Genomic DNA, 72,089 nt, shown 5'->3' with positions numbered 1-72,089 from the left:
TGCTGCTTATGGATTGGCTGCAGCTGTAGAATCCTCCACAGCCCTTTATGTATTAACGGAAGCATTCACAGTGGAGAATCCTAGCACTAGATTCCCCCCCCCCCAAATTCTGAAGCACTAGATCCCCCCCCCCCCAAATTTCCTCCGCTCTCTTTCCCCTCCCCGGCTGGCGCTTGCAACGGGGACCTGACTGATTCCTGCTGCCAGAGCTCCCCCCCCCGCTCCATTCTCTCCTTCCCCTTCTGTGGCGCGTGTGAGGAGCTCGCTCGCGTCTACTTTCTAACCGAGCGGAATGTAGCCAGGGAGAAGAATGCAGGACTCCAACTTCCCATTTTATACATGGCGATTTTGTGCAGGTCCAGAAATCCTGGTGGCACAGCTGAGGGAGGCATTCCCTTCTTAAAACACACACACATGGACGCTTTGGCCCGCACCGGCACTACATTCCCCCCCCCCAGCAATGGTCGTTTTCGCATTATCGAGATAACGCAACAGCGGAATAACGCAACTAAAGTCAATAATAAAAAAAAATTCTAACGAAACCAATTGAAGTGCCAATTGAGGCTATTCCAGGAGGGTTTTTTTTTTTTATTTGTTAATTTCGAAATATCGCTATTACGCAAAACTGTGAAGTTTTTTTTAAAAAAATGGCCATGCCGGCACTTTGGGGAAGCGCCGCGAAAGGCTCATGATTGGCCAAGCGGGTGGATGGGGTGGGAGGACGGAAAGGGAGAGGGTGACGCCCCCAAAGCAGTCGATCCGGCGTGGATGGATTTCGCACAGGAAACTCCGCTGAGTGGATCCGGAGTGGATCCGGAGGTTTTCGGAAACTCCGGCAACTTGCTGAAAAACATACTCCGGCGTAAAATCCCTGAAGCGCCGGAGCAAAGCGCAGCGCCGGAGCAACATGTGCGAAATCCAAGAGAAGATCCGGAGGTAAATGGGGCGCTACGCCGGAGCAAACGCTAGTGCGAAAACGGCCTATGTAAGATGCTACACCAGGGGCCTAAAGTGACTCTAGTTCCTCTGGATTCCCACTATCCTTCACCAGCACTGTACAAGGGTCTTGCATAGTGTTTTTATATTGCAGTCAAAACTTGGGGGTGAGGAAGCAAAACAAAGGTGCAACAGTGTAAAAATTATCTGCTATCCAGATGGTGTCAGGGAATTATCTTAGTACACATTGAGAATGAGTAGTAATGGGCTATCATGTATACATTCTGATTTGGCAGTGAGTCTATTGCAATACTGGAGTCTACAGACCGTCCTAGCATCGCCTTCTGTATCATAATACAATGAAATATGAATGCAGTGATGCTGAACCACATGGTGGATATTATACTAGAGAATGTAATGGAAAAGTAAGAGTATAATGGGGCTTTCATGGGCCTACAAAATGGGCCTCTATTTCCAATTTGACTTAACAAATATTTGGCGTACGTGCAGTAAGCAATGCTGTACTAAATGCAGTAGATATATAGGTCCACAATATGGAAACATGCCCTGTTTTACAAAGTAATTTCCTTCTAATTAAGTAAGTTGAGAGGAGGAGGAGGAAAGGAGGAGGAGGCCATCAGTCTAGAATGGACATTTGGTGCCCTCAACTGTGAGCCAAGAGGAGGATGATGATGAGGAGGAGGATGAATTTATATCCTGTCCTTCACTTGGAGTTTCAGAGCGGTTTACAATCTCCTTTCCCCTCCTCTCCCCACAACAGACACCCTGTGAAGTAAGTGGAACTAAGAGAGCTCTTTTGAAAACTGCTTTTGAGAGAGAAGCTCTTTCAAGAACTGTGACTGACCCAAGGTCAAATTGTGTATGTGGAGGAGTGGGGAATCAAGCCCAGTTCTCCCAGATTAGAGTCTGTGCACTTAACCTGGCTCTCAAACTGGTTCTATTAATGCGGATTATTAACTTCTCTTTGATTGAAAGTTTTTTGTTGTTGTTCACCTTGACCTCTAGAAATGGCCTTGGATGTTATGATGGACAACCTTTATTTGCCTATTATTATTGCTTAGTCTGTCCACTGCCTTCAACACAGTGGATTACTCAATACTACTGAGGTTGGCATTGGTATTAGAGGGAGAGTGCATGAATGATTTTAATCTTTATTATCTGAATATGTGCCAAGGATAGTGGTGGAAGATTCAGAATCAGTTCCTCAGATTTATCATCAGGGCTCAGTACTATCTCCCAACTTGTTTAAATATGAAACCTCTTTGTCATATCATCCATAGACTTGGAATTGTGCATCATCACTATGTTGTTAACTCCCAAGCCAATTGCCATAGTCAATTGGCTTTGGTAAAAGAAACTGAAGTTGAATTCAGACAAAATGGAGATTATGCTTGTCCAGAACAGTGTTCTGCTCCCCACTCTTGACAGAGTTAAACTATCTCTGTCAGAATTAGTTAAGAATTTGAGTTTTTGGCTGTGATCAGACAGACAGTTTGGGCTGAGAGTTGTGTTACCCAAATGGATTTAACTGGCTGGTTCACATACTGACATCTGCTAGCCATTCCCCAGCCATTAGCACCCTGTCAGAAGATGAGTTAGAGATGGGGTAAATAGATATTACGTGTAATCCAGTTCTAATGATTCCCCATGCATTCCTCCTGCATTTCTGGATGTCTGCACTCAGGAGAGAGCAAACAAAATGGATTGATGGAGTAATCCCACCATAGGATTGATCCCACCATAGGATGCTAGCTTCCTGTGCTGAGTAGCTACTGTGTAGCTGCTAGCAGGGTTTCCCCTGGTAGACAGGCCTCTGCTAAGGAGTCAGACTAAATGCAACCCAAACCCCCATTCAATACGAAGAGAAAATTGAATTGAAAGTTTTTATACCCCACTTTTCACTACCCAAAGGAGTCTCAGAGCAGCTTACAATCGCCTTCCCTTCCTCTCCCCATAATTGATGCCCTGTAAGGTGGATGGGACTGAGAGAGCTCTGAGAGAACTGTGACTGATCCAAAGTTACCCAGCTGCCTTCATGTGGAGGAGTGGGAAATCAAACCATAGTCTATACAAGCTTGATTATCACCAATGTTCCCTCTAAGCTGCAGAGGCTTGTGAGCAAAAATTCTCCTTTGTGAGCTACTGGCATTCAAGTTGTGAGCTGCTGCCTTCATGTGGAGGAGTGGAAAATCAAACCATAGTCTATACAAGCTTGATTATCACCAATGTTCCCTCTAAGCTGCAGAGGCTTGTGAGCAAAAATTCTCCTTTGTGAGCTACTGGCATTCAAGTTGTGAGCTGCTGCATAAATTAGTGTGCTCTGGGGTCATCCTTCCTGAGCTAAGACAAAATGTGTGAGCTGGAGGCTAAAAATCTGTGAGCTAGCTCACACTAACTCAGCTTATAGGGAATACTGGTTGTCACCCAGGTTAACAAGGACCATGTCAGAGATTGGTGCTCCTGGGTCTCTAGTGAAAAATGGGCCACAGGCCAGAGACTCTTCTGCTGGGTAACCAGGGCAGAGTCCTGATGTACTATTGCAAGCAGGATCTTCTATAAAGCAACCAGAACAGGGACCTGATCAGCTACTGGAAAGCCAGCAATGTTGGGGGGCGGGGGGTGGGAAGGTCTTGAAAAATACCAAGACTTACAAATAGAGTTAGAATGCTACTGGCAGAAGAAGGTTACCATTGTGCCAGTTGTCACTGGAGCCCTCAGAACAGTGCCTAGAAGTCTCAAGAAACACATGGACATTCTGGGCATTGAACAAATAACACCAGCTCACCTCCAGAAGACAGCGTTGTTTGGAACATCAAGAATCCTTTGACGTTACATCTGGCATTTGCAAGAACTTGGCCAGATCTTGAATTGCGCAACACCATCTACCAGTCAAATATCTGACGGTGATGGTGATGGTGGTGATGATTATTATGGCTTTTTTTGTAAAAAAAGCCCAGCAGGAACTCATTTGCATATTAGGCCACACACCCTGACACATAGCCAGCCAGAACTGCATTCCTGTACGTTCCTGCTCAAAAAAAGCTATCATCATCATCATCATCATCATCATCATCATCATCATCATCATCATCATCATCATCATCATCATCATCATCATAATTTCTTATGGGAAGAAAATGTAGAATTTGGATTATAACACTTCTTTGAGCAAACCTTATGTTTAATTGGAAAATGCACACTTACAATGAAAGTTATTGATAAAGCCCTAAGTATATTTGGTTCTAACTGTAACTCTCAAATGGGTAATAAACTATTAGCAGCATTTAATAAGCACCAAAGTTTTACACTGACTCTACTACAAAGGCAAAGGGCATATATGGTTACTGTATGAGGATCCTTGGTCATTATTGCCATCATTTGACAAGTTAAACAAATTGTCTCATGAGCCTGTCTTTCTACATCACAGTCATTGTCATCTTTCTCTAGATTGTTGTCATGTTCCGTTAATTGTTCATTTAAGAGTGGCATGACTTCACGAAAGAACCAAGTAAGCCTGCATTGTCCATCCTCAAAGGTCCATTCATTGTCTTTGGGCTGCAGAACTGTCATTTCTGATTTATGTACATTTTCCTGTATCAGTGAAATGTAATGTGCCTGGCATATATGCTGACTTAAAGCAAAATCAGACAAGATGCTGGGAGTTCCATACATAAAACTCATAAGTGTTATTTTTAAATAGCAGGTGTGCAGAACTCCATTGCAGATTCAGACCATAGGGCAGGGATGGAAAAGAAGCTTAAGCTTTTTTCTTGGTGATGTTCTTCCAACTGAAATGTCTCATGGAGGTACTGTTTGCCTCACTGGGCCAAATACATAGGTCCTGGTACAGGGTTAACCCCTTCCCCCAAACTTTGTTATGGTGCTTTTGTCATTTGATCATAATTGACATTGAATATGTTGTAAATGACTGTGCTCATGCTCTTACTTTTATCAGCACTGAATTTGCTATTTTAATTTCTACCACTGGTTATTGCTGTTTTAGGAGCAGTTTGGAGCTCTTTTAAATTGCTGTTTTTAGTTTCACTTTGTTTAGCATTTTTATTATTTGTTAGATTTGGGTAGGGTTGCCAGGCTCCAGTTGGGGCCCGGATATCTGCTTTTACAACTGATCTCCAGCTGGCAGAGATCAGCTCCCCTGGAGAAAATGGCTGCTTTGAAGAGTGGACTCTATGACATTATACCATGCTGAAGTCCCTCCCTTCCCCAAACCCTGCTGTCTTCCGGATCCACCCCCAAAGTTTCCAGGTACTTTCAAATACAGCAAACAAAAGAGGAAGCCATGTGGAATGACCAGACATATAGAAGCACAAAGCTCACAGCAAACTGCAAAATAGTATATAATTATAAACAGTAAACAATAACTATCAAAAATACAAATTTACATGCACATACAATTGCAAATTCACATTGCTGACCCGAACAAAAACAGTTCACAATGCCACTCCACAATAAAGTTGCCTGTTCCTCCATTGATTTAAAGAGCAATTGCTCTATTTCTTCTTTAGCTCATGTGGAGCCCAATACAACTTGATGTCAACTCCTTTATCAGAAGACCATGTGTAGTTCAGATGTCCCAAAATTAGAGACCAAAGTGCAACGGTGAATCAGTAAACAGACTGTTTCCCAGAATGCATCATCAGGCACAAATGTGGTATTGGGACTGCCTAAAAAAAATAAAAAAACATACTGTAAAGCAATATCTTGCCATCTATTGCATCATGACCAAACAATAAGCACAAAGGGCATCACAGTTACTGAACTTACCTTATCACAATTGCTTTTTGAGTCAAGCTTGCAATGCTGGCATCTTCAGACTCTCAGAAAGAACATCCAGAGTGCTCACAATCTAAAAACGACTAATGGGCATCAGCTGTGACCAGCCACACTTTACTTAAAGAAATACTTAACATCTGCAAGAATATGCACAAAATCCTATAAAATCTCTAAAGATAACTTACTACACAATGTGTTTTCCAAACAATAACATGTAGTAAGATCTTAAAACTTGTACAAATAGTATCCTCAAACAAATCACATGTATTATCTCTAGAACAACTTGGTGTTCTTATCTATTTTATTTTCCAACATCAAAACACACACGTCTGCCTAAAATACTATCCCCATTCTACAGAAAACAAACTAAATCCAAACTAGAATTTAAACCCTCTGGTGCCAAGGTTCCTAACTTGAATGTCCAATAAGACTCCTCATGCAATAGCACTCTCCGTGCAGCTTAACTGTCCATATTACCAGGGACTTTATATATGACAACAAATTTAAAATAATCTGTCCCATGGCGAGCTTGCAGGAAGTGACTCACAAGAGGGGCATCAGGTACAGCCAGGCATACCCTAGATTTATGTTCCAACATGTAGGTCCTTAAGGACCTAGTCATGCTCCCCACATAAATTTTCTGGCAACCACAGATGAGACAGTACACAACTCCCCTTGTTTAACAGGTTGTAAATGATTTCAATGTGACCCTTACCCTATTGGGGCTTACAAACTCCATGAGTTGCATTGATTGAGGGCACAAAGAACATCTCCCACATTTAAAGTGTCCTATTGGGGTCCTATCTGGCTCCATTGTCACTTGTTTAGGTAATTGGGCTCTCACCAGCTGATCCCTTAAGCTCCTTGTTTTCCTAAAGCCTGTCTGTGGGATTTGCTCATACCCAGGGATTTCTGAAAGCAAATGCCAGTGTCTATCCTGCAGATAGGCTCTGCCAATGGGGTATAGTTGATCGCCCACACAAGCCTACTTCTATTTTGCTTGCAAGCCATTCTGCCCTGAACCAAATGTCTACAGTCAGTATTATTTGCACGTTCAGCTGCCTGAAAGACAATCTCCCATGGGTATCCTCTTCTCTGAAAATCTTCAACCATTCTCCCTCATTCCCTGACATAATGTACCTGATATGTTGCGTCTAAGATGTCGGGGATGAAAGGACTTAGATGAGGTATATGAAGTTCTATCGGTTTTTCTAAAAGGTTTAACTGCTAGGCTCCCTGAGGTATCTACATACACTGTCACATCCCAAAAATTGGTTGATTCTTTGCTGGCATTGTCTGTGTATTGTATGTTGGGATGGATGCTGTTGATCCATGACAGAAAAGGACAAATTGCTCAGGACCATAAACACATCATCAATGAAGCAAAAATATATCACATTGGCATAAAAAAAGGATTATGTTCGTTACTATAAATGGAAGACTCCTCTAGTTCAGACATAAATTAGCTAAATTAGGAGCAAATATTGAGCCCATCACTACCCCTTTAATCTGCCAATAAAACACTTCCTGAAATTTGAAAAAATTCTTCTCTAGTATGATATTAGTAAGTTCCAACAGAACAAAAGTGGGAGGATATTTGATCTAGATTCTAACATTCTCTCAATGGTATTATGGGCTTCATCTAAAGGTATGCTTGTATAGAACAAAGCTACATTCAACCTGGCAACCCTAGCTTTGGGATTTATGTTGTTGTAAGCTTGTAAAGTACTGGGGTCAACGCAGTAAGAGACCAGAGTCGGAGAGTGATTTCAGCAAGCTTTACTTCAGGAACACAACACAGACTGAGTTCTATTCAAACCTCCCGCTCCTTTATACAATTCTTGCCCCCTTCTGATTGGACCTTAACTATGTACATGGATTGGCTATTTACAGAGGCCTAAGGGCCTATCAGGGTACAGTATGAGCCTAGATGTTGATTGGCTACTTATGTTTCAATCCTTCCCCTGATTGGGCACGCTTAGGCCTTCTCTGGAACCCTGGTGTGGAGTACAAGCTTGGCTTGTTCAGCTTCCCTCAAAAAGTAACAGTTCCCTCCAAAAGTAACAGTTCTCCATTTGAACCTAGGACACAACACCCCTCCCCCCATAGTTCCAGCTATCAGGTGACATAGTCCTGGAGATATGCCGGAGGGCGGCGGTCTCGTGTCGAGCGTCGGAGCTCCGAGGGGACTGGGCGTTCCGACTCGGTTGGTGGTTCCGCGGCTGCAGAGCTGGAGACATCTGGGACGGCTGCCCTGGGAGACCTGGGTTCAGCTGCGCGGTCGGGGGTCTCCTCCTGCTGGGCCGAAGCGGGCTCCACGGAACCTTGTTCTGTGTCAGGCTCACGGGGACTTACATTGTCCGGATCTGGAGCCTCTGACCTTGGCTCCCCGGCAGGCAGGCGACCACAGAGTTGGTCGATGTGTCGCCTCAGGAGATGTCCACCCTCCAAGGTCACTGCATAGGAGACCGGTCCGGTGACGTGGTCCACCTTTCCAGGGAGCCAGGCGGGGCCAGTGGTGGCATAGTTCCGTGCCCACACTGTCTCACCTGGGTAGAACCCTCTGGGGGCTTTAAGGTGTTCCGGCGCCGGTCGCCTGTCTGGGGCTCGGTCAGGGTGCAGCTTGTCCAGCAGGGTGGTGATGCGGCGGCCCATGAGGAGTTTGGCTGGACTGCGACCTGTGGAGGCGGTGGGTGTGGTCCGGTAGGCCATTAGGAAACACGCCAAGTCTTTTGGCCAGTCTGAGGGGCCAAGACGGTTCAAGGCCTCCTTTGCCGTGCGCACCATCCGCTCTGCCTGGCCGTTGGTGGCTGGATGGAACGGGGCAGAGCGAATGTGCCTGATGAGGTTCCTGGCTAAGAAGTCCTGGAACACTGCGGACGTGAATGCTGTGCCGTTGTCGGTGACGATGGTCTCCGGCAACCCGTGGGTTGTAAAGATGGCCCTCAGAGCCGTGATGGTCGCCTGCGATGATGGCGAGGGCACCTGGACCACCTCCAACCACTTGGAGTATGAATCCACTAGTATGAATAGAGTCCGCCCATGGAAGGGGCCAGCAAAGTCCATATGCAGTCTTGACCAGGGGGTTTTGGTGGATTCCCATGGTTGCACTGGGCCACGTGGGGGGTCAGGCCTTGACACCTGGCATGTCGGGCACCTTTTAACCCAAGCCTCAATTTCTGCATCGAGGCCGGGCCACCAGACATAGCTCCGTGCGAGAGCCTTCATGTGGACTATGCCCGGATGTGCCTCATGCAGGGCTCTAAGCACTTGGTCTTGCAAGGGTTTGGGGATGACGACTCTGTTGCCCCATAGTAGGCAGCCTTTGTGGGTGGATAGTTCGTATTTCCAGGCTGCAAACGGAGTAAATTCCGGCCCAGTCGAGCCCTTGGGCCACCCCCTCCCCACCCAGTCCAAGACACGAGAGAGGACTGGGTCACGAGCGGAGCGGGCAGCAACGTCGCGGGCGAGCAATGGCCTGTCCGGAAGCATGTCCATCAGTAGGATCTGATGAGCCGGGGCTGGATCGGGATCCACGTCAGGCAAGGGCAAGCGGCTCAGGGCGTCAGCATGGCCCATTGCCTTGCCCGGGCGATGCACTAGGGTGTAAGTGTAGCCGGCTAGAAAAATGGACCAACGGAGGACCCGTGGGGACAACACCTGAGGGGTCTGCCGGTCTGATGCAAAGAGGCCCAAGAGGGGTTTGTGGTCCGTATAGAGGGTAAAGGGCCGGCCGTAGATGTAATCATGAAATTTTTTGACGCCGGCCACAACTGCCAACCCTTCTTTGTCGATTTGGGCGTAGTTCCGCTCCGCCGACGAGAGGGTCCGCGAGTAGTACGCGATAGGGACTTCGGTCCCATCAGGGAGTCGGTGGCCCAGAACTGCCCCCACGCCATAAGGGGATGCGTCGCATGCAAGGACCAAGGGCAGGGTCTCGTTGAAATGGGCAAGGACGGAGTTGGATATCAGGAGGCCCTTGATATCCTGGAAGGCTTTAGCATGCTGGCGGCCCCACGCCCAGGGTCGGTTCTTGTCTAGAAGCCGGTGCAGGGGTTCGGCCACCGCTGCCTTGTGGGGGAGAAAAGCATGATAAAAGTTTAGGAGGCCAAGGAAGGCCTGGAGTTCTTGCTTGTTGGTGGGCGCTGGAGCATCTCTGATGGCACGCAGCTTGGCGTCGGAGGGGTGGACCCCCTGGGCATCGATGGAGAACCCCAGGAATTCCACCCGATCCACGCACAGGAGGCACTTCTCCCGTTTGACCTTGAGGCCGGCTTTTTCAAAACGTTGTAGGACTCCTCTAAGGCGGGCGGCGAATTCTTCAGGCGAGGCTGCAGCGATCAGCACATCATCGAAGAATGGAGTGACACTGGGAAGTCCTTTTAAAAGAGAGTCCATGAGTTCCTGGAACAACCCCGGAGCCACACTCATGCCAAATTGCAACCGCTTTACTCTAAAGGCCCCCCGGTGGGTCACAATTGTTTGGGCGTTGGCCGTGGCCTCATCCACCGGCAGCTGTTGGTAAGCTTGGGCCAAGTCCAACTTGCCAAAAATTTTTGCGCCGGCTAGGGTGGCTAAAACGTGGCTGACGATGGGCACAGGGTATGCGTGGGCCTGAAGAGCCTTGTTGAGGGTGCACTTATAGTCTGCACAAATCCGCACTTCCCCACTGGGCTTGACTGGAGTCACGATGGGAGTTTCCCAGGTTGCGTGGGTGACAGGCTCTAGTATTCCCTGTGCAATCAGTTTATCCAGTTCCTCTTCAATTTTAGGCTTGAGCGCGAATGGAACTTGCCGCGCTTTAAGCCTAATAGGCCGCACTGTGGGGTCGAGGTGTAGTGTAACCAGGGGACCCGTGTAGCAGCCCAAGGTGCCATCGAAAACGGCCGGGAACTCTTCGCAAACCTTGTTAAAGTCCACTCCGACAGTCTTATTGACCCCCCTGATCTCTATTCCCAGGGGCTTGAACCAGTCGAGACCCAAAAGGTTTGTAAGGTGGTTCTTGACCACTAGCACTTGTAGCTGGCCCTTGAACCCCTTGTATTGGACTGGGACCGGGCCCACTCCCAAGATAGGCACCTTATTCTTCTGGAAGTCCACTAAGGTAAACCCCGGGTCCCTGAGACGAGGCCTCAGCCTGGTGGGGATTTTAAAAAATGTCTCTGCCGCTATAATAGATGATGCTGACCCAGAGTCCACCTCCATTTGGCAGGGCACCCCCCCCCGATCCCTACATTGACCCGGATTTTGGAGGGCCTGACCGGCGAGGGTAGGTACTGTACCGGGTATGTGTGGGCGTGGAGAGCATCGGTCTCGAAGTCTGGCTGGCCTTCGGAGTGCGCAGATCTTTGCGGGACGCATGCTCGGGATGTGGACCACATTTAACTTTAAAAGGGGTAAATACACTGAGATGAGGAGGCATGTGAGGAAGAAACTGAAAGGAAAGGTACATACAGTCAAAACCCTTGGGGAAGCTTGGACGCTATTTAAAACTATAATCCTAGAAGCTCAGATAAAATACATACCACAAGTTAGGAAAGGCATAAGAAAAGGCCTGCGTGGTTAACAAACAAAGTAATGGAAGCTGTAAAAGGTAAGAAGGACTCCTTTAAGCGGTGGAAAATCAGTCCAAGTGAGATTAGTAAAAGGGAACACAGGCTGTGGCAAATCAAATGCAAGACTGTGATCAGGCAGGCAAAAAGGGACTATGAGGAGCATATTGCAAAAAACATAAAGACCAACAATAAAACTTTCTTCAAATATATTAGAAGTAGGAAACCAGCCAGGGAGGCAGTGGGGCCCTTGGATGACCATGGGGTAAAAGGATTACTGAAGGAGGATAGGGAAATGGCTGAGAAGCTAAATGAATTTTTTGCCTCCGTCTTCACTGTAGAAGACGAGAACTTTTTGCCCGCCCCAGAACCACTAATTTTGGAAGGGTGTTGAAAGACCTGAGTCAGATTGAGGTGACAAATGAAGAGGTCCTACAACTGATAGACAAATTAAAAACTAATAAGTCACTGGGTCCGGATGGCATACATCCGAGAGTTCTGAAGGAACTCAAAGTTGAACTTGTGGATCTTCTAACAAAAATCTGTAATCTTTCATTGAAATCTGCCTCCATTCCTGAGGACTGGAAGGTAGCAAATGTCACCCCCATCTTTAAAAAAGGTTCCAGAGGAGATCCGGGAAATTACAGGCCAGTCAGTCTGACTTCAATACCGGGAAAGTTGGTAGAAACCATTATCAAGGACAGAATGAGTAGGCACATTGATGAACACGGGTTATTGAGGAAGACTCAGCATGGGTTCTGCAAGGGAAGATCTTTCCTCACTAACCTGTTGCATTTCTTTGAGGGGGTGAACAAACATGTGGACAAAGGAGACCCGATAGATGTTGTTTACCTTGACTTCCAGAAAGCTTTTGATAAAGTTCCTCATCAAAGGCTCCTTAGAAAGCTTGAGAATCATGGAGTAAAAGGACAGGTCCTCTTGTGCATCAAAAACTGGCTGAGTAATAGGAAGCAGAGAGTGAGTATAAATGGGCAGTCTTCGCAGTGGAGGACGGTAAGCAGTGGGGTGCCACAGGGCTCGGTACTGGGTCCCATGCTATTTAACTTGTTGATAAATGATTTAGAGTTGGGAGTGAGCAGTGAAGTGGCCAAGTTTGCGGATGACACTAAATTGTTCAGGGTGGTGAGAACCAGAGAGGATTGTGAGGAACTCCAAAGGGATCTGTTGAGGCTGGGTGAGTGGGCGTCAACGTGGCAGATGCGGTTCAATGTGGCCAAGTGCAAAGTAATGCACATTGGGGCTAAGAATCCCAGCTACAAATACAAGTTGATGGGGTGTGAACTGGCAGAGACTGATCAAGAGAGAGATCTTGGGGTCATGATAGATAACTCACTGAAAGTGTCAAGACAGTGTGCGTTTGCAATAAAAAAGGCCAATGCCATGCTGGGAATTATTAGGAAGGGAATTGAAAACAAATCAGCCAGTATCATAATGCCCCTGTATAAATCGATGGTGCGGTCTCATTTGGAGTACTGTGTGCAGTTCTGGTCGCCGCACCTCAAAAAGGATATTATAGCTTTAGAGAAGGTGCAGAGAAGGGCAACTAGAATGATTAAAGGGCTGGAGCACTTTCCCTATGAAGAAAGGTTGAAACGCTTGGGACTCTTTAGCTTGGAGAAACGTCGACTGCGGGGTGACATGATAGAGGTTTACAAGATAATGCATGGAATGGAGAAAGTAGAGAAAGAAGTACTTTTCTCCCTTTCTCACAATACAAGAACTCGTGGGCATTCGATGAAATTGCTGAGCAGACAGGTTAAAACGGATAAAAGGAAGTACTTCTTCACCCAAAGGGTGATTAACATGTGGAATTCACTGCCACAGGAGGTGGCGGCGCCCACAAATATAGCCACCTTCAAGAGGGGTTTAGATAAAAATATGGAGCAGAGGTCCATCAGTGGCTATTAGCCACAGTGTATGTGTGTATATAACATTTTTTGCCACTGTGTGACACAGAGTGTTGGACTTGATGGGCCGTTGGCCTGATCCAACATGGCTTCTCTTATGTTCTTATGTTCTTGTTGCAGAGTCGACAGGTGGCATTCCGGAATCGGCAGGTCTTTCACTCGTGCTGGCCCCCGCAGCTTGCACATGCAGGTGGTGTCTTGTGTCTCATGCCCTGTGGGGCATGGGTGGTCTTCCTTCCTGCTTAACGATAGCCGGTTTGTAGAGCTTTGTCCTCGTCTGAGTCCTCTGTAGATGGTTCAGGGTTGATCTGGTGTGCCGCAGCCTGTCTTGTCAGCCGTGGCCCTGCTGATCTGCCCTTCTCCCAGCTGGTGGCCACATCGATTGCCTTTGTTAGGTCGCACTCGGAGAGGGACAGGAGTTTCTGTACTAGTTTTTCGTCCCTCAAGCCCCATACAAACTGGTCGAGAAGGGCTTCGTTGAGGTCTGCGAAACTGCATCGGCTTGCCACCCGGCGCAGGCTTGTCAAGAACGCCATCGTGGTTTCGCCTGCCTTCTGTGTCCTTTGTCGGAAGTCCCAGTGCCGGGTGAGCTTGGTTGGCTGGGGCTGGAAATACTTCTCCAGAGCGCTGATGATGTCGTCCACCGGCGTCTCTGAGAGCTTCCTGGGTTGGAGAAGAGCCCTGGCTAAGTCCACGGTCTCCGTGCCACACGTACTGATAAGCAGAGCTCTCTGCATGGTAGTCTCTGTAATCTTCTGGAAGGTCAGGTATGACTGGAAGCCTTCGACCCACGAGTCCCACAGCTTGGGGCGATCGATGCTAAAGGGCTGTAGGAGGTTGGCTGGAGCCTCCATTCTTGGCAGCGTGTCTGGGCGGCTTGCGAGATGGGGTGTGCGCAGAGCGGAGGTGCGGACCCAGATGGCTTGGATTTAGCCACCTTTCCGTGTTCCTGGTTCTGTTGCTGGTTCTTACTGGCATCCCATCCTCATCGCCAGTGTAAAGTACTGGGGTCGACGCAGTAAGAGACCAGAGTCGGAGAGTGATTTCAGCAAGCTTTACTTCAGGAACACAACACAGACTGAGCTCTATTCAAACCTCCCGCTCCTTTATACAATTCTTGCTGCCTTCTGATTGGACCTTAACTATGTACATGGATTGGCTATTTACAGAGGCCTAAGGGCCTATCAGGGTACAGTATGAGCCTAGATGTTGATTGGCTACTTATGTTTCAATCCTTTCCCTGATTGGGCACGCTTAGGCCTTCTCTGGAACCCTGGAGTGGAGTACAAGCTTGGCTTGTTCAGCTTCCCTCCAAAAGTAACAGTTCCCTCCAAAAGTAACAGTTCTCCATTTGAACCTAGGACACAACAAAGCTGCTGTAATATAATAGAACCATGGGATATAAATTCCACAAATAAATGATTCAGACATCATTGCTGTTTGTGACCAAAGTTTACATGGTGTCATGAGCAGAGGACCAGCGAGGGCCTTCTACTGGCTGCCACCATTCTGGTATGGGTCAGTCTAAGAGGGCCCACAGCACCCACCCAACTCCTCCTTATCAGCAAGTACCTCTATCCATGACCAAAGAGACATGAGGACCCAGGCAGTATATCAATAATTTTATTGTAAGTGCTCAAAAATACACAAGTGAGTTTTAATTATTAGTGAAACAATGAAAAGTAAAAAACAGTAAAAATTATGCAAAGAAAATAACAGCCCTGATGTGACCATTCCTATAATGCCAACAGACTCATCACCCCTTGGGTGAGGGAACCCTCCTGCTGCAGCCTTTTCAGAGAGAACTCTCCTGACTGCAGTCTGTCCAGAGAGAACACTTCCCTGTTTCTAGCAAGGCCTTTTATTTCCTTCCTTACAGGTTCCAAACCTCTGGTCTCCACTGGGCAAGTTGTCCCTCCAAAACTGCTGCCCACACAATTAGAAGGACAGAAGGGATCCTGGGAAATGTAGGCCCTGTAGCTACTCTGATACAGGCATCCCTGGAGCCTGTAGGCCTCACCAGGCCTAGGAGCAAATCATATGGTAACATTCATAATTTTAGAACACCTTTGTATAACTAATTACAATGTATAGCACACATTTATAGTCCAATCCTGACAACAGGATATAGTTTACAAGTGCACATGAAGCAGCACAAAGATCTGCAATATTCTGCATGCACTGAACACTATGCATCACTGAAGATCTGCTTTGGCTACAACAAATGTTGACACATTCACAAGTAGTGGGGAAGAGGAAAGAATTTTGGAGATAGACAGTTTTGGGGTGGGGGCAGGCAAGCAGTGCATTAAATTTACAAATCCAAGTTTCAGGCACTTTTGGTTTCAGAGAAAATTTTGAATTTCATATCTTTTATAGGGTAAAATGGCCAGGTGATTGTCATTACTTTCTTGGGAGTAAACCCCACTGAACTGACCTCATTAGGATTCTGAGTAGACCTGCTGAGAGTTGCTCTTTGAGTATGTAGTATTTACTCCCAAATATTTAGGTCACCGTTTGTTTGGTCTCTGTTCCTATTTTATGATAAGCCAAGTCCTGTTAATCAAAGACAGATGTCTCCTTAGATCCTGCATTGATCAATACACATGGATACAAAGAGTTTAAATTTCTATTACAGCATGCTGATATTAGTCTACTTCAGATCTAATGAAATGTATTTGCTGTGTTGTGATTAGAATGAGACATTCACAGTAAAGCAATGGCCAAATTGTAAACTGCTTGCTCAGTGCTTAGGATAGGAAGTAAGCACCATCAGGCCCAGGGGGGGAGGACATGTAAAAAAGCTGGGGGGCACTTAGCAGCTCCCCTTCCCTGGCCACTGCCATGACTCAAGGTGCCTGACTCAGGGTGCCCGATCTTCCCTCCCACCCACCCCCATGTCTGCCACAACTTGGGGAGCCACATGGATGAAAACTGAGAGGCCCTGGGCTGCCCCCCCTCCCCTTTGATTTAAATTTTACAGGAGGGGTACCCAGGAGCACCCACTACCCCTCCCATGCTACTGGGTACCCCTCCCTTAAAATTTAAATCATGCGTGTGTGTGGGGAGGGGACATCCTCCAGACTCTCAGCTTTCACCCCTGCTGCAGTAGCAGGGAAACGAGGAGAGAAGGTTGGGGGCACCAGAGTTGGAGCACTCAATAGGAAGTCTGGGGGAAGTCCCCCCCACAGGTCCCCCTGTAGCTACAGGCCTGAGTGACATGCTGAAATAAGTTGGAGATATATCAGACACCATGATGTAAAGCTGGTGCCAGTGTGGGTGCATTGTATAGGGGCCAGAAATGGGCTTCAGTGGAGCATACTGGGAGTGAAGAGGGCTTAGATGGTAAACTAAGCCCCTTAGCCTGGAATCACCTCCAATCACTGTTTTAACATTATACCAGTAGAAGCAATGGTGTAAGCGTAAAATCTCACATAGATCCCAACCCCAACCTTCTGTCCAGATAGGATTGTGAAGTCCAATTCAAGAAATATCTGGAGGCTTTGGGGGTGGAGCCAGAAGACTTGGATGGAGACAATAGCAAGGTTGTGACAGGCATAATTGAACTCCAAAGGGAGTTCTGGTAGGGATGCTAAGTCTGTCTCAGAAAATATCTAGGAGCTTTGGGGATGGAGCCAAGAGACTTTCACATGCATGCATACATACATGCACATTCTCTCTCTCTTTCTCACACACACACACCAGCCAAAATAAACAGTTTGCAATCCCACACTTGTGTGGTCTCACTAGGGCAATTTACCCACAAGTTGCTGAAGTTCCAAGTTCTGAAGAATAACACAAGGAAACTAAAGGTTCTAGTTTGCCCTTTCCTGTGCAAACAACCTCTGAGACGATTATAAAACCAACAACATTTCTGGACTCCTTCCCTTCCACCAGGCACATTGTTCTGCAGGCTGCCCCGCCTGCACCCTGGTCTAAGATTTAAAGGCACAGAGCACCTTTCTAGGAAAAAAAAAACTGTTCCCAGGGTCTTCTTAAACGTTCAAGTTTTGAAGGCACATGGGGGCTGTTGGGGCGGGGCTTCCCCTTCCGGCCAGCTGACTGGGGGCAGGAAGGAGCCTGCAAAAGCAGGGGAACCCCTGCAGGGACCTAGGGATTGGCAAGCCTATGTCAAGTTAGCCACTGCTAGGTTTGCATCCATTAACATCAATATATCTAATTCTCAACATGACTCCCAACTATAAATAGTGTATATATTGAGTGCCTGTTTTCCAGTTCAGTTTGCTGTGTTCAATAAATTGTTTGTTTACCAATGACTGGCTGTACTCACTCTTTAATAGTTGGGAAACCCATATTTTAGATTATAGGACCTGCAGCATAGAGATACATCTCTCAGGCCTCATGTCAGCCACACTTAAAACAAACATGGGATCAGCATCACAAGAGAGAGAGAGGATTTTACAAACTGAATTTAGCTGATCATTTGCATTCAGCTGTATGGAACAGATGATGTGATTATATTTATTTGTCTTACTTATCAAAGATAATTATATTTATATTTTGCTTTAGAATTTTATTTTGTAATTAAGCTGTACAGATTTATATGTATCATTACTTTCCTTCAATTGCAAAAAATGGTTGGGCTTTATGTATTACTAGGAGTAAGGCCCATTGTGACAAAAAAATACAGGCTCTAGAAAGAGGCTCTGCGTGAGTGCCCCCCCTTGCTGTCTTCCACCCACACAGCGAAGAGTTGGCTGTCTCTGAGGTAAGACTGTTAACATTCCCAGGCCTGAGTAGGTGGGGCAGAGGAACATGTCTCTCACAGTTTACTGTCTGCTTCACTGTTTGCTTTGCAGCAGCGTTGTCTGTGTGTGTGTGTGGGGGGGGGGGAAGGCGGAGACAGACTATCCCAGACTTCTTACAACAGGCCCTGAGAAGAGGCAGTAGTAACCAGAAAGGCTCCAGGAGAACCTCTCAGTAGAGAACTGTCTTGCTCAAAGGCCAGTGGCCTTATGAAATGGTTCTGGCCTGGTAGGGTCGGCAGTAGGCGGGTCACAGTGAGGCTATCCAATGGTAGTGGGAAGTGGTGACAGATAGAGTGTCAGCCAATAGCTGATGCAGCGAAGTCTCATCCAGTCCCAACGAATGAGGAAGATGGGGTTTCCCAACAGGAAACTGTATGTTTTATGTCTATAGATACTTATACATTTTTAAAATGGAGATTAAAAAATGGGGAGACTTTGGTGATGGCCACTCTAGTAAAAAGGCGCTTTGCAAAAAAGAAAAAGAAGTGGCACTTTGCCCAGACTGCCAATGGTGAGAATAAATGTTTCAACATATTGTTAACGCTGCTCTGCTGAGAACTCTAACAAGTTTTCTGCCTCTGTATAAAGCCAATGAACTGAAAGTTCCAGTGCAGCAGCTGAGGATACAAGGACAATCTACCCCACATGTATTTCCTCCACACCCACTCTGTATTGGCTCAACAACTATTCCTCCTTCAACAGTTGCTAGGGGGCCCAGTGCATAGTGTAGAACAGTGCCCCCACTTGGAGGTAAACTGGCAGTGCATCACCACAATCTCATGCCAGTGTAACTCCACATGTGAATGAGGAAATGCAACATTTCTAGGAGACTACTGGCCTCCCTAACCATTGCTACTGTTAGCCAATCATGACCTCTTTTTCAATGCAAGATCAAAGCCTCAAGGATGAGCAGTAAAAACTGCCTTTGAGACCAGGTTTTTTCTCCCTTCTCAATTTCTTTTCTCTTCTGATATAACATAGGATATCAATAAGCAAGGTTGGCACCATGTCAGCATAACAGAGGTGCCAGCATCTGAGGTTTAGAATTTATTTGTAAAAACATTAATTTGGGTGTTTTAGTCATAAAAAGTGTCAAAGCACTGAGCATTTACTGCTCATTAGTGCCACCATGATAAACAATGGCTTGATTTTCTTTTAAACAGAGGCATGTTTAGAAACCATCATTTTCTGGCCACTTTTCAGAAGAGCATCTCCCATTTCTATCAAATAGGTTTGCAGGATATTCTGACTTTCTGGAATTCTGTTTTGAGCCATATGGTTGTTCCTGCTCTTTTGGCTGTCACAGTAATTAAAGTAAGTGTCATGTATTTCAAAAGAAGTATTCCATCTGAATAAATTGCTTTTAAAGACATGTCTATATGATTATATATTTCATCTGCAAATAAATACAGGGTGAAGTAGAGTTCTGTTGGGTTTTCTATGTTAACTTTAAAAGCATAGCTGTTTATTTAAAAAAATCATTTTAACTTTTGGCTGCTTAATTGTACCCATCAGACCTGTCTAGCATCTCCATTCATGTTAGCAATGCCATTTGTGTCTCAGGAGCCCAGAAATCTCAGTTTCAGCTACCTCTCATTATTTTTCAGGGCTGATATCTGTGAGGCCTCTGATACACATGTGCCAATGCCTTGCATGGCTCCGATAGGGTTGCCAAATTCCAGGTGGAGACTGGAGATCTCCTGGAATTACAGCTAGTCTCCAGGTGACAAAAATCAGTTCTGAAGAAAATGGCTGCTTTGGAGGGTGACTGTGGCATTATGCCCAGCAGAAGACTCCTTAAACCCTGCCCTTCCCAGCCACACCCAAAAACTGCAAAAATTTCTCAACTTTAGATAACTATACTTATGCAACAGCCTCCAGTCTGGGCTGTAAAGCATTTACCAGGGTCTGCTCTATTTATGTTGTTTCTGAAATTAAATGTGCATTTTATTTCATGATTCCTGATACTATATATGAAGTTGGATAATCTGTGTGTGAGAGAACTTGTGTTACAAGTTTTATATGGCTCAGAGAAATAATGCTTTGGCGTTAGTGGCTTATGTATGCCTTCTGGTTATTAGAATCTAATTGAAACTGTAAAGTCAGAATGGTGCAAAGATATTCACATCTGTAAGAGATGCACATCTGTCAGGCTTCCAGAGGTGAAAGATTCTATGATCAAAACTTATGACTTCCTTAATTCCTTTGCCATTCCAGAAACAGTTCCTCTTCACCTAAGGGTGTGCACATATTTTTTGTGCTGTTTTTGGTTCATTTGTGTTTTTTTAAAAAAAGTTTTACTATTTTATTATTTTTCCTCCATCCAGTTTTCATTACATATTTTTCTTTCCCTTTGCTCCAACTGCTCTCATTGCTTACTGTGTGGACCAAGCTGATGATGGGACCAGGCAAGGCAGGTGGGGTCTGGCAGGGTTTTAGAATGTTTCTCTTCCCTCTGTGCTCCATAGTGCTCTGATTCATGAACTAAGGCATGAGGTACCCTGTGATTACATTTATCTACCACAATCTAGCCCTCAGCACTGATCCCCAGTTATGTGGTGCATGCATACAGTGCTGGATTATCTATCTGTTCATTTGCTCTGGGTTTTTTATTCCCTCAGAAGCAGCCTTTGGTGCCATCAGTGGAATTGATCTACCTGTGCAAATCTGTTTTTGTATGTAATCAACTTTCCTGTATTGGAATATCCTGCTGCAACCCAGAAGATAGTAAGCCATGTACCAGCTATGCTGCTGTGAGCTTCTTGGCAGAAAGGCAGGATAAAAGGATATTAGATAAATTTCTGAAGACCATTGTTGGGAGTGGAAGCTGAAGGCTGCTGCAACACTCAGTCACCAGAAGGCAATCTTAAAACTTACAGCTTTTCAACCAGAACTGCGTGAAACAGTATATCATTGCAAACTGGTAGAGAAATACAAAAGGCAAGCAGAAATACCTGTGATTTTTGTTTTTAGGTCCGTGTTTTGCCAGCATAGCACCTGTCAGGGCATAAACCAATTTCCTGCATGTTTCTTATTGATCAGTTGCAGCAGTGGGGGCTCCGCATTCAAACTGGAATCATACCATTTCGAGAGACAGAGTGTAACTTGACCACTCCCATACATTGTTTTCATGATTTCAAATGCTCCCTTGTCCTGGAACTGCTAATTGTTCCATTGGGAAAAATATGCAGCCTAGGTACAGAGAAACTGTTGCTTCTCACAGTGGAGCAGACAGCTCCCCACAGGCCATTTGAAGTTTGAAAATGGCACAGGGGAAAAAGCTGAACCCCTCCTGCTTTCCCTGTGCCATGACTCCACATGAAATCTACCTGCCCCGTTTCTGGGATACTTTTTAGCAACAAAAGCAAGGTGTGATTCATTTGTGGAGTTTGCAGTGTCTTCACTGTTTTGACCCTTAGGGAGAAGTGATTCAAAACAAAATAGATTGGAAGCAGTGTCTAGATTTTACTCTGGATTCCCTCTCTCCCTCCCACCCCAAGCATCTTGCATTGTTTTCCTCTTCATACTCACAACCAATGCTGTGAGATAGGTTAGGATGAGTGTGTGTAGCTGGTTCAAGGTCACCTTGCAAGTGGCCATCTGCATTCTCTTTTGACTTTGGCAATATCTGAACTTAGCCAATAAATCAAGATGGGTAGCAGTGTTACTTTGTCTATAGCTGCAAAAAAGGATAAGAGTCCAGTAGCACCTTAAAGACTAACAAAATTTGTGGTAGGATGTGAGTTACTCCTCACTTCTTCAAATACAGCTAGAACGTGCATCAGTCTTGCATACTGGAAAGAGGAGTGTAGGGATAGGCATGAACTGGGAAAATGCTGGTTTGTGGTTCATGGGGTCTCACAAACCATGAACCTTCCAGTTTACCAAATTGGTTCATTTTGTAGGATTTATGATGCAGTAGAATGGTCTCCTTACTGAGTAGGGATGCCAAACTCACAGTTAGTCTTTAGATGACCCTTCCCTTGACCAAACTTGGAAGACAGGTAGAGGGGCAGCCTAGCTCACAAAGCACCTCCCTGGGCTGCCCCTCTACCTGTCTTCCAAGTTTGGTGAGGATTCTACCCAACTTCAGTGCGGTGTGTCTTATTTTCTAGCTCTATACTACTTAAAGACTGTTTAAATTACCTATAAGGAAGCCACAATGTACATAACAATGAGAATTTCACTATGCCGCAAAATAGATACCAATGAAATTAACATATGCTGTAAGCAGTGAAGTGGCCAAGTTTGCGGATGACACTAAATTGTTCAGAGTGGTGAGAACCAGAGAGGATTGTGAGGAACTTCAAAGGGATCTGTTGAGGCTGGGTGAGTGGGCGTCAACGTGGCAGATGCCGTTCAATGTGACCAAGTGCAAAGTAATGCACATTGGGGCCAAGAATCCCAGCTACAAATACAAGTTGATGGGGTGTGAACTGGCAGAGACTGACCAAGAGAGAGATCTTGGGGTTGTGGTAGATAACTCACTGAAAATGTCAAGACAGTGTGCGTTTGCAATAAAAAAGGCCAACGCCATGCTGGGAATTATTAGGAAGGGAATTGAAAACAAATCAGCCAGTATCATAATGCCCCTGTATAAATCGATGGTGCGGTCTCATTTGGAGTACTGTGTGCAGTTCTGGTCGCCGCACCTCAAAAAGGATATTATAGCATTGGAGAAAGTCCAGAGAAGGGCAACTAGAATGATTAAAGGGCTGGAGCACTTTCCCTATGAAGAAAGGTTGAAACGCTTGGGACTCTTTAGCTTGGAGAAACGTCGACTGCGGGGTGACATGATAGAGGTTTACAAGATAATGCATGGGATGGAGAAAGCAGAGAAAGAAGTACTTTTCTCCCTTTCTCACAATACAAGAACTCGTGGGCATTCGATGAAATTGCTGAGCAGACAGGTTAAAACGGATAAAAGGAAGTACTTCTTCACCCAAAGGGTGATTAACATGTGGAATTCACTGGCACAGGAGGTGGTGGCGGCCACAAGTATAGCCACCTTCAAGAAGGGTTTAGATAAAAATATGGAGCACAGGTCCATCAGTGGCTATTAGCCACAGTGTATGTGTGTATATAAATTTTTTTGCCACTGTGTGACACAGAGTGTTGGACTGGATGGGCCGTTGGCCTGATCCAACATGGCTTCTCTTATGTTCTTATGTTCTTAAGTTAACAATAAAATTCATAGCCTTACCACAATAATATAAATTACTTCCTCATGGGCACCATTCAACATTTTAGAACATGAATGAACCCAACATTTAGTAATGATAAAACCTCTTCCAATAGGGATGCACTGAGACCCTCATATAGTCCATTGTTTTAAAGGAATAATCAAGTTTTTATAAAAAACAAGAGTATTCCACAGATTGATTTCGACCTAAAGGTGCAAGTAAAATGGGATTATATATCCATTCTGCTCCAAAAGAGCTCTCTTGTTAGCAGCCAGCACTGTTTGTTGAGATTTGAATGCTACTATTGGTGTTTCCTGGACTGCAGAAGTCCTCCATTGCTTTAATGATTAATTGATTGATTGGCTCCAGCATGTCTGCCACATGAACTGTCAACATGAACCACACAAATCTCCTTAGAAACCATGGAGGTTCATGGGAGGTTCATTACAGGTGTGATTGCATGATCCTCGGCTCACAAACTATAAACTAGGTGATTTTCGTGAATTTAGGTTCATGATGAGGTTCGTGCCCATCCCTAGTGGAGTGATTTCAGATGCCAAATGCCACCAGCAAACAAATGATAGAAGGTGTGAATGGATTTGGTGTGATATGCAGACATGAAGAAATCCTGCTTTGTCCATGCCTACTACCTCTATGCATGTCACACCTAATCTAATCACAATGATCATTTTGCCTGCTAATATCATTTGCATCTGAAATCACTCTACTTTCCAGTGTGTTCCCTCTAAACTAGGTTGGTGTGAACTAGCTCACAGATTTTTTAGCATCCAGCTCACACATTTTTGTCTTAGCTCAGGGAAAATGGCCCCAGAGCAAATTAATTTATGCAGTAGCTCACAACTTTGATGCCAGTAGCTCAAGAAGACTCCACAGCTTAGAGGGAGCATTAGTTCCAATATATAGGACTTGTGAATCACATAAAATTAATATTCATTATTAGAAATACAATGACTATCACATGTCCCCTCTGCTACCAGTCTTCAGTGGACCTCTGTGTTCCATTTGGTGCTTAAGAGACATTCTATCAACTGCTGTTTATTATGCTTCTGTTATTATTATGAATTGTCACAAGCAGAGATTTGACTTGTAGATGGTGTTGTGGAATTCAAGATCCAGCCAAGTTCTTGGGAACTGCAGAGGTATGTTGATGTTTCATGCAACACTGTCTTCTGGAGCTAAACTGATGTTATTTGTTCAATGCCCAGAGTGTCCAGGTGTCTTTGATATTCCTAAGCACTGCTCCAAGGGCTCCAGTGACAACTGGCATGATGGTCAACTTCTCCCAGCAGTGCTCTAACTCTATTCATAGGTCTTGGTATTTTTGTGATGTTCTGTTCTTTCTTTTCTGCTGTCTCCTGGGATTGCAGTGTCCGTGATACAAACCCTAATTTTCATTTTTTCTGCAACAGTGGTATCAGAGGTGTTATGCTCCAGGTGTTTATCCATTTGTAACTGGAAGTCCCAAAGAGTCTTTGTTTCATCATTCTCCATGATCTTGTCTGGTTTGTGCTCCCTTGAATTTCTGGCTGATGGTAAACCATACTTCTAGCAAAAATTTCAGTGCAAGATAGCTGGAACTCTATTGTGAAGTTCTTTATAGTCAGTAATTTTACTTCAGGTACTCACCATGTGGTTGACTATTTCATCCTTCATCTTGCAAGGTCAACATTTGCTGTCATCACTGGTCTTTTGAATCTTGGTTTTCCTACTATTAGTTTCCAGTGCCTGCTCTTGTGTAGCTAGAATGAGTCTTTCCATTTCTTTCATCAAGTGCCCATTTTGGAGCCACTTACAGGTGTTTTCCTTATCAGCTTCATTCTTTCATTTCTTTCAAATATTGCCCATGCAAGTGCTTTTGTTTCAAGTTGTTAAAGTGAGTTTTGATTTCCGCCCGGGCCATGGGACGGAGACAGTTTTGGTCGCCCTCATGGATGACCTCCGGCGACATCTGGACCGAGGCGGCTTGGCGGTATTGCTGTTGTTAGACCTATTGGCTGCATTTGATATGGTCGGCTGCTGACCCGCCGCCTCGCTGACACAGGAATCCGTGGGCTAGCCCTACAGTGGCTCTCCTCCTTCCTTGAAGGTTGGGGACAAAGGGTGGCGATTGGAAGAGAGCTGTCTCAGAGACACCTACTTAATTGTGGGGTGCCTCGGGGCAGTTCTCTCCCCGATGTTGTTTAACATCTACATGTGCCCCCTTGCCCAGATTGCCCGGAGGTATGGGCTGGGTTGCCACCAGTACGCTGATGACACCCAACTCTATCTATTGATGGATGGCTGGACTGACGATGTCCCTATAAATCTGGACTGGGCATTGCAAGCCGTGGCGGGTTGGCTCAGGCTGAGTGGGCTGAAGCTGAATCCAGCGAAGACAGAGGTCCTTTGCGTGGGTCACAGCGGGCCAGGAGGGGAGATCCCCTTACCAACCTTTGACGATGCATCATTGATACCAGTGCGCAGGGTCAAGAGCTTGGAGGTGCTACTGGAGCCTTCCTTGACAATGGAGGCCCAGATAGCTGCCACTGCTAAATCCGCCTTTTTCCACCTTAGGAGGGCGAGGCAGTTGGCCCCCTTCTTGGAACGTAGCGACCTGGCAACTGTGATCCATGCAACAGTCACCTCGAGATTGGACTACTGTAATGCCCTCTACATGGGGCTGCCCTTGTACCGAATGTGGAAACTGTAGCTAGTGCAGAATGAAGCGGCCAGGCTGTTAGTGGGACTACCACGGTGGGAACATGTGCGGCCTAGGCTGCGGGAGCTGCACTGGCTGCTGGTTGTGTACCGAGTTCGTTACAAGATGCTGGTCATTACCTTTAAAGCCCTATATGGCCGAGGACCTGCCTACCTTAAGGACCGCCTCTCTGCATATGTTCCCCAGAGAGCACTGAGATCTAGTTCTCAAAACCTTTTACGAATCGCTGGACCAAGGGAGGCCAGACTGAAAACAACGAGGGAACAGGCCTTCTCTACAATGGCTCCCCAATGGTGGAATCAACTACCAGAGGAGGTGCGAGCCCTGCGAGACCTAAATCAATTTTGCAGGGCTTGCAAAACCGTCCTCTTTCAACTTGCTTTTAAGATGGAACCCGGGAAATGACATCAAGCCATCCTATGCATATATTGAACTGTAGCACTTTAATCTATAATTTGTAATATTTTAATGTGTATTTAACTTAACTGATGAATGTAATGTAATTATATTTTAACTGCCTTTTATAGTAATGATTGTATTTTATTGTAATCATGGTATACCATGTTCTGTGAGCCGCCCTGAGCCTGCCTTGGCGGGGGAGGGCGGGATATAAGAATAAATTTATTATTATTATTAATTATTTTATAATATCTTGGGGACTTCTGGGATCGGAAAATGGCGAGCTGAGCTGCTTTCCTTAATGGGGGCAGGCTGGCACTTCTGTTCGGGGTAGTAAAAGGCAAACTAATGCCTTCTGCCTACTTTTCTCAGCTAGAGAATTGTCCAAGATATGCACAGATACTTTGAGGAGACTTACCTTGGTGGAAAGGGAGTTCCGGAGGGGGCTCCTTTGAGGGATCTCTGGAGAGAAGTTGCATATTCATCAAATTAAAAGTTATTATATACTTAACTTGGATTTTATTTGCAATTTATGTAATCTGATGTATAATGTATTTTATGTTGTAAGCCGCCCTGAGCCTGCTTTGGCGGGGAGGGCGGGATAGAAATTAAAAGTTATTATTATTATTATTATTATTATCATCTACAGAAGTTTCCAGAGTCATTTATTTGACTTAAGATCGACAGGATCCGAGTCTTCTTTTATAACTTTAAACATCTAATCTACAAAAGACTGGTGTCGATTTGGATAAACTACAAAAAAAAAAAAGGTATCGATTGCTATCTTTTCACTCCGGGACTAATTAAAGCTAAACAAAACAAAATTAAAAGGTGGGAATTGGATATAATGGAAGCCTGAAAGGAGGAGAAGAAAAGGGGCTGAATTTGAACTTTGTAAATTTAAAAGACAGTGCTAAAAGGAGAAAGGAATTTATTGTTTTGTCTATCTGCGGTTGAGGAAGTAGCCCCATCGTCATAGATCTGCAGCACTCACAGTCAACACAGGAAGTACATCAGACGTCGCGAGATTTCTCTACCAGCGAAACGAGACTTGGTGGCAGGAAAAGCAGGAAGTACCAGAGGAAGAAGGAAGCAAGAGAAGCAAACAGCCTACTCTAGAATTATAATATCAGAGAGAAACATCAGCGGCCATCTGATCTTTTTTTTTTTTTTGTTATTTATACTTTATTAAGTTTTCCATAAAGCATATCACGGACATTCATTCCGTCGAACAAACAAAGGCACTCATCCAACACCTTGTGCACCACCACCACATATTCTCCTAATCTGAACTGCCTGAACTGATCAAGTTAATTAGATGCCGGCGTGCCAGTTCCCCAGCTCAAGAGCCCCCGGATAAACAAGTCCCATACTTCAAAATGCAGAGCTTTAAACATTAGATGCTTCTAGAAAAGCCGCCCAAATCTCTTCAAATTGTTGTTGTTGACATTGCCGGCGATATGCTATCCTTTCTTGCACAGCCAAAGCATACATTCCCTCTAGCCAAGTAGTAATTGTGCCGGTGAAGTCTTCACGCCACTGCAGCAGGATAAGCCGCTTCGCAATCATTATCGCACGTGCCGCCCATCTTCGCTGCCAACGAGTCAGTGACCAGGTCGTCGGGAAGTAATTCAGTAATATCTGCATGGCAGAAATAGACTGATCAATGTTAAGTACCTTTTGCATCCATCGAGCAATCCCATCCCAGAAATTTTTTAACATCGGGCATTTCCACAGCATATGAACCAGACCCGCCTCTGAGCGCAGACACCGCCAACAAGCCGAGGATTCAGCCAAGTTATGCTTATACAGACGAAGAGGAGTCCAATAAATCCTGAACAAAAGCTTTTGTTGAATTAAAATCAAGCGAAGATCTTTCGAACAATGGCGGAGACCACTACAGATAGCTGCCCATTGAAAAGGGTAAATAGGGCAGTTAATTTCCTCGCTCCATTGACGTCGCAAGTCTTCCATAGAGTATTGCACATCTTTTTTCAGACATAGATATAAAACACGGACTGGCTTATTTTGTTCAATTGCATGTTCTAGGGTCTGCAGGAGAGGCGGAGCATCCGGAACTGCCAAAGCGTCTATGCCAAAAGAGGTAGACAGTGAATGCTTCAGTTGCTGGAATTGCAGCCATTGGTTAGCTGGTAACCCAAATACACTTTGAAGATCCTCAAAAGAAAGAAATGCGTCCTCGTTGCTGTCTTTAAGCTGATTGAGAGTTAAGAGACCCCTCTGCGCCCACGACTTCCAAATCACCGGCCGTCCCCCTATCTTCACTTCAGGATTGCCCCATAGGGTCATCCGACTATGTATAAAGCTGTCAAATCCGTAAATATCACCCAAATATTGCCATGTTTGTCTTGTCGCCCGAATTGATGGAAGAACCGACTCTCCCTGATAGTATGTTGATCCAAGCGCGTTCCATGTCGACAAAGGAGTAAGAACAGCAGTTTCCAAGTTCATCCAGGGAGACTCGACAAAATGTTTAAGTGGGGCCCATCTCTGAATACCAGCCAGCAAGTATGCCCGATGGTATAGACATAAGTTTGGCAAGCCAAATCCACCTCGGTCAAATGGTAACTGTAAGCGTGCCCACGACAACCGAGGGGGTTTCCCCTCCCACAGAAAATTCGCTAATATTGAGTTGATTTTTCGAAACCACTTCTGCGGTATATATTGATGGATACCACGCAACACGTTAAAAAAAAAGCGGCCATCTGATCTTATCACATACATTTTATTGTAGCAGTAATAAAACTGGATAAATGTTATTACAGGTTTGCTGATGCCTGTTATTTCTAGTGTTTTCTAGTGATTCATGAATGAGGGAGTTAATCAAATGCCTTCTTGTAATCAATCCAAGCAAAATTCAGGTTGGTATTCTGCCTTTTACAATTTTGTATGCTTCCTGCTCCTCCTCCTCATTACTTTCCCAGAAGTCTAAGAGAACAACCTGACATCATCACAATTTTAAATCTGCTAACCTGCTCAGCATTCCTTCTTGGATGCTTACAAGACAATGCCCCCCAGCCATCTCTCCCCTCCCTAATGAACAGTTAACATGAAGGCTTGCACACAGTTTTGCATTATTTTCGTAGCTCCTAATAAAAAGGACAAACAAGGATTTTGCTTTGGACCAACAAATCAAGGATTTTGCTTTGTACATCTTTCTATAGAACTAATGGTACCAGCACATAACTGTTTTAGCAGTGTGGTAGAGTTACAATGATGAGATTTTGAAATACCCTGGTGTTAGGGGTATGTTATACCTTGGGGGTTCTTTAAATGACCATGAGGAAGCTCTTTCTGCTGGTCAGCTTATTGCTTGACAGACATGCAGTCCCAGACCCTGATAGTTACATCTCTTCAGGATATCCCTGTCCATTTCTCAGTCAACAAGTGGTCAGGATCCTCTCTGTCCCCACTGACTAAGTCATTCCATCAGATGCCTCCCTCATACCACCATCTGCTTTTCCTTTCCTCCGCCACATACTCCTTCAGGCTTTCCATTGGCCTTCCTTTTATGCCCAAAGGGGCAGTGTAATTTCCATCTAAACACAGGGTTGCAAACCAGCTTGAAAAATCTCTGGCGATTTTCCATGATCTTCACTGGTTTTTGCTCCCACGCGTTTCTGGCTGATGGTAAGCCATACTTTCTGAAAATATTCAGGTGCAACATAGTTGCAACTCTATTGTGACATTTTTTATAGTTGGTTTGAGCAATTTTACTGCAGGCACTGACCATGTGGTCGACTGTTTCATCTCTTGTCTTGCAAAGCTGACATTTGCTGTATCACTGGTCTTCACACTCTTGGCTCTCATACTGTTTGTTTCCAGCACAGAGATGTATTTCCACAGAGGCAGGATTCATTCTAGCTGCCCAAGAGTGGGCACAAGTGGGGATATAATTCCACAGACCCGATCCCTTTCAGCTACCACTTCCTGCAGGGGGAACTGATGACTGTTGTCTGGAGACCAGTTGTAATTGTGGAATCCTGGAGGATGGCAGCCCTACCTGGATGGACCCAGACAGGCAGGGGAAGCTCTCTGGGATTATCATGGACTCAGGTCCAGGGTCTTAAAGAGAGGGACCCCTGGAAGTTCTGTGGCAGGACCTATCTCCTTTGCTTTAAGCTGGGGGGCAGTGTGTGCACTCCATTCTGATGCGCAAGGGGGGAAAAAGCTTCCCCCTTTGGATCCCAGCAAAAGTTATAGCCCATGAACTTTTATGCAGTTATCAAATATATGTGTACACTTGTTAGCTTTGTTATTACAATATATAATATTGTAATATTGGAGAACGCACACACACACAATAAAAAAGGCCAACGCCATGCTGGGAATTATTAGGAAGGGAACTGAAAACAAATCAGCCAGTATCATAATGCCCCTGTATAAATCGATGGCGTGGTCTCATTTGGAATACTGTAGGCAATTCTGGTCACCGCACCTCAAAAAGGATATTATAGCATTGGAAAAAGTGCAGAAAAGGGCAACTAGAATGATTAAAGGGCTGGAACACTTTCCCTATGAAGAAAGGTTGAAACGCTTGGGACTCTTTAGCTTGGAGAAACGTCGACTGCGGGGTGACATGATAGAGGTTTACAAGATAATGCATGGGATGGAGAAAGTAGAGAAAGAAGTACTTTTCTCCCTTTCTCACAATACGAGAACTCGTGGGCATTCGATGAAATTGCTGAGCAGACAGGTTAAAACGGATAAAAGGAAGTACTTCTTCACCCAAAGGGTGAAATTCACTGCCACAGAAGGTGGTGGCGGCCACAAGCATAGCCACCTTCAAGAAGGGTTTAGATAAAAATATGGAGCAGAGGTCCATCAGTGGCTATTAGCCACAGTGTGTGTGTGTGTGTGTGTGTGTGTGTATATATATATATATATATATATATATATATATATATATATATATATATATATATATAAATATATAAATTTTTTGCCACTGTATGACACTGAGTGTTGGACTGGATGGGCCATTGGCCTGATCTGACATGGCTTTTCTTATGTTCTTATGTGTGTATGTATTCTCCATTACATGAAATATTTTCATAGATACTAAGCAGAGAAATGTATGGCAGTTTATATAGTGATGATGTATAATTTTACAACTAAAATCAATAAACAAACATACTTGGAGCTGAATATCAGCATCTGAGACCCTGAAGACAAAATACAAAATGCCAGTATAGTATGTTTTAAAAATAATCCACCAACCACCATCTGTTTGGATGTTCCATTAATATCTTCCAGTACTGAACTCTTGAGATTTACTTTTGTGTTAAAAAATGCCTAATGTAGTATTCAAGAAATGTGGTTGAGTTGTTCTACATGGCTGCAGTCCAGCGCATTGTTAACTTGTTCTCCCATTGAGCATTTATGCATGCATTGGACACAAACATAATTGTGCACTGAATTCTGTCCATCACCATATTTTGGGATTACACAACATATGGCTTGCAAACAAAATGAAGTCTGATCTGTCAGTTTCTGGGGTCTGCCAACAGCCACCAACTAGGAAATGGCCAAAGGAGATCCCAGATTGATGTTTGCAGGAAACAATACACACTCAAAGGGGCACCAGGCTAAGGCAACTGCAGCTTTACTACTGGGCATTGCCTGCTCTCCCTGGGTATTTCACAAGGAGATTGTGTTTTTCTGCAGCATTGTTTATAATAAATAAATAAGGCAAGGGGTTTTAGTTAAATGGTGTTGTTAAAGCTTAAGTGGAGTGCATTTTTGTTTGGTACTCTGGTAGCTGATTTTGTTTATTGTTTGGTAGCATTTAATAATTTGTATTTCATAATTAAGTAGCAGCAGTGATTTGTTACAAATACCAACAGTTGCATTGTGACTTATTGTACAAACCTGTACTTTAGGGTCTGTGTTTAATTTGGAGTCTCCCCTCCCCCTATGCAGTGCATTTGTGGTGGGACTAGGACACTTGTTTGGGGGATTTCTTGTAAACCTCATTAAGTCTAAGTAATATATATTGTTGTTTGGCCATGCCTCCTAAGAAGTCTGCCACCCCAAAAAGCCAAAGGCCAGTTCCAGCCTGTGGTAGTCAACTGTGGCAAAGCCCATGGGATGCTCCATTGAAACCTTCAACACTTTCCTGGAATGGATAGTTAAGGACTACACAGGCTGCCTTCCCATTACTTACTATTTGGGCGATTTTTTATTTGTGGGCTTCATGGGCTCATTGGCATCTGCTGACTCTCTGGCAATCTTTCAGGCCCTCGTGGCCAAGGTGGAGATCCCACTTGCTCAGGAAAACACTGAGGGTCTGGCCATATAGTTGATGTATTAAGGCATTCAACTGGATTCAGTACATGGCACTTCTAGCCTCCCAAGGGATAAGCTTACCATCCTCAGGGCTCTGCTCTCCAAGGTCATAGGCAGTAAAAAATGTATACTGAAGGACTATTACTATTACTGAATTACTATTGGGCCACCTTAACTTTACTTGTAAAGTTGTTTCACCAAGACATTTTAAAAAAAAATTATTCCTAGCCTGCCCTCTCCTGCACAGCAAGGCTCATGATGAGTTACAACAATGCATATAAAACAATAAGATTAAGCACGATTAAATATACACACAATCATTAAAATTTATATGAAATCAGTTAATCTTAAACCATTAGATGGCAATCCAAAGCACAATAACAGCTACTCCCAGAAACTTTACATCTGTGTGCCCATGATAGTGAAAATACTAAGCAAGTGGGTGGACCAGCTGCAGTTTCTGGGTCAGTCTCAAGGGAAATACAAGAATAAAAATCATGCAATAAATACAGTGTAATAAATAACATCTGAAAATAAGTAAATATTAATACAGACCAACTGATGGGGAAGAGAAAATAACACAACCTGATGGGGGAAGAGAAACGGGGATTGGCAGAGAGGGAAGGGGAGAGACCAGAGTATGAGGCCATATAAAGCATCTAAAGGATAGCATGGTGATCCAGGGAAGTCAGCACGGATTTGTCCCCAATAAGTCCTGCCAGACCAACCTCATTTCCTTCTTTGATCAAGTGATGAGCTTACTGGTTCGAGGGAATGCTCTTGATGTTGTTTATTTGGATTTCAGTAAAGCTTTTGACAGGGTTACCCATGATGTTCTGATGGGTAAATGAGAGGACTGTGGACTGGACTCTAGGATAGTTAGGTGTATAGGGAACTGGTTGGAGAAGCACACTCAAAGAGTAGTTGTCAATGGCATATCATCTGAATGGAGGGAGGCATCCAGTGGGGTGTCACAGGGCTCAGTCCTAGGCCTGGTACTCTTCACTATTTTTATACAAGATCTGGATGTGGATATGGAAGAGCTACTCATTAAATTCTCAGATGACACCAAATTGGGAGGAGCAGCAGACACACCAGAAGATAGGAATAGAACTCAAGGAGATCTGAACACACTGGAAAAGTGGGCAGAAGTGAACAAGATGCAATTTAACAAGAGCAAGTGCCAAGTTCTAAATTTAGGTAACAAAAACGAGGAACACACATACTGGATGGGGGATATGCTTGTGGGTGTGAACAAGATTTTGGGGTACAGGTGGATGGTAAGTTAAATATGAGCAGCCAGTGTGATGCAGCAACAAAAAAGGCTAACACAATCTTGGGGTGTAACAACAGAGGCATAACATCTCACTGAACACTGCATTGATCAGGCCACACAGGAGTATTGTGTGAAGTTCTGGAGGCCCCACTTCAAGAAGGATGTGGACAAAATGGGGTGGGTGCAGAGGAGAGTAACAAGGATGATTAGGGGCCTGGAGACCAAGCTCTATGAGGATAGGCTGGGAATGTTCAGTCTGCAGAAGAGGAGGTTGAGGGAGAACATCTTTTAAATATTTGAAGATCTGTCACTTAGAGGAGGGCAGGGAGTTGTTCCTGTTGGCAGTAGAGGAGAGGACTCACAATAGCGGTTTTAAATTAAGGATGGGATGGTATCCACTGGATATTAAAATAAACTTTTTTACAGTAAGAGTTTAACATTGGATTCAGCAACCTAGGGTGGTGGTGGGCTCCCCCTCACTGGCAGTCTTTAGCTGGGTGAACACTTGTCGGGGATGCTCTAGGTTGATCCTGAATTGAGCAACGGGGAGTTAGACTAGATGGCCTGTATGCCCCCTTCCAACTCTATGGTTCTGTATGTGGTGAAACACTCCATCTCCTCCCCTCTTCCTTGCTGGTGTCAGTGTACACCACACAGCTTGACTGGCCGGCCAGCTGTAGCGTGGAAAAAGAAGTACAAGTAGGTGGTGATGGCTATTAGGATGATGGCTTTATCCATTTTCTGCCAGAACGCTCGGCTTTGATGACTGTACATGCTTCCAGTTGGTGTAGTGGTTAAGTGTGTGGACTCTTATCTGGGAGAACCGGGTTTGATTCCCCACTCCTCCACTTGCACCTGCTGGAATGGCCTTGGGTCAGCCATAGCTCTGGCAGAAGTTGTCCTTGAAAGGGCAGCTGCTGGGAGAGCCCTCTCCAGCCCCACCCACCTCACAGGGTGTTTGTTGTGGGGGAGGAAGGTAAAGGAGATTGTGAGCCGCTCTGAGACTCTTCGGAGTGGAGGGCGGGATATAAATCCAATATCTTCTTCTATCTTCTTCTTCTTCTTCCCTCAAACTGCCCAGTCTCATCAACATGAGGCCTAACTGGCACAATCCCTTAAAAAGAGAATACAGGAACTTAGGCTCTAGGGAAAGCAGATAAAGGAATTGGATTATTAGAGGTAGAGGTTGCCAGATGTTTGCTGTCCTGTGGCCAAGGCTTTATTGCTCATCATTGAGATGGAAGGGAACAGGTTCTTTGTCTTTTTTTGGAAAATTAATAGTCCCCTCTGGGAAGGAAGGAATAAGGAAAGTTTAGGAAATTAAGGTGGAGCAAAAGAAAAGAAGGGAATGGGTAGGTGAGAGCATGCTCGCCTAGAGGCACAGCTTCAGAAATGAAAGCAGTGCAGCACCATGAAGCAGGGGAACATTTTTTGAGGTGGGTTGGGAAGGAAAAGTGGGTTCATATGCTTTGAGACACCTTAAGCCTTTGAAGGGGAAGTATGTCATCAGTGGTTGAGGTCATGAGGCAAAGGAAGGTGAGGGGGCAAGGGTCAAAAGTCCCTTGTTTTTGAGGTGCAGCATAACAGCAGAAGGTGACACCCTCTTACACTGACTATTGAAGTCCTTGGCTGAGTGCTGCAGCCAGGTCTTCAGCTCTTTGAGCAACCAAAAGTCATCCATCTTCCACAGGAAGTGGCTTTTAGAGGTAGATGTACCATCAGGCAGTGAAGGTGGAAGTAGATTGACCATGAAGTGCTTTTCATGCATGTTTGGCTCTTGCTATGGCAGTGGCTTCCTTCTCCCATCACCACATTAGAATCACACATGGTATGCAGAATAGTTTGGTTGAGCTCCCTAGTTTTTTAAAAAGAGGGAAACAAAATCAAAAGAGCTGTTCCTCTTTTTAACAGACATTGACAGGAAACTCCTATTTTTGCTTTCCTTGGGATTAATGGCCTTCAAATGGTGAAATGTACGGAATGGGATTTAAAAAACAAAATCACAAAACATGCAAAATAGCTATGTTTTTTTAAGCACAGTGTGACTTATTATCAATAATAGCCTTTTTTTACATTATTTTCCTTACACATTAAATATTTATGACTAATAAATTTCCAAAAGTGCATATTTTCTTCTAGGACGCTTGAGCATCTCCTTGTTTGATTCATGTCCTGCTTTCTTATTATGAGCAGGAAGCTGATTGTTTGGCAAGCAGTTTGGTTTGCTGAAGCCTATTGACTATTCACTGGATTATTTTCTATTCATGCAGTTATACTCTGAGTACATTAGAAGAACATGCCATTACATTGCAGCTGACTCATGGCAGCCCCATCCAGGCAACAGATAAGCACAGGTGGTTTGTCATTGCCTTCCTCTGCATAGCAACCCCAGCCTTCCCTGGAGGTCTCCCCATCCAAGTACTAACTGTGGTTGACCCTGCTTAGCTGCCCAGTTTTGACAAGCTTGGGCTAAGCTGGGGTATTCAGACTACTAGAGCATATTAACTCCCCCCACACCTATTATCATCATATCACTATTCACCACCAACAATTTTTATAATGAAGAATAACATATATGTATCAATAAGCATTATGTAAGATTTTTTTTAAGAGGGGAAAAAATGTTACTGTTTACTGTTTGGCTGAATCTGATAAATACCAACAGTAATGGCTTCTGCCCTGAACTGGATAGCCCAGGCAAGCCTGATCTTGTCAGATTTCAGGGTCAATTCTGACAATTACTTGGATGGGAGACCTCCTCGGAATACCAGCAGTTGGGAGACAGGGGCAGACTTAATTCAGTCACTTCTCTGAATATCTTCTATGCCCCCAGTAGGGGTCAGTCACCAGAGGTTGCCATGACTTCTAGGTGCACACACACAAATACACACACAAAAAAACCTACAAAACTGCAAAAAAACCCCACCCATAATGGCTTCTGATCTGTATCAGTTTATACATGTGTGTTGTCCTGTGGTAATTGTATTTTTCTACTCCCCTTTTAATTATCTAAACCAGACATGATGACCCTTAGAAAAATCTATTTTGCCTACTATACAGGCGCAAAAGTGGCTGCAGGCATGTGGAAATAAAGTTCAACTGTTGCAACTGCTGTGCAAGGTCGTACTGCCCAGCAAAAGTGCAATGAGTCACTCTCAGAGTGGACTAAGAAGTGATCACAGCTGTTGAAAACAGCATCTTCACACGCTAACAATATTCCACTATGAAGTTTGCAGCATGCCTACTAGAATTAATGATTGATGTACCTCTCACATCTAAAATGAAATGCTTAAATAGTATGATTTCAGGGCTAGAGAGTCATCTATCAAATCCACAGTATTCTGTAAAACAAAAACAGAACGTTATTTTTCCCCCCTGCAGTTATATAATTGTTACCTAGTGGCAACATTTATACTATTGACAATGAGACCATAATGCATATTACGCAAACATGGACACAGTACCAGGGTTTCAAGGAAGCTATATGGATAACATCCATTTGCCAAAGCTCGTTAGGAAACACTGGTTTTGGATTCCAAAACACTACCTAGGTTTTCTCTTTGGTATGTAGAATATATACACTGCAATTTTCAGTACAAATGAGAGAGAGAGAGATGTAGAATGCAGGCAGAGCATTCAAAGTAAACTCCAACTGACTCGACTTCAGTGAAAATCAGAAGTAATCTGGATATGCAGAATGGACCTCTGTCTCAAGGAAAGGCTTCCTCTGGCTCTTTCCCTCCTCCTTCCTCCCTCAGCCAATTGAGGAAAGGGTTTCTTTCTCTCCTCTGTGAAGCAGTGAGACAGGCAGCTCAGCCAATGGGAGAGTAGGGAGAGCGAGAAACTGCAAGAACCAAGGTTGGTTGCCTTTTACTGACAGAATCAGCTTGGCTGGCTAACAACAGCTACTTGAGCCAGAGAGACGAGTGGACTTAACCAATGGCATGCAAGTACTCTTGATTGATGGTTTGACAGGCCAAAGGTTGCTGCAGTGTACCCCCAACCAATGGGAGAGCTCCATTTTGCTAAGACGAAAGGGCGTTTATGTCTATAGGATGATGCTGTTTTCAACTCATTTGATATTTCCTGAGCTCACATTACTTTTAATACCTTTGCATTTCTTTTTCCATATTCAGTATTTTGTGAGCATCAGAAAACAGTAAGTGGATATTAAGAACCTGAACCAGTATAGTTTCTTATCTTGTTCTTCTCTGAATATAGTTTGGAAACATAATTTGCCCACTGCACTACTTTTAAGCAAACCCGATGTTCTTGTTAAAACTTAGCAACATACAAAAATATGTAGAGAGCACCACCAGCTGAACTGACCATTAATGACCTATGATATTCATGCAGTTACTTGGTAAACCTGTGGGTTGTTAGGGTGTTTTGTTTAGGGCTGCCAAGGTCCTGGGCTAGGCGGGGGTTCTCCCACCCTGGAGGTTCCCAGCTTGCCAGCCCACATGGCATCATAGAGTTTCCCCTCCCAAATTGCTAGAGCATCCAGGAAAACCATGGAGTTTTTCTGGAAGCAACTAGAATGGCCAGCACGTGACATTGCCAGCGTGATGATGTCACTTCTGAGTGACGTGATCATGCCACGCGCACTTTGAACGTGCAAAAGCAGCAACTCTAGTTTTATTGGAAGGTGAGAAGAATTTATTACTACTCTGCTTCTCCAGATTTCTAATCAGGCTCAGGCTCCCCATTGGGCAGGACAATATATAGAGCTCATGCAGAAGATAAAACTATATCAGATGCATTTGCTTGGTACATCTCTCTGTGTATTTCATTACTTCATTTTTATGACACCTATCCTCCCAGTGAGAACTCAAAGCAGCCTATATCATTCTCCTCTCTTTCATTTTATCCTCATAACCACCTTGTGAGGTAAGTCAGACTTTGGGTGTGTGACTGGCCCAAAAAGCTCATAGCAAGACTACATGAAAGAGTGCGGATTCAATCTGGGTCTCTCAGATGATAGTCTAACACTGTAACAACTATACACCACTGGCTCTCAACACATGTTCATTACATTAGACTCCTGCCTTTCTATAAGAAGCACTGCTTCAGTCATGAGCAGCTGCCTGGGTGGTTGGGTGAACAAGTATGATTTGGGACAATAGGGCCCAGCACTGGCTGTCAGTCATTCAGCTCTCAAGAAGCTTCCTGTAGCCTGTCCCTATAGATCAGCCCACCATAGAATGGATGGGGCACACAGACCTGCAGGCTGCAAGCATTTCTCAGGTATGTAGCTCATACTGAAAACAGCAGGCTGAAATGGTGCTTGGCATTCAGCAGTTCTCTCTTGGCAAAGACCCACCCTCCAACCCCATTCTTTGAGGTTTATTTTCTGTGTAGCTATTCCTCCTTTGCTATGACTGCAGTGGGTCCCTTGTTAACTGGGCCAGGAAGGAATTTCCCCCAGAACTAAATGGCTGATAGGCCTTGAGGTTTTTGTCTCCCCATAGCAAAAGAATATATTTACTGTGTACAATTGTTTTCTATTAAAAAGAGCATAATTATCATGACTGGCTGCTAATGTTTAGGCACAGAGCTCATTGGGCAGGGTGAGGCCCCTGCATGACTGAAAGGGGACTCCTTTTAAGGAGCCCTGGGAGGCATGGCACAGGACAGCCAACCTCAGGTCTAATATGTTGGCCATGCCCCCCAGAAAGAGGAGGATGGCTTGGGATAGTGATGTCCACCCAGTGCTGGCCCGAGGCCACACTGCCTTTCCCTCTGCCACTGCTGCCCTGGTCCTTGCAGCGCCACAATGCAGCACTGTGCTCTGTTGACCGCCCCCGCGCTCCCTCCGACCCCCTCCGTGGCCCCTCTGCTGCTGCCACCCACCTTCCCTCCCTCCCTCTCCAGCACTGCAATGCAGCCACATTCCATTGCCCCCCATCAGAGCAATGCGGCTGGCGCACCATCTAATGCTTTGAAGCCCATGTGGGAGAAGGTTTCACTCCCCCTTCTTCCTGGAACCAGAAGTGAGGGAGAGCAAAGCCTTCTCCCACGTGGGCTTCAAAGCATTAGATGGCGTGCTGACTGCATCAAAGCCGGTAGGGCCCAGCCTCAGCACAGCATGGCTCGGCATGCTCTGATGGGGGGGGGGGGATGGAGTATGGCTGCATTGTAGCGCCGGGGAGCATGGGAAGGCAGGTGGTGGCAGAGGGGCTGTGGCGGAGGCAGGCAGGCAAACTAGGTGGTTGTCATGGGTACTGTGGGGGAGCCCAATTTGGCTCTCCCTCCTCCCGATACCCTAGGCAACTGCCTAGTTTGCCTAGTGGGCGAGCTGGCCCTTTGTCCACCACTTCCAGCCTTAATACCAGTCCTCTGACCTTGGTTACCCCAACAGGAAGGTTGGAGAAAATGCTGACAATGATTGGGCTGTCAACCATACCCATTGTCTTCAGCCTATGTAGTGCCAAGACTTGATGAACCTGAAATCAATAAAGATATGGCCTGATTCCTCCCAGCATGGTGTGTCTGTGTCACCCTTCTCCTCCTGCTATGGGCTGGTCCCCACTCCAGCCAGTAGTTCAAGACAGTATACATAGTTCTCAATTTCCCCCTGTTTTATTCTAAAAATCCTGTAAGATGTTAGATTTCTAAATTAGTGATAACTCTCCCATAGCTGAATGAGGATTTGAACTTGGTGTTCCCATTCCTAGGTCAACCACTATACCATAGTGCATGGAGAGAATATATGAAAAAAAGTGTGGTAAAATTATTGGGTGCTCTCATACAAGAGATTTGGCCTGACCTAGCCCCACCTCTCATTCAGATCAGATGTGCATGATCACACAAGCACATCTGCCCTCCGAGCTGCACCCGTTCTCACCCCATCTCCAGATGCCTCCTGTCAAGATTAAAAAGCCACCTAGTTCTTCCCGGTAGTTTCCCCCTGAATTGCATTTAGGTTGCATATTCAATGGCCGTCTGAATGCCTGGGAGTGACTCATAAGTGGAAGAGCAGTGTGATCACGCCAAGCCATTTCTGGCGCGTTCGGGGTTTTTTCTCCCTTAACACCTCTCTGAGGAGTGCTTGTGCACTTCTATGCTTGAGCACAAACACCAGGGGACTTTTTAAAAAACCCAACCCTTTCTACAGCGGGTCCATGGTTGAGGTGCGCTAGGGCAATCATGGACTGCTGCTGGGATCCTGCCACTTCAACAACAGCTGTCTGATAGCCCAGAAACACCAAACTCAAGTGGCTTTTTTGAAGCTGATATAATATCGGATCGATATCCCAGTGTGATAGCATCCATTTTCTTACAGCCCATTCTATCTTAGTGACCAAATTATCCCGTGGTGAGCTGGTTCACCCTGCCAAGTGAAGTTTCCCCACACGTAATAATCATGCTTAGCATTTATACAAACCCCTTATGCATTACCATTCTAAACCCGTTGTTATCCATTGTTGATCTGATTCTGAGTAAAGCAATACAGAGATGGGGGTTTCATACAGCAAACTATATCCTGTTAATGAGCTGTCTCTGGCACTATGGCCATTTCAAATTGTGCTGCTTCCCTCCACCTTTTTTTTCCACATAGTCTTCCTCACCCTTCTCCCCATAACATTCTAAACTGAGTGCTATAGTGCTAAACCAATAGTCTCTCAATGGAGTCAAGGCATCTCAGTGCTTCTGTAACACTGAAGTGCTATATTGATTTAGCACTATAGCTCTCAATTTAAAACATTCAACAAAAAAAGGGAAAGGAAGAGTGCATGGTGGAAAAGGGTGAGAAAGCTGCACTGTAGGAAGCACTACAGACATTTTAAACAACAAAAAAACTGCAGGGAGCAGAAAGCAGAGGTTTATATGGCTCTGAGCCATTTCATCCCCCGCTCTTTGCTTCTCACTATTTTTGGCAGGGAGGAGAACGCACTGGCTTAAATGGCTCCCTGTTTTTCATGAAGAGCAGAAATCTGCTCTTCACGGACCACCACAAACTGTATCAAAATTTGTGAAAGTTCATGGTGGTTCTTCAGTTTTTGAACATTGCTTTGTGAACCACAAACTGGCGAAAATTCATTACGAACTTTAGTTTGTCAGCCAGTCTGTGTCTGTTCCTAACCATCATGCTGAGATGTTATAGAAAATATAATGAGCATATAACTAACAATGAACAGCCACTCCACTGAATAGAGACCAGGCCTCAGATTCAGTGGGAGCTCACAGGAGCACAGCTCCTGAACCTTTATGAGAATTCCACCTCCTCCTTCTGAGAGTTCCACCTCCTTGTCCATTGAATAGTATTGCAGCTGCATAACAATCCCTGGATGAGCTCCACCACCTATTTTTCTACAAAATGGCCCCTAGTAGAGACCAAGGGCCAAATGAGAGGTTCCATGGAGATCTGGATCCAGTATTCTAGTTTTTTTGAACACCTAAAAAACCAAGGAGAGGGGAAGTCACAATCTGAGGGAGAAAGAAGTGGGTGGGAAGGGTATTTAATCCTTCTCCTAATCTCCACTCTCCCTGTTTCTTTTCTGTAACCATGGCAAATACTGTTATGAGAATCCTGGCTGGGACTGCAGTGGAGAAGCACTGGCCAAGGGCAAGGTTATGTAACCTTGCTGCCTACTCGCTGCTTCTTCCTAGCCAATTGTGTACTTGCCCTGAAACTGAGATGTTCTAGAACTCCAAACCCAGGTATTCTATACATCTAGTTCAACCCCAAGACTGATACCAATGTATTTTGTATCAAAGCACATACAATGTTGTGGAAATGGCGACAAGCTTCTTTTCACACATTTCGCCAAGGAAGGTTTGGTTTCTTTTTTGTAGATTGTGGTGGAAGTCTGTCTTCCCTTAGAATGCACCTCTGTAATCTGTGAGATACCCAGAGTGAAATACATTTGTGGTAAAAGTGCTGGAATATATGTAAGAAGTTGCCTTCTCCTGAGTCTTACCATTGTTCCATTGTGCCCTCTATTGTCTAATCTCAGTGGAAGCAGCTCTTCAAATTTCAAGTAGAGATCTTTTCCAGCTCTATTATCTTCAATTAGTAAAAGGGAACACAGGCTGTGGCAAATCAAATGCAAGACTGTAATCAGGCAGGCAAAAAGGGACTATGAGGAGCATATTGCAAAAAACATAAAGACCAACAATAAAAATTTCTTCAAATATATTAGAAGTAGGAAACCAGCCAGGGAAGCAGTGGGGCCCTTGGATGACCATGGGGTAAAAGGATTACTGAAGGAGGATAGGGAAATGGCTGAGAAGCTAAATGAATTTTTTGCCTCCGTCTTCACTGTGGAAGATGAGAACTTTTTGCCCGCCCCAGAACCACTAATTTTGGAAGGGGCGTTTAAAGACCTGAGTCAGATTGAGGTGACAAAAGAGGAGGTCCTACAACTGTTAGACAAATTAAAAACTAATAAGTCACCGGGTCCGGATGGCATACATCTGAGAGTTCTGAAAGAACTCAAAGTTGAACTTGTGGATCTTCTAACAAAAATCTGTAATCTTTCATTGAAATCTGCCTCCGTTCCTGAGGACTGGAAGGTAGCAAATGTCACCCCCATCTTTAAAAAGGGTTCCAGAGGAGATCTGGGAAATTACAGGCCTGTCAGTCTGACATCAATACCGGGAAAGTTGGTAGAAACCATTATCAAGGACAGAATGAGTAGGCACATTGATGAACACGGGTTATTGAGGAAGACTCAGCATGGGTTCTGTAAGGGAAGATCTTGCCTCACTAACCTGTTACAGTTCTTTGAGGGAGCAAACAAACATGTGGACAAAGGAGACCCGATAGATGTTGTTTACCTTGACTTCCAGAAAGCTTTTGATAAAGTTCCTCATCAAAGGCTCCTTAGAAAGCTTGAGAGTCATGGAGTAAAAGGACAGGTCCTCTTGTGGATCAAAAACTGGCTGAGTAACAGGAAGCAGAGAGTGAGTATAAATGGGCAGTCTTCGCAGTGGAGGATGGTAAGCAGTGGGGTGCCGCAGGGCTCGGTACTGGGTCCCATGCTCTTTAACTTGTTCATAAATGATTTAGAGTTGGGAGTGAGCAGTGAAGTGGCCAAGTTTGCGGATGACACTAAATTGTTCAGGGTGGTGAGAACCAGAGAGGATTGTGAGGAACTCCAAAGGGATCTGTTGAGGCTGGGTGAGTGCACATTGGGGCCAAGAATCCCAGCTACAAATACAAGTTGATGGTGTGTGAACTGGCAGAGACTGACCAAGAGAGAGATCTTGGGGTCGTGGTAGATAACTCACTGAAAATGTCAAGACAGTGTGCGTTTGCAATAAAAAAGGCCAACGCCATGCTGGGAATTATTAGGAAGGGAATTGAAAACAAATCAGCCAGTATCATAATGCCCCTGTATAAATCGATGGTGCGGTCTCATTTGGAGTACTGTGTGCAGTTCTGGTCGCCGCACCTCAAAAAGGATATTATAGCATTGGAGAAAGTCCAGAGAAGGGCAACTAGAATGATTAAAGGGCTGGAACACTTTCCCTATGAAGAAAGGTTGAAACGCTTGGGACTCTTTAGCTTGGAGAAACGTCGACTGCGGGGTGACATGATAGAGGTTTACAAGATAATGCATGGGATGGAGAAAGTAGAGAAAGAAGTACTTTTCTCCCTTTCTCACAATACAAGAACTCGTGGGCATTCGATGAAATTGCTGAGCAGACAGGTTAAAACGGATAAAAGGAAGTACTTCTTCACCCAAAGGGTGATTAACATGTGGAATTCACTGCCACAGGAGGTGGTAGTGGCCACAAGTATAGCCACCTTCAAGAAGGGTTTAGATAAAAATATGGAGCAGAGGTCCATCAGTGGCTATTAGCCACAGTGTATGTGTGTATATAAAATTTTTTGCCACTGTGTGACACAGAGTGTTGGACTGGATGGGCCGTTGGCCTGATCCAACATGGCTTCTCTTATGTTCTTATGCCTCCTCCTGTTTCTCGAAACTTACGATGGAAGCAAGACTTTTCTGAAGAGACCTCTCCTCCTTTTGCCCTCCCTCTTTGTTTGGCCCCTAGAGTGCTGCAATAGCAGCATCCCAGGCACCAGAGATCCTAGTCAACCAGGAAACACAGTCCTTTAACTGACTCAGCCACTGAGTTTCCCAGGGCTTCTTGCATGTGAGATACTGTTGTTTCAGAATACAGGACTGGTGTGAGGGAGGGAGGCCATACGCAGAGGTCTGCAGAGAGATTTTGCCACTGCTGGCCTCCCCTTTCACCACCAGGCAATGGGAGGGAGTATGCCAGCAGGCCAGGGAAGGAGGAGGTCTAATATAATAAAAGTTGGAGAAGAACTCTTGCCTTGGATTGCGGCAGATGAGTATTCCAAGCGTCCTAGTTTCCTAGCTGAAGCCTGGTAATAGCAAAATCCAGTGGCATCATTACAGAGAACGTGGAAGAACCTGTCTTCTACATGCTAAGCATGCCTTCTCCCCTGACTAAGCAGCTATAAATCTGAACATTTCACAATTATTTTCTTGATGGGAGTTTTGTCATGTGTATCCCCATTAAAGCCTGGAAAATTGGTTGTGTACAGTATTCATTTTGTAGTGCCCAAATGTAAATGACCATGTTTTGTTTCCTAGAAATAAATAGGGGGAAAATTACAAAAATAAATTTTACCTCCTGTCTTGGCACTGTGTCACGCTGTCTCCCTCTCTCAACCGCTTAACTGTAAATCATCTTCTGAACATGACATATTTCCATCCTGTATATGAATGTCATCCAGAGGACAGTGCTGATTTCTCCGTAGGTTATCCTGCTTCCAAATGCTACTCTACCCCTGCTGCTGTTTTTAGCAGGATTTACTACTTGTTTTTTAAAGCCATTTCAGAAATGAATGTGCACTGGCTCCTTGCCACCTAATCAGCAGAAGTCAGCTTCTGTTGTCTGAAGTGAACTGTCTCCACTGTGAATGAAAAATACATAACCCGCTGATACCTGAACTATTGTATATAATGCTGATGTTTGTATACACATGTGTGTGCAGACAGAGAAAGAGATTGAACAATGCAGAACACAAAAAACCCAATTTAATTTGTAGGGAAGCAATGGAAACACACTTTATAAAGGGCAAATAACATCTAAAGGCAATAGGCAGTGCTGTAATTACTTACTTTATATGGAGTTTTCTTTGAAATCTGCATATTGCTCCCAAAAATGGCAGAGATTTTTCCTGTCTGCATGCCCATTTGAAAGGGTAAACTGCTGCTTCACAGGAAACTCTGCCTTGAGAGAGAGTTTCAATGCTCTCAGGGCCAGGCCTCCAGGGACCCTATTATGTGGCCGTAATGTGGAAACTTGCCTCACACTGTTCCCTCTTGCTGCTCCCCAGCAGGCTTTTTTGTTGTTGCCGATGGAAATGCACTCAATAGATCAGAGATGAAAAAAGAGCCACAACCAAGATGTGAAATAGCAGCTCAGTCAGAGTCAAGCAAATGACATTTGATTTTTTTAAAAAAACAAATTCCTGCATAGGAAGCAATATAGCAACAAGCATGCAGCTGTGCTTATTGCTTGGCACGTAATGAGAGGTGTTTGATCACTTTGCTTGTCTGCTTGCCAGTCAGCATTAATATTTGCTGGGTGGAGAGGAGATTGTGAAGGGCAGGGTGGGCTTTCTATAGCACTCTTAGTACAGCGGACCAGAATTTGCCTTGCTGCCACTGTAGTTATTCTCTTAAAGAATCAGAGCCATTCCAGCCTTGCCTTTTCTGTTTATTACCAGCTACTATTGACTGACTGTTGCATACCTCATTTTAACTGCAGGACTGAATGAGAAAAAATAAATTGGTTTCATAGAGGAAGTCTTTGGTAGTTTGGGCAGGAAGAGGCAGCAGCCTAACTCAATGGGACCTTTTCATGCCAAACAGAAGTCATTACAGCTCTTTCCCTTTACTCCTATTCACTCACCTTTCTTTTTCAGAAAACGTCTTGCTATGTGACCTGTTCCATTACATTTTTATGACCATAACATTCTTGTATCTTACTGCCCACTTCATGATTGATAGCACTTGTTCAATTTCCACTTATTCATGATGCATAGTTTTTGTTGTTATTCATGTCATTTAAGGGTTGTTTTTCAGTCTCCATATTTTCTGATGCCTCAGAATTAGCTTCCTGACACAGCAGCTATAGAGTCAATTGAGCTCTGGACAGATTCAGTCTGCCAGAGGGGTGAACAGACACAAAAAGCAGCAAGGACCCTACACTTGTAATAGCTGTATAGAAGAGGAAATGTTAGCAGTTACAACTTGTCATGCAGAGGTGACAAGAAAAATCCCCTTCTAAGCAATATACAGCCCATCTGTTATGGCATTCCTTCTACTTCTTGTTGTGGCCCTGGTCCCCCATTGTGGCCACATCTATGCTCAGAAGGGCCCACAAGGCCTCAGTAAGGAGAGGGGGGTTGCACTACCTGATTCCTCCTCCTGTCTGCTGGCCATTGCTCTCAATCACACCAGAGAAGTATAGCACCATCTTCCCCAGCCAGCATATGGGCATTCTCTAAACAGGCTGAAGAAAACCCTACCCTGCTATGCCACTCCTCCCCACAATGCAGATGTCCTGAAGGACATTGTAAGCAGCCTCAGAAGCTCAGCTGAATTCTCTGGCATACTGCCAGACCGAACCTTCTGCCACCAGTCCTTTCCTTGGCTGGCCTGACTGAGGAGATCTGGCCCCATCCACTGTGGGCCTGTCCTGGTTGCAGCTCCATGGAAGTGGGTGGTGCCTGACTAGCTTTACTTGTGGCAGGCTGGCTGCCAATGTTGCTCCTGGATCTCTCCACTATCCAGTTAAGGCAAGACATAGCACAGCTGCAGGGCATCTGCATCTCATTTGCCTTGGGTGATACCTGGTTTGTTCTACCCTTACAGACAACCATCAATTCTAAAACAGGCACTTACAAACAACAATGGACCTAGGGTTGCCAAGGTTTGGAGGCCCTCCCCCCGCTTCAAGGTCATTAGAAAGCAAGGGGGAGGGAATGTCTGCTGGGCATGCCATTATTCTCTATAGAGACCGATTCCCATAGGGAATAATGGAGAATTGATCCGCGGGTGTCTGGGGCTCTGGGGGGCTGTTGTTCGAGGTAGAGGCACCAAATTTGCAGCATAGCATCTGGTAACTCTCCTCAAAACACCCTCCAAGTTTCAAAAAGATTGGACCAGGGAACTCAATTCTATGAGCCTCAAAAGAAGGTGCCCCTATCCTTCATTATTTCCAATGGAGGGAAGGCATTTAAAAGGTGTGTAGTCCCTTTACAAGAGTCCTGTGGCACAGAGTGGTAAAGCTGCAGTATTGCAGTCGGAGCCCTCTGCTCACAACCTGAGTTCAATTCCAGTGGAAGCTGGTTCAGGTAGCCAGCTCCAGGTTGACTCAGCATTCCCATCTTTCTGAGGTCGGTAAAATGAGTACCCAGCTTGCTGGGGGGAAAGTGCAGATGACTGGTGAAAGCAATGGCAAACCACCCTGTAAAAAGTATGCCATGAAAACATGAAAGCAATGTCGCCCCAGAGTTGAAAATGACCAGTGCTTGCACAGGGGGACTACCTTTTTAAAAGTCCCTTTACATGTGATGGCCAGAACTCCCTTTGGAGTTGAATTATGCTTGTCATACCCTTTCTCCTGGCTCCATCCCCAAAGTCCCCTGGCTCCACCCCCAAAGTCCCCAGATATTTCCTGAATTGGACTTGGCAACCCTAAATGGACTGCATAACAGAGTCACAACTCCAGGGAGTAGATCCTACAGTAAAGATGGCAACTTAGGTGCCATACAATTTCCAGCTGGAATTTAAAAGGGGGGGGGGACTCTGGGAGCTCCATTCATGGAACTTGTAGCATCACATGTAGTTGTGCATTTGGGATTTAAGCAGTCCCTTCTCCCCACTTGCTATGACTGACAGCCAGCAGAGGAGAGGGGTTTTTTATTGCTTACCCCACCCTGAGGATGACTAGGGGAGGCATTCAGTGATAGTGCTACATACTTGGTGGGACTGCGGAATAGCAAACTGAAGGTTAAAAAATGCTATTGTTCATGGTGGTACAGACTAATTTTTCATGGCTTTCAGTGTTGTATTTCAATTACAGACCAGCAGGGAATAAACCAGCAAGCAGTGCAATAACTATGATTCAGCTATGTGGGTTTTGTTTTGTGAATCAGTGGGAGGATTGTACAGTGATTTGGTTATAGATACCTCTATGTAACAATGTCAGGCAACAAAAGTGAGTTCTCTTTGTGTAAAATGGAAACTAGTAGAATGATATGGGATAACACATTTTTGAAAAGTTTATTATAGTCTTCTAAGGTTTTCAATGCCAGTGCACAAATCATTTAAACAGATTATACCAAGAAGAAAACAGCTGGACTGCTCCAGGATCAGAAAAGATTATGCAATGCAATGATACTGTCCTGGCATCACAGGTAGAAGGGTTGGAACAAATATTTGAGACCAGGGTGCCAGTCATCTTGAATGTTGGGGTCTAAGTAATTTTTATTGCAATGTCTATCATGTTTGCAGGATGAAAGTGGATTCTGAGTTCTGTTGTTTGACTTACTGAATCCCTTTGGAGCATTAAAAATCTGAATATCTCCCTGCTGCATTCAGAAGAGAAATAAGGCAAGCATATACAGAATGTCTCATCCTTTTTGCAATAAAACTGCAGTGCTGATTGGGGAAGAAAACTAGGGTAGACTTTATATTTAGTTTGCTTTCAACCAGATGACAGTCTATTTGGGACAATGACATGTCAACTTCAAATCTGAGGAGAAAGGAATGAAAAGGAAATTGTATGTGTTGAAAAATAAAAGTGGTAGAAATGGTTAAGCAATAGCTATGCTGACCCTCAAATGCCTACTGAGATGGACAGCAATTTTCCCACTTTCTAGAGACTTGAATAGAATGTTATACTAATGAAAACACAATTAAACACACATCTTGGATGCCAAATTCTTATCATATTGAAGTGGCCCTTTTGTTAACTTGTGTGTTTGTTGGCTTAGTAACTAGGGGGTTGTGTTTTTCTTTTTCCACTATAGTTCTCATACAGTCAAGATGGCAAAAAGTCATCCATGTGTGCCAGATATAGATGGAACATTGAAGGTAATTTCTGAAGTGGCCACATATAAACAGACATCAGAATAGGTAAAAGGATTCATCATCAGTTTCTGAATGCCTTGAAAGAAAATATGAGTTTTATTGAAATGCACATGCATTAGATGAAATGTCTGTAATTCATTTATCTAGAATAGCTAGCAGTCTGAGATTCAGTCACTAGGGTTGCCAAGTCAGTGTTGGAAAATACCTGGAGACTTCGGGGGTGGATCGGGGGAGGGTGGTTTTTTTGTGGGGAGGGGCCTTAGCATGGTACAATTCAATAGAGTCCACCCTCCAAAGCAGCCATTTTCTCCAGGGGAGCTAATCTCTGCCAGCTGGAGATCACTTGTAAAAGTGGGAGATCATCAGGACCCACCTGGAGGCTGAGCCACCACAGTTCTGTGGTTGCTCATTCTTACACTGTTGTTTCTTGTTTTGTTGCCAAGTACCCACCTGGAGGCTACCAAGCCAACCCTTGGAGAGACTGTGAAACAGAGGTCAAGAAAAAAAAAAGCCAAAAGGCTGTTACAATCACACTTCACTAAACCAAAACTTCAAACTGCCTTAAAACAATACAAGAAAGTCTTTGTGTGTCACCTTATACAATCTATTACTTATAACCATCATATATTGCAATCATGAATGTTCATATTCTCATGTACAGCATAGTAAGCATGCCATATATTGATTGAAAACCTCCTTAGTGATAATTAGAGTCCAAGTCTTCTTTGAATAATAGTCCAAAGGAACCAGGCAAGGATATTCCCCACCTGGAGGCTGGCAACCCTAACAGCCACTAAGATTGCTCCCATAGTCAGAATAATGAGGCAGACACATTTGTTGGATTAAACTATGGGGCAACTTTATTTCAGTTTTTTAAATTTTAATATATTTTATTTCTCATTAGGAAAAAAAAACCCAACTGTGACAGTGGATGATAATTACACAATGCAAGTATATGTGAAAACCAGCAATGCCATAATTTGAAAACTGAAGAATAATGATGAACATGTTCATGAAATAATTATCTATACATGATGTTATGAAAAAACCCCAAGGATTTTCTTAGTCACTCTCTTGTTTAGGTGTTGTATAAAACAGAAGTACAATATCATTCTGTTCCTTTTTCTTTTGGTTCAATTTTCGGTATTCTCCCTCCCCTAAAGAAGAACAATAGTTTTTGCTAAATCAGAAAGCCAAGGGGTGTATGTTTGGTTAGCAATGAAAGTAACAAAAGGAAACCAAACATTCAAAATTAGTCATAAAAGGGCCTGTTTCAGCCTCATGAACATTTGAAGCTATTTTGGCCATCAAACAGATCTCACCAACTTTCTTCAGCCAGTCGGTGAATGTGGGTATTTGCGTCTGTTTCCAGGAGTGGGCCAACACTAACTTGGCTGCAGCAAATAGAAATACAATCAACTCTTTCATATCTTTTGGAATTTTATTGTAAGTCCAAAGATTTAACAGCATCAACTCTGCAGAAAAAGGTATTATTTAGGAAGTTATGTCATATATCTGTTCTCTTATCATTTGCAAGAATTCCTGTACATGTTTGCATGATCACCAGCAGTGAAGGTAGGTTCCCAAAACACCACAGTCTTTCCAACAATAAGCCGGTACAGAAGATTGCCTATAGCAAGTTGCTTTGGTGTCATGTACCAGTGGGTTAAACACCTATAAAATTGTGTATGCATGACTACTGTAGGCGTTTTATAAATCGGGGAGTCCCAAATGGTTTGCCATTGAGCAATAGTTCTTTGTTTAAATCTGTATGCCAAAGTTAGACATAGGTAGGAGGTTTGTTGTTCATAAGCAACAGTAATATTTTGTATAATGTAGAGATGAGACCTTTATAGTTCCCTATTTTTGGTATCAACTGATGTTCAAAGTCTGTCAATTCGCTGTGGAGATTAGTTTTAAAGTCAGTGACTTAAATGGTTAACCAATAAATGGCAAGGGCCAGACTGTAGAAGACAAGGCAAAGGGATCCCTCCAACTCCCCTTCCTGCTCTGAACTGAGTGAGCACCAAGCTGGCTAAAATCCACGTGGCTCTTGCCAGGTGGCCCAGTGTGACAGACAGCAGGCATATGCATGCTGAGTGACAGCTTATGAAACTGCAAGTCAGTGACAGCTAATGGAACTCACCCTGACTGGTGAACTGCTTCTAACTGTAGAAATAGGGTGGCAGTTAGACAGTTGGAGAAAGCAGTCACGAAGGAGTTGGAGAGTGATTGGAAAAGAGAGAGGTGAGTTTCTTTATGCTCTCTAGGGTGTGTCAAGGGACACAAAACAGAGTCTGATTCAGAGCTGGTGTGGGGTGACTTTGAATAGTAGAGAGTCTGGAAGAAGGCTGTTCTCAGGAGTTAAGAACAGTCTCTATATGTGTAAAACAAAGAAACATATTGAGGAGGAAAACAGTTTCCTGTATTAAGCTTAGTGTCCAAAGGGGGAAAAAGTCTGGAAGTTCAGGCTTTGGCAAAGAGTTTTGAGATGGCAGTGAAAGGCTCTCAAAAGGTGCCAAAGGCACAGGTTATTTATCTTAAAGGGAAGATAGTAACAATCTTGCCAGAGAAAGAGGTCTAGTGGAGAGACCTCAGTCTTATAACCAAAGCAGGGTACATTCAAGATTGTGTGATTATAAAGTGGGGAAGATAAACCTTTAACACTGATACTTTTAGGGAAAGTTAAACCACTTTAAAGGAAACACTGTATCTTGTGTAGTCAGTTACCTCAGAAGTAATTCTGTGTTCAATTTTAACTGTCTGCCTACATCTTCTAGATGCCAAAAATCTATGAAAATATCACATCCCTTCCCTGCCAGTCTGTTTAAATAAACCAAAACTTGTTTGATATCATTACCTGTGCCTACTGTGCCATTTTCTGAAAGGAAGGTTAATTTTTTACATTTGAAGCAACAATAGGGAGATCGTTCCAGAGTATGCTTAGTAGGACGGTCTCACACCCAGCATGTGAATTACACCCCCCACAATGACCCACCCTCAAGTCACAAAACTTGAGGGAGGACCTAATCAGGACCTAATCACAGGCCACTAGCATTTCACACTGTGGGCTCCCCCACAAGGCAGTTCCTGCAAGACAGCTGACCTCCCAATCAAGGGAGGGGGTCTACTACCTGGTGCTTGCTGAAACATAACAATTCTTACCTCCTTCCTGCCACAGCCAAGGGTCAAGCCTCTCCTTTAGGCCCTTGACCGTCAAAAATGGCAGATAACATTCCTGAGTCCTTGCTGTAGGTCTTCAAGAAAAAAATGTGTTGCCCCATTTGGAGTGATAGGTGCTATCCTCCCTGTAGAATTGACCCAAGTCAACCAGAATACTGATGTGGGGCAAGTAAACCCTCAAACTCACTCCATGGCTTTCTGCAGCTCTCTGTTGGCCTTCTTATAGGTCCTCTCAGTACTATGTGGGTCCCAGTCTCCATTCCAAAAGTGTCTGGGGAGGATGGCAGACCACACCAGGCAAACCCCTGGCCACCTTGCTTAGATGGTCTGCATGTTTGCCAAGGCTTGCAAAATAAAGGCCTTGCCCTTCATCATACCCAAGTCTTTACTTCCCAAGTGAATGGCCACAATGTCTCGGGAAGAACTACTCTTCCTAAAAAGCAAAGATAGCAAGCCAAACCAATGAAGATTTTGACCGCCTTGCCACTCCACTGTGGCTTGAGAGCTGAGGCCGAGCTGGGACCTGATATCTGTCCATCCAGCCTTAGGAGCCACCCAGAAGACCATGCTGTGACCCACAATCAAAATCTTTAAGTCTGTCCTGTCAAGCTGCAGAACCTAGAACTGAATAAACACAGACAACATACAGAAAACAGTGTTAGTAACTTACGGGGGAACAGCAGGAGAATGTAAACCTGGTATGCAGCTGAATGCCACCTCTCTACATTCTGAATAGCAGGACCAAAGTAACCCATGGCTATTGCCATGGAGGCCACCCTGATCTGAAAGGAATGGGTCCCAAACTGAACCCCTGACGATCCCAAGGCAATCAATACTTGTGTAGTGACTGCTCAAACTGGAACCTAGTCAGAGGGGTGTGATCGGCATGGGAGAAAAAGAGGCCCTCTGCCTCACCACATAACTCTATGTATTGCTGCAGGGCCTCTAATGGGCAAAGCTCTCTGTCATGGCACAGACCTAACTTGATCTCAACTCCCTCTTTGCACTGGTCAGTTTTAGATTGCCTAATTCTGATGACCACCTGATTGGACTCAGATCTGATATCCCTGGCCTAAACTGCTTGACCAGACTGGTCGTCTCGAGACTGAGCCATGAGCTCACTAATCCAGGTAGGCTTCCCAATCCTCCCGCCCTGGCGGGGGACCCCAGGATTTCCACCCTATTCCCCCGCTCCCCCAAAAAACGGAAGCGGGGGTGGAAACGGCGCCGGGGAGCATGGCCAGCCACCGCATCCCGGAGCCGGCGAGGCCGCCGCGCCGCTGCTGCCCCCTCCCCTCCCACCGCAGCTGCTCCTCCGAGATGAGCCCAGGCTGAGCCCATCTCAGAGGAGCAGGCAAGAGGCGGCAGCAGCGCAGGGGAGGGCGAGGCAGGCCAGGAGCATGGCAAGCCGCGAATCCAGGCCCTTCTAGGACCCGGACTCGTGGCTCGCCACGCCCCCAACCCGCCTCCACCCCCCCTCCACTTCCACCCCAGAGGCGGAGCAGGCGAGGCGGCAGCGGCGCGGCGGCCTCTTCTCTGCTCGCCGTGGCTGCTCCTCCGAGATGGGCTCAGGCTGAGCCCATCTGGGAGGAGCAACCACGGTGAGCAGAGAAGAGGCGTCAGCTGTGCAGGGGCGGCTCGCCGTTTCCCCCCTCCCCCTAGCTCCACCCCATTGTCTCCTGGCTCCACCCCCAAAGTCCCCAGATATTTTGGGGGTTGGACTTGGGAACCCTAAATCCAGGGCCCTGAAAAAGAGTCAAAGCTGGTGAATGGAACAGGGCAGTTTCATACTTGGTGTGACAAATGCCCCCCCACACTATGCAGCCCCTGCAAAACCATGGGGGAGATGGGTTGTCTGTCATCCCTCCATGGGTCAACCTCTGGAGACCAACCCTCGAGCATCTTACACAGCCGAAAATCATCTGTATAGTCTGCCGGGCCCCAACAAACCCTTACCATTCAGAATAGCATGGTAGTGCGTCAGATTGTCCAAAGGTGCCAGCCAAGAATCTAGCAGCCCTGCCTTGTGCCTCAAAGCTGCAAACTGATAGACCGCTCCAGCTGTGTGCTTTTTGTGTACTGGGGGCAATGGTGAAACTTTTTCTCCTAGTTACCTCGATTTATCAGGCTGCCACAGCTCCAAAGGCATCTGTATTGGTTGCGTCAGCCTCTGGGGCCAGCAGACTAAGCCTCTCCATATGTTCATGGGACAGAGCATCCACCACCCCATTACTGACTGCAGGTGGATGTTTCACCAGAAACAGTACATTCAATTGCTAATAATGTAGAGTGAAAGCCTGCACCAAAGTAAGGAAATTAATGATTCTAACCATGGCCTGATTGTCACAACAGAAATGAACAGTACTATTGGCCATTTGAGAACACCCCCCACCCCCAACCAAAGAGACACTGGAGTGGGAAAGAATTCCAAATGGTAAAATTGCATCATATATCCCTGTCTTCAGGCCACTTCTCTGTGCACCAATGTCAGTGGAAGTATACTCCAAAGTCTATTGAACCTGCTGCATCAGAATGCACCTGCAACTCAGCTTCTAATCTTAACTTCTCCCTCTAAAAAATCCTCCATGGAATGCTACCAAAAAAACCTCTCACAAACACCCAGGTCTTCCCATATGCCTGCAGTAACCCCCATCTTGTGATGTGGCTGATGTAAGCCTGTCATAAGATCACATAAGTTACACAGAAAAGCCCTTCCTGGGGTGATAACCCTGCAAGCATAGTTCAAATAGTCCACCAATTGTTACAGCTGCAAAAGAGTGGCCTTTCTTTTGACTTTACGGATGGCCACTCAGGCACTCAACTCAGCTAACATTGCCTCTGGCAATCTAGAAGATTGCTTTATAGTGTCCAACTCTATCCCTAAAAAGCTCAAAACTGGAGAGGGTCCCTCTGTCTTCTCATGGGCCAAGGGAACACCAAGCTCCTGTGCCAACTCTGTAAAACAATTCAAGAAACTCAAAAAGTGTCCAGAACCAGCCAGCCCTACAAACAGAAATCATCAAGATAATGCATAGCGACAGACAAGCCAGACTTGTGTCACAATTGCAAAGCCCACTCCACGAATGAACTGGTGTACTGCTAGCAGGCAAAATGCAGACTTTATGCCATACTTTGCCATTTCAGGCAAAACCTCAAAGGTACACCAGCTGGAAGGAGGTAACTTCAACCATGCCAAGGGGGTGCCTGCCAAGACACTGCCCTACCTTGCAAGCCTCCCCCCCCAAGAACTCTTGTAAGGAGGCTGACTCCATCCATAACATCAGGCTTGTGTGAATGATGGTATTGTGAGTCCTGTGCCAGCAGAGGCTGCAGCCAAGGGACCTGAGGCATTTGCCAAGCCCCATGGTTCCCACAACCAGGCTGGTGCTGCTTGTGTAGATGATGGCTTAACTTCCTCCTCTTGGGCCACAACAGCCACCACTACCGGCTCCAGGTCCATCCTCATGCTCTGCTCACTCTCCACCACCTGACTCATCTCCTCCTAGCTCACTGCTGAGGCTTGGACCCTTCTGTGAAGAGGAGAAGCAGACCTGCCCTCTAAAGCAGAAAGGCAGGGTCACCCTTGGCACCTCCACCTGTACCCTTGCCAACGTGATTCTCCACGCAGCTTATGAACATATATGAACATATGAAGCTGCCTTGTACTGAATCAGACCCTTGGTTCATCAAAGTCAATATTGTCTACTCAGACTGACAGTGGCTCTCCAGGATACCAAGCTGAGGTTTTTCACACCTATTTGCCTGGACCATTTTTAGTTGGAGATGCTGGGGATTGAACCTGGGACCTTCTACTTACTAAACAGATGCTACCACAGAGCCACTGTCCCTCCCCCTAGCTTCTATCTTCGCAAATCTTTAAAGTATAAAGCACCTCTCTTGCACCTCATCCTTGTTGTCTGACAAGGAGTGAAGTGTTAAAGCCTGTTTGTGAGGAGGTTTGGAAGCCAGCTGTTTGCCCTTAGAGAGTTCCTTCCCTGCTATAATTAAAAGTAAGCCAAAATCACCCTAACTCCTAGAACTGTCATTGGAGTAATTCCAAGATGATAGATTGTGTCAAATCCTGCCACACACTGAACCACCCTCACCCCTTGAGAACAAACTTGAAGCCTCCACCAGCATGAGCTAATCCCCTCACGAGGGGTTGAAACCTGACTCCTAGCGCAGTTATATATGAAAAGGTCAGAGAGAGAGGAAGGGGGGTGGTGGCAAAAGCCCCAAAGCCAAACTGCATCCTTGCTGCCTCTCTACAGAACCAGAACAGAATTCAGAAAATCGGACCACAAAGATCAGGATCGAGTCATCTCCAAATTGTTCCGGATCAGAACTCTGAATCCAGGCTTCAAGCGGCAACATGAGACCCACCTCTGCACACCTTCAAGCAATAAGTGAAGACTGGATACAGGGGCCAGGGGCAGAGCAATTACCTGCTTGACTCCACCCCTGCCAGGCTCTGTATGTATTAGAGCCCTACTGCCTCTATCCTTCCATGGAAGCAAAAGAGGCCCTCTGTGCTTAGCAGCCGTAAGGGCTGCCATCTGGTAAGGGCCGTATTCCTGTTTTATCTGTGAAGTCTGACCCTGCAAAACTGAGAGCAACTCAAACACTCAAGTTACCATACTGTAATTAATGTATCAACAATTTAGTTGTGAATTAACCATTAGTTAAGGATCTAGCTATTTGTCTAATGAACATCAAGCATACTTGCTTCCCATAATTACTATATTTTCTATTTCATATAATCTACTTTTTCCTGTGAGTATAGACAAGATTAATGTAAATATTACTGTTGCTAAAATAAGACTGGAGTGATTACAGCATTTTAAAAAATAATCTCTGCAATACTGTTAGCTCAGAGATATTGGTTTCATAATTGTATGTAGGTTTTTTAACTTAAAAAAGTAGAAAAGACTCATTTCATTTAATACCTTCACATAGCTGCTCATGAGAAATGCTGACAAACCAGTTTCAAAGCAAGCAAGAGCAGCGTGACATGGTATGATTCATGTTCATGTTGACCCTTATCATGTATAATTTATGACAGAAAAACAAAAGTGCTGAAGTCAAGAGCGTGGAAACAATGCAGCATAATTGGGTTTGGTTATCTGCATCTTTATCTATATTTCCATGTTTCATTACCCAAGCATTCACATAGCAGAAGCCACTGAACCAATCATGTGTGTATACTCCAAAATGTGGTTCACCGTGTCCAATGGCTCAGGAGACTGATGAAGCAATGTTGTCAAACAATTGAGCATGAGATGCCTTAGATAAGTTGTCACTAAGCTACAGTATTAACATAAATTATCTGTTTGACTTCATCAAGCAATTCTGATGAAAATGTGCTGAGGAAATCATGCTGGGTTGTTGAGTTCTAATTAGACAAGATGGGACCATAGGACACTAAGACACACCTCACAGGGACTGATCTTCACTCAATAGCAGGTAATGGATGACAGCTTTTGGGTAACCAATCTAGGGCATAAATTCTAGCTAATATATTCAAATACATCTTATATAGGGTCTGGTAGAGATCCTACCAAAGACAGGTGTTCATCTGTTGGAGACCAGCACTTAACTAAGCCCTTGCAGTTCCCAGCAAAGCTTGAACAGTACCAGAGGTTAACTCTCAAGTAGATAGATGGAATTTAAAAGACCAGCACTCTGGATAAAAGCATTGTCTTGCATTTCTTCACTGGGGATCCCATAAAAAGTGAACATATTTGGATCATGGATGGTCTGATTCAGACTTGAAAAGATGTACAATAATATTGTTCACAGCAGGTCAGCATGCTTCTTTTAAGGTTGTTACCAGAATTTCTTTAAAATCCTGATTCTTTTAGCATGGTATTAGTTAATTATAAATAATCCCAAACCTTCTTTCATACACTTTTGCTAGGTGCTCCCTAAATCATTAATCATTAGATCATTACATCTGTGAGGTAGCAGGCTCCACTCGATGACAAAGTGTCCTAGCTCCAGTGACAAAGCGTCTGGAGCAAGAGAATAGACTAGCAAGTTTAGCAGACATGTGAGGAGAGGATAAATGACATACACATGTTTAATATAAAATTATATTAAGACTGGGTAAGTGAAAAGGGTTAAAATAGAAAGGAGGACAAATAAATTACATTTAGATACCAACATTTTGTAACTTCCCAGTGTTGTAGCTGCTCAAACTACTCAGGTGTAGCTGTTCTATTTTAGTTCAATTGTAGTTGCTCAAACTACTCAAGTATAGCTAATTTTAGCTCTAATTTTAGTTCTGTTCTAATTTTACTTCTGTTATAGCTGCTCAGACTACTCAGGTGTAGCTGATCTTAATTCTAAGCAGGTTCAGGGGTTCTTGACTAGTTTTATTGCAGTACAGGAAGGGTTAAACAGAGTCAAACAAAGGACAAGAATTTAAACTGAGTTCAGAGGACTAGTTTATGATCTAATATCACTTTTTAACGTTATTACACATAGATTAAAGTACTAATACCAAAGGCTAGGTATAGTGAGTTCACAGATAAGACTAAATTTTAGGCTGTTTTTCTAATAAAAAAACAGAAACACATAACAAGTAATAAAATAAACCTGCAGCTACGGTTTAAATATAGCCAAGGGCTTAAAAAACAGGGAGTCCTATTTAAAACTAAATCTAAAAATTTAAGCTAATTCTCTCATTGTTTAAAGGATTTTTTTTTCTCCTACAAGAAAATAAGCAGTTAGATACCTCCTAGTGTGTAGAACAACACTGGGAACAATAAATAGGGAAGTTTGCAGCTGTGTGAGTTCAGCAGCAGAGTGAGGGGCCAGGGCACTAATCTCACTTTAATAATTTCTAGACTTAACTGATATTATCAGTTACAATTAAAAATGGATAGTGATTAACAGTGCCATCCTAAACAGCATTACACCCATCTTAGGCCCTTGACTTCAACACTGTTAGAAGAATGTAACTATATAGCAGGGGTAGCCAATGGTAGCTCTCCAGATGTTTTTTGCCTAAAACTTCCATCAGCCCCAGTTATTGGCCATGCTGGCTGGGGTTGATGGGAGTTGTAGGCAAAAAACTTCTGGAGAGCTACTGTTGGCCACCCCTGCTACATAGGATTGAATTGCAAGTATTTATTTGCAACTGGCCTTACAAATACCATGTTTGGTTCTTTTTCTGCACTGCTAACTACAGACCGCCTCCCCCCCACCAAAAGCAATACAGTTGAAAGGCTTCTGCTTCCCTTAAAGATGATGGCTAATTTCCAGCTTCAGAGAATTTATGGCCCTTTATACATACTTTTGTATCATCATGCCTACTGCTACTATTCTGGAAGAGAAACACTTAAACATTTATGGTCACATGGATTGCTTTCCTGGCAGGGCTTTTTCTGGAGCAGGATGCACAGGAACACAGTTCCAGGGGGCTTGGCATCAGGGGTGTGACCTAATATGCAAATGAGTTTCTGCTGGGCTTTTTCTACAAAAGATGCCCTGTTTCCTGGTATGTTTGTGAACCATGAAACTGATGCCTCACTTCTTGGAAGATGTTCTGCTGAATAATGAGCCCGCCTCGGCAGGGAGGGCAGGATATAAGTGGAATAAAATAAATAAATAATTGTAAGCACACTATGATGTTAAGCCATATGGGCAAGTATCCAAGAAGGCATGGCAGCCATCTCAGAGAAGAACTGGTGAAAGTACATGTAAATGTCACTTAGAATCTCCCAAAGGAAAAAAATTAGCCTACTTTGAAAGAATCAAACTACAAAACATATTATATTTTGAAAGGATGGCCCATCAGCCTAAATAAAATGCAGAGTCAATTCAACAAGGTATCAGTCCTTACTGCCAGGCAGCTCTGCTAGCTGCCTCCAAAACCCACCTCTCCCTGGACTTCCTGTTGTTCCAAAGAAAGTGTGGGATGACCAACCAGACCTGCAAAAGTGACACCTGATCACAGATGGAGAGGTCAGTGCTGATCTAGTGACTCCTATAAAATTATATAGGCCAAAGTGTATTTTTTTGTTTGAGCAACAAATATCATGAAATGCATCTTTTTATTATCTGGCTTTGAAGCATTCATCAGCTACCTTGAGCAGCGCCATCTTTTTTTAGTGTCTGAAGTTTCCTCCTTTCTAGCCTCTGCCCTGGCTGTTTGCTGAGGAAAGTTTCCTTTTTGTATTTTCCTGTTTTGGTCTATTTGGTCACTAGTTCTATCTTTGTTTAAATGGTATCTCTGTTCATATGTTACATGTACAATTCTTGCGCAGTGTAATCTTTATACATGTAGTGAGGTGTGGTGGTTAAGTGTGCAGACTCTTATCTGGGAGAACCGGGTTTGATTCCCCACTCCTCCACTTACAGCTGCTGGAATGGCCTTGGGTCAACCATAGCTCTTGTAGGAGTTGTCCTTGAAAGGGCAGCTGGTGTGAGAGCCCTCTCAGCCTCACCCACCTCACAGGGTGTCTGTTGTGGGGGGGACAAGATATAGGAGATTGTAAGTCGCTCTGAGTCTCTGATTCAGAGAGAAGGGCGGGGTGTAAATCTGCAGTCTTCTTCTCCTTCTTCTCATGAAACCTCATATCTGCAGGTCCCCCTCTCTCCCAGTGTTCTCTCAGTTTCACTCAGCTATTCAGAGCCTTCTGCAAGTACAAATGGGCAAAATCAAGAACTGCCCAAACATGTATATTCTCTTTTGCGGCCTTTCCTTGTGGAAAGCCTGCCTGAGGTCAGGAAGGCTCTCCTGCTTCTGTCATTCTGCAAACTATGTAAAACAAAATTGTCTAGGAGGGCATTTCTATAAAGGTAATAGGGCTATACTACCAGGAAAGGGATTGTGAACTGTACCATATTATCTGTTTGCTTATGTGTTATACTGCTGCCACTGTATTGCTTTCTACTAGTCTACTACCATTTTTCCACATTGGATCTGCATTCTTTAAAGGGTTGCCAGATCTGTGTTGAAAAACACCTGGGGGGGTGGATCCAGGAAATTAGTTATAAAAGTGAGAAGTCTCCTCGCCCTTCCTGGAGGTTGGCAACCCCATGACAGGTCTAAGATGATATGCTTCTTAAGATTTCTGTAATCTTCAGTCCTAGTACCTTGTTTATTAGATGTCTCGTCACATTAATTACATTGACTTACACTGTGTAATGTAACAAAGTTAGAGTCCAATAGCACCTTTAAGACCAACAAAGTCTTATTCAGGGTGTGACCTTTTTTGACATAGCGTGCATGCCCACAAAAGCTCATGCCCTGAATAAAACTTTGTTGTTTTTAAAGGTGCTATTGGATTCTCACTCTGTTACATTGCTTCAGACTAGCATGGCTACCCACCTGGATCTATTTACACTGTAGGCTGGCCAATCCCCAGGTCCCAGCGGAGGTTCTCCTGCTTTCCCAGGCTCCTTCCTGCTCCCAGTCAGCTGGCTGGTGGGGGAAGCCCCGCCCCCCACAACCCCCATGTGCCTTTCCACCTCCAGAGGCTTTCAGACTTCACTGGAAAGTGGAGTTGGGATGGTGCAGTCCGCGTCTTTAAGGCTGAAGAGGGGGCGAGGGAGTAGGCAGAATAACATGGTTGAGAAAGCAGCCCAGACCCTCCGTTGGTTGCACAATCTTTGCAGAGGTCGTTTGCAGCCCAGAGCCTTCCTTGGTCGCATAATCTTTTTAGAGACTGTGTCACGTTCTCATGACAGGTTGGTTGCTCAATGTTACTTTGAAGAAGTTGGAAGTTCAGCAACTCGTGAGTAGAGATGCCAATCCCCAGGTGGAAGCAGGCCGTCCCCCACATCAGAGTAATCAGAAACGGGGGGGGGGGGGGGAAGGAAAATGTCTGCTTGGGACTTCATTATTTCCTGTGGAGATTGATTCCCATAGGGAATAATGGGGTATTGATCTGCGGGTATCGGGGACTCTGGGGGGGCTGTTGTTTGAGGTAAAGGCACCAAATTTTCAGTATAACATCTAGTGCCTCTCCCCAAAAAACCCTCCAAATTTCAAAACAATTGGACCAGGGGTCCAATTCTATGAGCCCCCAAAGAAGGTGCCCCTATCCATCATTATTTCCTATGGAAGGAAAGCATTTAAAAAGGTGTGCTGTCCCTTTAAATGTGATGGCCAGAACTATCTTGAGTTCAATTATGCTTGTCTCACCCTTGCTCCTGGCTCCGCCCCAATGTCTCCTGGCCCCACCCCCAAAGTCTCCTGGCCCCACCCCCAAAGTCCCCAGATATTTCTTGAATTGGACTTGGCAACCCTATTACACTGGGTATTTCACTTTGAATCTCAGTGAGAAAGGCAGACTATAAATATAGTAAATAGATAAATATATGTACAGGTGATTGTGTAATTCCACATTTGTCCAAGTACCAGTTTCTGGTTTCATTTAGAAAGTAAAGGTACACTGGCCGTTTCTTAAAACAGGCACACGCATGTACATGCAGGTTATATGTATGTTCACTATAACATGTGAACAGGGCTAGCATATCAATAGTATGTCAGGGTTAAATTGGTCTGGAGGACTTTTCTCCTTCCTCCCCTACAGATGAATATAGATGTTAGTCTTGCCTGATAGCACATTAAGTTTCTAAATCTAATTTGAATACTCCTTGTGATTGGCCTTTTTAACAGTTTCTCTTTTGGATGAAAGGCAAAGCTTGCTAGTGAATTATGATTGTAGATTTTCATTGTCCAGAAAGGCTTACATAAAACTCGCATATTTTGTTTTAGAGCTCTGGGATGCTCCAAAGATGCTATATGCCAAGATGTTCTGATGTCTGCATTTTAGTTCTAAGGAGTCATATGACTGATGCCATCTTAAAATGACTTCGTTTTCAACCCCATGTAGTTTTGATATTGGGGGTCTAATACTTTAGAAACATCCTTTAAGCCCCAGATTTTGCAGTTTGACTTCTTTATTATAAGTCTGTGCCCTTAGGAGCTGTCACATTTGCCTCTACCCGTACTACATTCTTGGTCCTATCTCTTCATTTTCACCTCAAACAAAGCTGGAGTTTCTTTTACTTTTTTGTGTAATGCAAGTATAGTAAGGCACCCTTGAGGCTTCAACATCCAGATGGTTATGGCTAATAAGTTTTGCATAGGTGTTAGTCTTTGGTTTTATTCCTGGATGCAGTTTAAGAAAACATAAGTTGAGCAAGGCTGGAAAGAACTCCATCGGTACACTTCGTCAGTTCTCTTCATATTGCTATTTCTCCCTATGACCCTGTCCCTGATTCTACTAAATTTCCCCTACTCTGTGTGTGTGTGTGTGTAATACCTGAGCAAAACAAATTAGACTGCATGATGGTTCTGTCATACCACTGTCAATTCTTTAAGCGGATCCAGACGGAAACATAAATTCTTATTTTTCTTTGGCAGAAACATTATCTTTTGAAAATGTGACATGACCTATAGTTTTTTATTCTGTCAAAAGAAAACCATTTTGTGTCTGAATGCCTGTTCCCAGCCTATGTCTGTTCTTTACAAGTCATGCTTTGGGCAAATACATCTGTCACTAGTAGCTGAACTCACAAATTTTGATGGAAAGATTGGACAGTAAATACCCCCAGATAAGCCTGCTCTTCTCAGGCTGTAAATACTTACACTGGAAAACTGCTGCAGAGTTGTCAGGTGGCAAGAAAGCCATGCCCCATGTCAATAATATTGATTTGCTGTTACTGCAGAATTTCCCATGCTATAGGCTAAGAGACTGATTAATACCAGATTTCTTTCTTTAGATTTGTCTTTACTAAACCAGATCTGCTTCCTGGTCAAAGGGCACAACCCAGAGAAAAAGTGGGGGGCTTTGTTTTGCTGGATTTAATGGAATTTAAAAGCTTAACTGCATGCTTTGGTCATCAACTTCAATGCTGCTTAGGTACAGTTAAATTTTGCTGAATTGTGCTGAAAGAGTCCAGGAAATTAATTTTTATCTCAAAGGTTTCCTCCTGTTTAGTCTGTGTTCTATTTTTAGTTGTATATTTCAAAGTGCCTGTTTAAAACTTCCACTAGAAGATTCATTTTGAGCCCTACATCATATCAGTGACAGTTTCCTTTAGTGACATGTGATCCAGTTGAATCTGATTTAGCAACATCCCTGTCTAGATATCCCTGTCTGTCATGACTATTGACATGAACCAGTATCACCCCTGTGGCTAAGCCCAAGAAACCGTGACACCAAAACTTTATAATAACTGACTGATTGCAATGGTGCTTCAAAGCCTTTATGTTCTACTAAGGTGCTGCACCCACAAGATATAACATGAAGAGATATAGCAGGAACAAGACAGCATTGTGGAAATACTGTATGATAAAATAACTGGAACAAAGTTACATGGGACCTTCACTGCAGATGCTATTCTGGTTCTTCAGCAGTTCAGAGAAAAGCAAGTGGCCTTTGTTGCTGTGATGCTCATACCTTTGATAGTTTCAGGGGTTTCACAGTGCTGTTTGAAAAATCTATGTGACATGGACAAGCCTGCACAAGCAAAGAGAAGGTTATTCTCTGTAGCATACTTCTAGCAAAACTACTTCTCTGCTACTGTAACCTTTAGAATACCCTCTGTGAAAAGAAAAGCTGTATCAGGTTCTTACAAAAGATCACAAGGCTAACTGTAAAATGACTTCCACAGACAGCATGAAACCGGAGAATGGATTCTTCCCCTTCTTATCCCCTCTATGCAGCAATGAAGCAAATTTCCAGGTAAGAGAATACCTCAAAGCAGAGGACATTTTGCTTTGTAGTGCCCATCACTGTTGAAGTAGGATATTCCATTTCAAGTGTGTCTCCTCTTAAAAGAACATCCTGGCAGTGATCCCAAGGGATGCACATGCAGCATCTCCATGCGCACATGAAGGTTTCAGAGCAGTTTGCTTGCAAGCATTACAGGCAAATTTCCAAAATGCTAGTTATATTCTCTAAGTTTTCCTTTTTAAAAACAAAAAACAAAACTGGCTAATAAAACATTTGCAATTTGAATTGAAAAAAATAGAGTTTTGGGTTGTGTGTGAAATACTGCAGGCACAATAGAATCAATGTTGGTTTTCAACTCTTGTACTTTAAAGAAGGCAATGGTGAGACCACTCTTTTAAAAAATCTCTGGACCCTACTGATCCAGCCAACTACTGCCTTTTGTTGAATCTTCTGTTCTGTGGTGAGGTAGCTGAAAGAGTGGCAGTGAAACACTCCAGGCTTCCCTGGATTACTCCTTTCTCCTGGACTCATTCCAATCTAGCTTCTTCCCTGACTATGGGACAGAGACAGCATTGGTCACCTTCACAGATGACCTCTGGAGACACCTTGACTGAGGTGGGGCAGTGCTGCTGTTATTACTTGAATTGACAGCTGTGTTTGATGTGGTTGATTATTATCTTATGACCCACGACCTCCTGACAAAGGGATATGGGGGACTGACTTGCACTGGCATGTCTCTTTTATCCACAGATAGGGACAGAAGGTGGCACTTAGGGAGAGGATTTTACCATGTTAACCTCTGATATGCAGTGTCCCTCAACATCTATATGCTCTCCCTTGCCCAGCTGGTCCAGGGATTTGGGCTGAGTTGTCGCCAGTACACTGATGACACCCAGCTGGATCTGTTGATGGACAGCCAGCTGGATGCCTCCCCAGATATTTTGTCCAGGACTTTTGAGGCTATGGCTGGTTGGTTAAAGCAAAGTCAGTTGAAACTAAATCCATCAAAGATGGAGATCCTGTGCCTGAGCTGTGGGGGAATGGGATTGAGAATCCAACTCCTGACTCCTGATGCATTGTTATTAACACCAATGCCAACAGTAAAGAGTTTGGGTGTAATTTTGGATACCTCACTCTCAGCAGAGGTCAAAATCACAAATCTTGCTAGATTAACATTTTACCATCTTCATCAAGTCAGGCAACTGGTTCCCTACCTCTCTCCTTGTGACTTAGCCACAGTGGTCCAGAGTGGACTACAGTAACTCACTCTACATGGTGCTTGAACCTGACGCATGGTTCATGGTGCTTGAACCTGACCCAGAAACTTTAGCTGGTCCAAAATACAGCAGCGCGTGTCCTTACTGGAATATCATCAAAAGCCCATATACAACTAGTGCTCCACTAGCTGCATAGGCTCCCAGTTGAATAATGGATCAAGTTCAAGGTAAGGTATTAATCTTTAAAGCCCTGTATGGAAGGCCAAGCACAGAAGAATAGATGCTTTTGAGCTGTGGTGCTGGAGAAGAATCTTGAGAGTCCCTTGGACTGTGAGAAGATCATATCAGTCAGTCCTAAGGGAAATGAACCCTGACTGTTCCCTGGAAGGTCAGATGCTGAAGCTGAAGCTCAAATACTTTGGTCACCAAATGAGAAGGGAACACTCACTGGAGAAGATATTGATGCTGGGAAAGACAGAAGGCAAAAGAAGAAGGGGACGGCAAAAGATGAAATGGCTGGACAGCAATACTGATGTAACTAACACAAATTTGAGCAGACTTCGGAGGATGGTGGAAGACAGGAGGGCCTGTCGTGACTTTGTCCATGGGATCGCAAAGAGTCTGACTCGACTGTGTGACTGAACAACAACAACATGGATTGGGACCAAAATATCTGCAGGACCATCTCTCCCAGTACATCCCTTGAAGACTTTTATGCTGTATATTTAAACATCTGCTGGTAGTCCCTGGCCCAAAGAACATCTGCTTAGCCTCAACCACAGCCAAAGACTTCTCGGATCTGGCACTAGCTTGGTGGAACACTCTCCCAAGTGAGATTATAGCCCTGTAGGATTTATTGCAGTTCTGCAGGGCCTGTAAAATGGAAAGGTTCTGTCAGCTATGGTTGAGGTGGAAGAAGTCTAATTACATTGGCCTCCCCTACCCTGCTTGCACTATTTACTTTGCACTATTGCTTTGCTGCTTCTTTGCCCACTTGCCCAGTATCTATTATCATCTATAGACATACATACAAAGAGTTTTATTGGGAGCACTTGTCAATTTGTGCTTGATTGCCATCTTATTTGTACTATATAGGTTTTAATTGTTCTGAATTTATTGTTGTAACCCGCTCTGAGCCCTACTATGCAGGGGAGGGAGGGCTACAAATAAAAATAAATTAAAAATGTATCTTTATAGGCTGGGAATGATGACCTGGAAGGATTTGGATTTGGTCCTCTCAGAATGTAGAAGTATTCAGAAAATGAGCAATTAGGTAAGGTCGTTTGTTGACTGACAGAAGGCTTTGGACCCTCAGCAGGCATCTGCAGCATTCATGAGATGATGAGGCAGCCAGTGTGATTCTTCTACCTGAAAATGGTAATAGACTCTAGCTGCTACAAAACTGCTGTAAATTGACTGGTACTGAAAACCACATTCTGGCAAGAGCAGTAATAGGTTTAAAAAATCCAGGACACAATAGGGAAAGCTATCCCGGTGTTCTCAGATTATTTAAAGGGGTGGTGCCATATATTGCACTCTGAACTGCTAACCTCCCTCCGGTCTCTTACACTTATTTTAGTCTGCCATGCTCTTCTTGTATTTCTAATATCTGTTATAGAGAGATGCTATTTGGAGTGGGGGTGGAGGAGGGGAATGCCTTTACTTTTGCTTTGGCAGCTAACTCAGGCCTGGTGTAACCTATGCTCACCCAGTTATCACATTACTAATGCAACCAGCGCCTAGGCCCTCACATGGATACCTTCCTAACCATCACAATCTTGAACTGGACTAAGAATACACTCAGTTATGATACTGGTGGGAATACATTTGAATGTCTTGAAGACGGGAGGGAAAAGTGCCAGAATTTACCCACTCAAATGCTCTATATCTACCCTCATTCCTGGCAAGGCTGTTCATGCATACACTGGCTCTTATTTTTTCAGTACTAAAAACTTTATCTATGACTTCATCAGAGAAGTTTGTATGACTGATACTTGGCTGATCCTGACACTGTCATGCTCTGCAAAACAGTGTAGAATAATCAGAATACAAGAAAGGCAAAGCAAGTAATACATCACACCAGGACTGACACCTTTTGGGTGTCCCAAGGCTTGAGGGGGAAATTGGTTGAAATCAGCACAACTTATATATGAGTACTGACATCTTTTTTGTGCCACAACGTATAACCTTGTTAAACCAGTGCCACAACATATAACCTTGTTCTTCATTATGTGAATGATTTTAAATCCAAGCATTCTCTAAACTAGTAGCAGTTGATCAAATACAACTATTGGTGTGTTGTATTCATGGCCACTTGGGAATCTGATATCAATAATCCAGAAGAACACAGCAATGCTGATTAAAGCAAAAAAATATTTCCTGGGGGACTGATAACCCACTAAGAGAACTTAATGGTACAAACTATGTTTTGGATCATTATGTCAACTAGTTAATCCTTAAATATGTCAACTATTAATCCTTAAATATTGTTTTGTGCTGACCATATGACTGTTGTTTTAAATCAACAGTAGTTATTTCCTAATTCTGAATTATGATTTTGGGTTTTTGCTAATAGTGATGCTGAAATAAGCATTGCCGGCCAAGGCTGGCAACTGTTGGGACATTCACCTGAGGAGCCTTGACCAGCAACGTTGTGACAGTTGCCAGCAATGCAGTGGTGTCACCCCTTGTGCAAATTGCAAGTGATGTCATCACATCTATACTCTAGTGTTCAGCAAAAGCTCTGTGGTTTAACTCATAACTTCAGGGTTGTGTGTGGATGACATCACTATGTCTCTAGCAAGCTGTTTGGCCTCCTATTACCCCCTGAAGTCTCACCACCACCACTGACCAGCTAAGTGGAAGTGGGCAGAACAGGGAAGGGAATGGGATATCTCTAACCAAAGTGGGAGACCTCACTTTCCTGTACAGAATATATCCAGGTGGGCAGCCGTGTTGGTCTGAAGCAGTAGAATACATTTTGAGTCCAGTGACACCTTTTAAGACCAACAAAAGTTTATTCAAAGTATGAGCGTTCGTGTGTGGGCATAAATGATGAGGAAGGGTTCTTGCACATGAAAACTCATACCTTGAATAAACTTTTGTTGGTCTTAAAAGTGCCACTGGACTTGAAATATAAACAGGTTAGGTGCAATTTCATTATGAATCCAGACCCAGAAGGATAAGGTAGATGGATTTTTGAAGAAAATGAAGCTATAATATTTCCATGTTGCTGTGAGGGTGCTATAAATACCAAGGCTTTTTCAGGGTGCAATTGGTGGTGGTGGATAGTGCTGTCAAATCACAGCTGACTTATAGCAATCCTGTAGGGTTTTCAAGGCAAGAGATGTTCTGAGATGGTTTGGCATTGGCTACCTCCCTCTCAACCCTTTTATTCTTTGTAGGTCACCCATCCAAATACCAGCCAGAGAAACAGGTTGCTTACCTGTAACTGATGATCTTCAGGTGGTCATCTGTGCATTCACACCCCTGGGATGAAGCACCAGCACTGATCTCCGATCGGTACTAAAGAAATCTGGGATTTTTCATGCCCCACCTTCTGCAGGCATGCACAATAGCTCCAATGCACATGCTCACGGAGCGGGCGCAGAGATCACGCCAGTTCCTTCAACCACCGCCAGTCCAAGGCATGACCAGCAGCAGAGAGGAAGGAGGGTGGGTGGTGTGAATGCACAGATGACCACTCGAAGATCATTAGTTTACAGGTAAGCAACTTGTTTATCTTCTTCGTGGTCTCTGTGCTTCACACCCCTGGGAGATTAGCAAGCAAGGCTTACCTGGTGGTAGAAGCTGACAGTCAAGCAGAAAAAGACAATTGCAGAACCAGGTTACCCAGCTGAGCCCTATGTTGCCTCCTGACGTCCAAGGCATAATGTCTCACAAAGACATGCAGTGACACCCACGTTGCAGCTGCACAAACATCCGCTAGAGAGGCACCCTTGAGGAATGCTGTGGATGTAGCCATATCCCTGGTGGAATGAGCTCGAATGGCACCCAGGAGCGGTTGCTTAGCCAGTAAATAGGGTTTTATTGCCTCTGAAATCCATTTAGAAAGCCATTGGGCAGAGACCTTAAGTCCCAGTGTCAGAGGCACATAGGAGATAAACAGATTTGGGTCCTTTCTGTAAACCTTTGTGTGATGCAGAAAGAAAAACAATGCCTGTTTGACATCCAACGCATGAAGACACCGTTCCTCCTCTGAAGAAGATGCGGTATAAAAGGCAGGTAACGTAACATCCAAATTCAGGTGGAAACTAGACACCACTTTAGGCAAAAATGAGATGTCAGGGGTCAGTGATACCCCATCCTCAGAGAATGAAATGTAAGGGGGAATCACACCTCAAGGCCACCAACTCACCCATTCTTCTGGCTGAAGTAATTGTGACCAGAAAGGCAGTCTTCCAGGAAAGAAGGTGCAACGGACACAAAGCAATTGGCTCGAAGGGTTTTCTCGAGAGTGTCTAGCACCAGAGGAAGGTCCCATTAGGGGGGCAACATCTTCTATGGAGGGTACAAACGCATGAGTCCCTTAAAGAATTGCTTGTTGTGTGGATAAGTGAAGACCGATTTACCCTCCACAGGGTCATGGTGAGCTGAGATGGCTGCCAAATAAACTCTGATAGAGTGGTTAAGACCAGCATCTACCAAAGATAACAAAAATTCAAAAATGTGAATCAGGTCTGCAGTGTGAGCAAGTACACATCTCTCATCCATGAACCCCACAAATCTAGCCCACTTTCCCATATAAGAGCGACGAGTTGAGGACTTCCTACTATTAATAAGGACATGCTTTGCTCTATCTGGAAAAGCTGGGAGTTGATCCTCCAGGCTGTTAACTTTAAGTGGGGAATGTTGTGATGAAAGAGGCGGCTCCAGTGAGCTAGCAGAAGGTCTGGTTCTGTTGGAAACATGTGATGATTCCCTCTCCCCAGGTTGAGGAGGATTGGAAACCAGTTCTGATGTGGCCACCAAAGAGTTATCAAATGCAGTCCGG

Source organism: Heteronotia binoei, chromosome 1 (assembly GCF_032191835.1).
Source record: "Heteronotia binoei isolate CCM8104 ecotype False Entrance Well chromosome 1, APGP_CSIRO_Hbin_v1, whole genome shotgun sequence".
Taxonomy (NCBI): domain Eukaryota; kingdom Metazoa; phylum Chordata; class Lepidosauria; order Squamata; family Gekkonidae; genus Heteronotia; species Heteronotia binoei.
This window is presented reverse-complemented; position numbering follows the sequence as displayed.